This window comes from Eucalyptus grandis, chromosome 7 (genome assembly GCF_016545825.1).
Source record: "Eucalyptus grandis isolate ANBG69807.140 chromosome 7, ASM1654582v1, whole genome shotgun sequence".
Taxonomy (NCBI): domain Eukaryota; kingdom Viridiplantae; phylum Streptophyta; class Magnoliopsida; order Myrtales; family Myrtaceae; genus Eucalyptus; species Eucalyptus grandis.
Window position 1 is genome coordinate 49848621 of NC_052618.1, and position 72089 is coordinate 49920709.

General features: G+C 38.4%; 5 protein-coding genes across 5 annotated transcripts; 4 read left to right on the forward strand and 1 right to left on the reverse strand.

Annotated features, from left to right (window-relative positions):
* Positions 1-9692: 9692 nt before the first annotated feature.
* Positions 9693-19938, forward strand: LOC104455215 (receptor kinase-like protein Xa21). The gene is made up of 5 exons (XM_039317891.1): positions 9693-11904; positions 12124-12375; positions 13852-14180; positions 19503-19628; positions 19723-19938. The coding sequence occupies exons 1-5, from the start codon at positions 9693-9695 to the stop codon at positions 19936-19938; spliced, it is 3135 nt and encodes a 1044-aa protein (XP_039173825.1).
* Positions 19939-20757: 819 nt separating this feature from the next.
* LOC120295313 (basic form of pathogenesis-related protein 1-like) lies at positions 20758-21237 on the reverse strand. The gene has a single exon (XM_039316333.1). The coding sequence runs from the start codon at positions 21232-21234 to the stop codon at positions 20758-20760; it is 477 nt and encodes a 158-aa protein (XP_039172267.1). The 5' UTR covers positions 21235-21237.
* Positions 21238-29784: 8547 nt separating this feature from the next.
* Positions 29785-46548, forward strand: LOC104455205 (putative receptor-like protein kinase At3g47110). Its single transcript, XM_039317892.1, has 4 exons — positions 29785-29789; positions 30182-30712; positions 43874-44691; positions 46226-46548. Exons 1-4 carry the CDS (start codon positions 29785-29787, stop codon positions 46546-46548), a joined length of 1677 nt encoding a protein of 558 aa, XP_039173826.1.
* A 6709-nt stretch (positions 46549-53257) lies between these two features.
* Positions 53258-53931, forward strand: LOC120295591 (pathogenesis-related protein 1-like). The gene has a single exon (XM_039316832.1). It carries the CDS (start codon positions 53304-53306, stop codon positions 53799-53801), a length of 498 nt encoding a protein of 165 aa, XP_039172766.1. The 5' UTR covers positions 53258-53303; the 3' UTR covers positions 53802-53931.
* Positions 53932-62269: 8338 nt separating this feature from the next.
* Positions 62270-71799, forward strand: LOC120286168 (putative receptor-like protein kinase At3g47110). The gene is made up of 7 exons (XM_039317893.1): positions 62270-62688; positions 62792-64220; positions 64311-64662; positions 66240-66596; positions 69484-69572; positions 71590-71664; positions 71764-71799. The coding sequence occupies exons 1-7, from the start codon at positions 62270-62272 to the stop codon at positions 71797-71799; spliced, it is 2757 nt and encodes a 918-aa protein (XP_039173827.1).
* Positions 71800-72089: the final 290 nt, after the last annotated feature.

The following is a 72089-nucleotide window of genomic DNA, read 5'->3' on the forward strand; positions in this document are numbered from 1 at the left end:
ATGATCAAAAGAGAAGTTACAGCACAGCTTTGCCTTGATTCCACAGTGTAGATGTTCTACCACACCTTCTCAAGGTCTCTCACAAATATAGACTCTCTTTTGTATACAAGTATTCGCTCAAAGGAATTATCTAAACAAATAGGAGCTTCAGACTTTGGAATTCTTCTATCGCGCACACCTCGAACAACTAAGAACGTCTTCCTTATATACTCCTTTATGCCATCATACTCGTTGGCACTTACCAAAGGAATTCCTCCAATCTACCCGTTGGACGGAATCAATTAGGAAGATTGTTCGAGCTATTAAAGGAACGTGTTGATAGCCCATCAATCCTGTTCGCCCATACAATCAGGATCTCGGTTTCCATAAGTAGAACCTTCCAATAATATTTAGACAATCATCGAATCTTCAGTCTTTGAATCAAACTTGATCAATCAAAGGATTCTGATACGTCTTCTCCAGCCACGAGATCTTCTCAGATGATAAGGTCAAATCTGAACAAAACATCCAGTTCGGGATAACCTTTCTTCAACGGATTAGAGACTGTCAATGAGGATAGACTTTGAGTCTTGAGTCTGGCTGTCCGGAAGTCTTCAGACTTTAACTAACAGAGTCTGCAGACCTTCAGACTAGACTGATGGAAACGTTTTGTCAACTTCAAAACACTTCACGAGGATTTCTCCAACAATCTCCCCCTTTTTGATGGTGACAAAACCTTCCTGCAGATTTGGATAATTTTGTCCTGCAAAACATTTCTCAAACACATATGCATATCTTATAGAGATGAATGACTAAAAGATTAACACTAGAATCTGCACCCACAGAAAATAGGTTAGTCTATATAATAAAACCATCCATAAGATATCAATACTTGTTAATAGAAGCAGTCAAGTCCAAGTCTAGTTCAGTTCACATCTAGACACAAAACAAAGTCAAAGTCTATCAAAAACAGACAGTTAAACACAATCCAACAAACAGTTAAAAAAATGATTGAAAGTTTTTTTTGATCAAATCATGCATCTCTCCCCCTTTTTGTCATCATTAAAAAGGATGAGATGAAGTCAAGATTGCTTGGGAACGCGGACAAGCTGGAAATCTTCCATAGAGGCGAACGATGCCTTCCAGCCTTTTGAAGTCTTCCTTTTAGCTGTACAACCTCCTCACTCTTGGCATTGGCCTGATTCTGAATAGAGAGGGCTTGCATCTTATCATTCAATGAACAGGAAGAAGCTTGACTTTTATTCTTCAAACTTTGAACTTCGCATCCCAATGCATAAATTTGACCTCGCATTTCCAAGAGAATATCCATGATTCTGCGAAAATCTGCTCCATTATCAGTCTGAGTACTTGCTTCGGCTCGATCTGGAGTAAAAGCAGACGATGGTGGATCAGCATAATCTCGCAGTTTTGGCGATGAAGCTTCATGACCTTCCTCTGGAAATTGAGATGCATAAACATCTTCTGGGTCTGCAGGTGAGCGACTGACTCCTTCACTTGCATCAGGAAATGAAGATGTCACTCCTTTCTCCTGATCTCCCCCTGTTTCCATGCCTACAGGTGGAGAAGAGATTTCCTCAGGTTCTCCTTCTTCCCTTCTTTCTTCTTGAGTCTTTCTTCCTCTGCTTCTTGCTCTGTTTCTCTTTCTTCTTCTTCCTTCTCCTCTGCTTCTCTTTCTTCTTCTTCTTCCTCCTCTTCTGCTTCTTTCGTCTTTTGTTCCGATTCTTTCTGTGGAACAGGACGACTTAAATTCTTCAAAGCCATTGCAGAGATGGTGATGTCGTCGTCATCATCTTCATCCTCAACGAGGAGAGCTCTTCTTCTCTTTGATGGAGCAGCCATGGGCTCCTTCCCTTTTCTCTTAGCAGTAGAAGAGAGTTGATGAGATTTGGCAGGAGTCTTCTCCTTGAATTTCTCCAATTCCTTGCTCAGTTCCTTCATACGCATTTTGGTCACCATTTTCAGTCCTACCACCATATGATCGCATGATCGAACACAAAAGATTTGCGGAGGCTGAATATTCAGATGTCTGAATAACTTCGTAACAAGGCTTGGGTAAGGAAGTTGACCTCTGTCCTTCATCACTGCTCTATACATGTGAGACATAACAGTATGAGGGAGAGAAAACTTCTTTCCACAGAGGATGGCATACATCAACTTTGCCTCAGAGCTTGAAACATCAGTTTTGGAAGTTGATTTCAGCCGAAGGCAATTAATCACAATCTTGTGGAGCAAGATGTTGAATGCATTCATCCTTGAGTAGGTGATCTTCTCATCCGTTCTCATGTCCTTCACCAGTTCAAGTGTGGCCCGAGCAATGGAAACTTTGATTGGTTGATATCTTCCTCTCTCAACTTCTAACACATCTGCCAGCATATTCATATCCACAACATAGTCTTGTTCTTTAACGCTGAAGGAGAATCTATTCGCATCTAAAAAGCTAAGATTCGAATAGAAATAGGCAGTCAATTCAGCATAAGCCTCAGTTGAGTCAGAGTAAAACTTTTCAAGTTGAAGATAACTGAACTTTTCCCTTAAGTTCACTTTCACGGCATCCAGAAAATCAAAGTCCACACTCCTAGGGTTTATTACCCCACGCTTCAGCAATTTCGAATACAGATCTTTTTGTTCCTTTGATCTGAACAAATCTCCCCTTTTTCCTTGAATTTCAGTCGCAATACCCATTTTCGGTTGAAATAGACTGAACAGATTGTCATCGTCATTCCCATCTACAGGATTCGGCCCCCAATCACGAGGATCACTTGGGATATTCGCAAGAGTTTCCTCAGCCACCCCTTTACGAGCGATTCCCAAACTTTCCATTTTTCGCAGAAAGATATACTCGTTCCTATATCCTTTTTCTTTAACAAAACTATCAACATAGTTCAAAGGAGTACGAATTTCTTTTAAAGCACGATATAGCTTGTAAATAAAAGCGGGCTTTTGAACTCTTACGGGGTCTACATCCTCGACGATTTCTTCCTGATGCTTGATTAACAACGCCTTGAGGACTAGATGGTGGAGAATGACGCGCCGAGAATGTTGTGGGCTCGGTTGCTGATCCGGAGTAACTTCATCTTCGCAAGATCGAAGTGCGTAGGCCCCTCACTCATTCTCTCGTGGTCCCTTGCCTGCGATTCTTGACGACTTTCGTGAAGAAGACATCTTTCTCGGTGTTTGGGAGATTCCTTGCTTGACTTTCCCTTAAAAGATGACAACTTTTTGAAGATTTAGCGAAGAAGACAAACGGGAATGGAGGATCGATGCTTTCTAGGGTTTTTGAGAGAAAAGTGAATAGAAAAGTGAAGAGAAATCGACAGTGTTCGTTCGGTTAAAAAGAAGAGTAAACGAACCGTCACAAAGGAAATAAAGATATGCCTTTTCAAAATAACTGTCTTTATCCGCAAAAATAGCTATTTCAAAAATAACTTCCCTTTTGAAAATGAATCGATGCAATATTTACGTTAATTAAATATAGCAACAATTTAAACAAGTCTCGATGATCGTACCTTTTCAAGATAAGATTGAGAGAGAAAGACTTACACCGAAGGTCGAGACAAGACGTAGATAAAGTCTTGTAAGCTCCGAGTCTGAAAGTCTTTAGACTTTGATATCCTCATACCTCAAAATGTTGAGTCTGGAACGGATAAACTCAAATTGATTTTTCTCCAAAGGCTTTGTGAGTATATCAGCCAGCTGATTCTTTGAGTCAACAAATTGAATTGAAATATCTCCATTTTGAACATGATCTCTAATAAAGTAATGTCGAATTTCTATATGCTTCGCTCTTGAGTGGAGAATTGGATTTTTGGTGAGGTTGATAGCGCTAGTGTTGTCGCAATTAATCTCCGTGCATGAGTCTTCAATTTCAAAATCTCTTAGCTGTTGTTTTATCCATATAATTTGCGAACAGCAGCTTCCAAGAGCTACATACTCTGCTTCTGTTGTTGAAAGAGACACAGTGCTTTGTTTCCTTGAAAACCAAGACACTGTTTCGCTTCCAAGCAACCGGCAAGTTCTGAAGTGCTCTTTCTATCAACTCGCAACCGGCCAGATCGCGTCGAATATCCGGAAGATTAAAGTCTCCCTTCTTAGGATACCAAAGACCGATGCTTGATGATGAAGCGACGTATTTAATGATGCGTTTCGCAGCACTGAGATGAGATTCTCTAGGATCTGATTGAAACCTAGCACAGATGCAAACACTCAACAAAATATCAGGTCTAGAGGCACTAAGATAAAGAAGTGATCCAATAATGCTCCTGTATAGCTTTTGATCAACTTTCTTCCCTTCTTCATCTTTGTCTATCTTTAAAGAACTTGACATTGGTATGTCGGTCTTTTTGCACTTTTCCAGTCCAAACCTTTTGACAAGATCATTAACATATTTTTCTTGATAAATAAAAGTTCCTTCCTTCAATTGTTTTACTTGAAGACCAAGAAAGAATGTTAATTCTCCCATCATACTCATTTCAAACTCATCCCGCATAGACTTTGAAAATTTCTTTGAGACTTTCATTAGAGGATCCAAAAATAATATCATCCACATATATTTGAACAAGTAAGAAACTTTTGTTTTCCTTCTTGATAAATAAAGTCGTATCTACTTTACCTTTAACAAAACCATTTTGTATTAGGAACTTACTTAATCTGTCGTACCAAGCCCGAGGTGCTTGCTTTAAACCATACAAAGCCTTTTCGGTCTAAAGGCGAGTCGGGCTTCTTTGGGTCTTCAAACCCTGGTGGTTGTTCCACATAAACTTCCTCATGGATAAATCCATTTAGGAAAGCGCTTTTGACGTCCATTTGGAATAACCTGAAATTCTTATAACAAGCAAACGCAAGTAATAGTCGAATAGCTTCTAACCTTGCCACCTTTGGAGCGTAAGTCTCATCATAGTCTATTCCTTCTTCTTGCGTATATCCCTTGGCCACGAGTCTTGCTTTATTTCGTACGACTTTTCCTTTCTCGTTCATCTTGTTTCGAACACCCATTTAGCTCCAATAACAGTTTTACCTTTTGGTTTGGATGTCAATTCCCGGACATCATTTATGCTAAACTGTCTCGAGCTCTTCTTGCATAGCTTCAATCCAGCTTTCATCGATAAAGCTTCTTCTATGCTCTTTGGTTCAATTTCAGAAACGAGTGCCACAAAGACTAGACTCTTCTCGCCTTTTGGATCAGTGCGAATTCCTTCATTAATTTCACCAATTATAAGATCTTTGGGATGACGGACTTATGCTTCCAGTTACTTGTTGATTTGTCTGGTTGATGATCTCTTTCTTTATTTGGATCTTCACTAACAACCTGATGCTGGTTTTCCAGAGTTTGAGATGCTTCTTGAGTTGTAGACTTTGGAGGGTCTGGAGTAGGTTCAGACTCTTCTTAATGAGTCTGACTTGATTCATCTTGCGTTGAGTCTTAAAATTTGACATTCATTGATTCCTCTACAGACTGACTCTTCTTGTTATAGACTCTGTAAGCTTTGCTTGATGTAGAATATCCAAGGAAGATACCTTCATATGATCTTTCTTCAAACTTACCAATTCGATCTTTTGCATTTTTCAATATAAAACATTTATAACCAAATACATGAAAGTATGAAACAATAGGCTTCTTTTCTTTGAATAACTCATAAGGGGTTTTCTGAAGAATAGATCTTAAGAAGACTCTATTGATAATATAGCAAGCTGTTAAAACAGCTTCAGCCCAAAATCGAGAAGAAATTTTACTTTCAATTAAAAGAGTTCTAGCCATTTCTTGAAGATATCTGTTCTTTCTTTCCACAACTCCATTTTGTTGAGGAGTATATGGAGAGGAGAACACATGCTTAAAGCCAGATTCATCACAGAATTTTGTAAAATCTTGATTTTCAAATTCACCTCCATGATCTGTTCTTATACTAGAGATAACACAACCTTTTTCATTTTGAACCTTTTTAGCAAATTTTTCAAAATACAAAAAGGTTTCGGACTTACTTGAAAGGAAATATACCCAAGTAAAACGGGAATAATCATCAACAATTACTAGGCAATACTTCTTACCCCCAATACTCGAGTTCGGTTGGTCCGAAGAGATCCATATGCAGCAATCGTAGTACATGATTAGTAGAGACATAATTTATTGGCTTAAAAGAATTTCTTACCTGCTTTCCTGAATACATGGAGTGCATGAATCAGTCTTTTGGTATGGCAATTTGGGTAGACCTCGAACAAGCTGTTTTGATGAGATTTTGGCTAATTGCTTCATGTTGACATGACCAAGCTTTTTGTGCCATAAGCTTGCTTCGTCTTGAATTGAGATAAGACATTGCGATTCATTTGGTTTCACATCCAGAAGATATATATTTCCATGTCTTCGACCCATGAAAGATCGAGTAGAGTCTTTCGATTCCAGAACATGTTCCTTCTTGAAAGAAGATCTTGAAACCAGTATCACACAATTGACTAATGCTGAGAAGATTGTAATTGAGTCCTTCCACTAAGGAAACATTACTTATTGTGAGAGTTCCAATTTTCACGGTTCCAAATCCCACAATACTTTCTTTGCTGTTTCCTCCAAATGAAACTTTTCCACCATTTACTTGAGCAAGCTTTATAAAGCAATTTGAGTCTCCCTGTCATGTGTCTTGAGCATCCTTTGTCAAGATACCACTTTACCTGTTTCTTGACGAAGACCGCATTTAAAATAAAGTCTCAAGCTTTCTTTGGTACCCAAATTTTCTTGGGTCCTTTGGTGTTAGTAAGATAAACAGTATTAGCCCATACTTTCTTAACAGGTTTCCATACCATAGGACACTCTTTTTCAAAGTGATCCGGACTATTGCACTTAGAACATCTGAGAGCATTTCTACCTACAGGTTTTACAAATACTTTCTTGAAGTGATTTTTGTAAACCTCACTCGAAAGTCTTTTCTTAATTCTTTCTTTTACTTTAGGAAAATCAATCAAGGGAATTGTTTCTTCTGTCATACCTAGACCAGACTTATTGAAGTAAGGTCTTTGTGCTGAAAGAATTTTCTCAAGTTTTTCAGACCCTATTGAAAATTTCTTTGATATATTTGATAAATCTGTTTTTAAAAAAGCATTTTCTTTTAAAAGATTTTCTTCATTTTCTTTAAGATTGGAAACAGACACGTCTAGACTTTTAACTCTTTCGCTAAAACATTTTCTTTTTGTTTTAGAGCTGAGTTTTCTTTTTCAGTTTGGAAATTCTTTTGAGAGAAGTCTTAAGACTAAAGCATAGATCATCAATATATTTAGAAACTTTGACAGGAATTTTAAAATTACTTGCCTTAAATTCACTGTCTAAGTCTGATCTTGAGTCTGATCCAGAGTCTGAGTCTGATTGTGCCATCAGACATAGATTGGCATATTCATGATCACTTTCTTCACACTCAGTATCACTCCAGGTTTCAGCTTTGAGAGCTTTTCGAAATTTTTCAGCTTTTCCTTTCTTCTTCTTCTTCAGAAGAGGACAGTTGGGTCTGATGTGTCCCTTTTTCTTGCATTCAAAGCAGACTACATCTTTATTTGGTTCCTCATCATCAATGACTTGGTCTGCTGTCTTTGAAAGCTTTGTTTCTTTGAGTTGAACCTTCTTCCTTTTCTGTTTAGTTTTCTGAATCTTCTTATCATGAGAGCAAGCTCCTCATCGTCCATATCATCTTCAGAATCTGTATCATCAGAATCATCATTTGATTTTAATGCAATGGATTTCTTACCTTTTGGATCTTCATCTTCATTGATTCTTTCCACTTCATAGGACTGAAGAGTTCCAATCAGCTCGTCAACAGATAGTGGCATAATTCTCTGCGTCTCTCTTATCGAAGTCTTTATGTGATTCCAATCCTGGAGAGTCCACGCAGTAGCTTGTTTACCTTCATGGGATCAGAAGTTGGTTGACCTTGATTTTCAAGACCATTCACAATATCTGTAAAACGACTAAACATGTCAGATATTGATTCTCCTGGTTTCATTCTGAAGGCTTCGTATTGACCGAGAAGAATGTTGATTCTTGTTTCCTTCACTCAACTGTTCCTTCATAGGTGATATGCAATCTGTCCCAAACTTCTTTTGCTGTACCACAAGAAGATATTCTATTATATTCAGTTGGTGATAAAGCACAATATAAGGAGTAAATTGCTTTTGCATCGAGTGTTTGTCTCTTGGTTATTTCATCCTGAGACATTCCGCTGGATTCTTCAGTTTCTTTTCCTCTTTCAGAGACTGATGCAGTGGTAGGAGTAATTCCTTTTTCTACAACGTCCCATTCCAGAGGATCCTTTGATCGTAGGAAAGCTTTCATCTTGTTCTTCCAGATGTTGTAATCCATTCCATCAAAGTAGGGTGGTCTGGTATTGCTTTGCCCTTCCATCAGCCCCCGGTGCTAGCATACTAGCCATGGATCTTTTACTATGAAGTAAAACACTTCAAATAAAGTAAGTACACAGGCTCTAATACCAATTGATATTGCTAGTATAAACACCTAGAGGGGGGGTGAATAGGCGCACAAACAATTTTTGCCAAATACGGAAGCAATTCTTAACAAAATGAAATACGATCGAGGTAAAGAAAGAGAAATTGGAACACAGGATTTATAGTGGTTCGGCTTATTCCAAGCCTACGTCCACTCTTCCGCACTGACAGCCCACCGGCTGGATTTCACTATGATCAAAAGAGAAGTTACAGCACAGCTTTGCCTTGATTCCACAGTGTAGATGTTCTACCACACCTTCTCAAGGTCTCTCACAAATATAGACTCTCTTTTGTATACAAGTATTCGCTCAAAGGAATTATCTAAACAAATAGGAGCTTCAGACTTTGGAATTCTTCTATCGCGCACACCTCGAACAACTAAGAACGTCTTCCTTATATACTCCTTTATGCCATCATACCCGTTGGCACTTACCAAAGGAATTCCTCCAATCTACCCGTTGGACGGAATCAATTAGGAAGATTGTTCGAGCTATTAAAGGAACGTGTTGATAGCCCATCAATCTGTTCGCCCATACAATCGGGATCTCGGTTTCCATAAGTAGAATCTTCCAATAATATTTAGACAATCATCGAATCTTCAGTCTTTGAATCAAACTTGATCAATCAAAGGATTTCGATACGTCTTCTCCAGCCACGAGATCTTCTCCGGATGATAAGGTCAAATCTGAACAAAACATCCAGTTCTCGGATAACCTTTCTTCAACGGATTAGAGACTGTCAATGAGGATAGACTTTGAATCTTGAGTCTGGCAGTCCGGAAGTCTTCAGACTTTAACTAACAGAGTCTGCAGACCTTCAGACTAAACTGATGGAAACGTTTTGTCAACTTCAAAACACTTCACGAGGATTTCTCCAACAATTGTAACTCTATGGTTCTCCAAGTATCGGTGGATTATAACCGCTTGCTCTTCTAGTTGGGTAAATATCAATTTTTAGACCGAATCATGTAAATCTCAGAAGTTCTTTATTATTTCTCATTTATTTTTCTGGTTATTTCGCATTAATTAATTAATCACAAAATTTGGTTAGTTTCCATATTATTTCATAAGTCTTCGGTCTTCGGTCTTCGGTCTTCAGGAGAGAGAAAGTTCACATAACTTCCCATGATGGAGTTAGTCAATAATTGATTTGTGCGCAGAGTAAAGGCTTATAAATTCAGCTCAGACTGAAAGTGGATCACTGGATCACTGGACGAGATGGGGAAACAACTATTTCTTATTCTCAACTTTGTTCTCTTGTGGTGGTGGAGCTCAATCACAATCTCCGGATCATACTCGCAAAACCAAACAGATCGGCTTGCGTTAGCCTCCTTCAAAAATGCAATACATGAAGACCCGTTCGGAGTCTTGAGCTCTTGGAATGATTCTACCCATCATTGTGAGTGGCAAGGTGTTTTCTGCAGCAAAAGGCATCCTGGGAGGGTCACGTCCCTAGTCCTAAGATCACAAGGCTTGGAAGGCTTCCTATCTGCTCATATAGGTAACCTCTCTTTCCTAAGGGTCATGGTTTTACAGAACAACAGCTTCCATGGCGAAATCCAACCACAGATTGGCAACTTGTTTCAGCTCCGTAATCTCGATCTTAGTAACAACTCATTTCGTGGGCCAATACCCTCCAATCTTTCCCACCGCTTGAACCTTGAGATCCTGAATCTCATAGATAACCAACTTGTGTGGGGAATTCATTTCGATCTTGGTTCTTTAACAAGACTTAAACAATTGCTCTTGTCTAAGAACAGTCTTGTAGGTCCTATTCCTCGTTGGATTGGAAACCTCTCGCAGCTACAAGAGCTCTCCTTGGCAGAAAATGAGTTGAGCGGAGAAATACCCAAGGAATTGTCCAGACTCAAGAGATTGATACTTTTCCAACTACGTTCCAACAAACTAACCGGTGAGGTTCCAACAGGGATTTTAAACGTCTCTGACCTTCATGTATTCAGTGTTAGTCATAACCAGTTGTGGGGAATTTTTCTCAATGATGTCGGCACCGCTTCTCCTTCTCTCTACTTCCTTGGCGCCAGCTATAACTTGTTCACCGGGATGATTCCGTCAACGTTAACGAATGCCACAGGTCTTAAGAATCTTATACTTTTGAACAACAATTTCCATGGGCCAATACCAAAAAATCTGGGAAGTCTAAAGGGCCTTTATGTGATTGCATTGGGTTTAAACCAGTTGCAGGATGACTTGAGTTTTATTTCTTCTTTAGCTAATTGTTCCAACTTAAAAACTCTCGGGGTGGAATGGAACTTAATTCACGGATCATTGCCGAGATCCTTCTCCAATCTCTCCACAATTAAGCGGATATCTATGTCAGGCAATCATATCAAAGGATCTCTTCCTTTAGCCCTTGGAAATCTCTTCAACTTGTCTTTCTTGGGTTTAATTGATAATTTTCTAACTGATTGTATTCCTCATTCCATCGGAGCACTTTCCAACTTGCAGCAACTTCATTTGAGCAGGAACATGTTTACTGGAGAGATACCATCTTCGATTGGTAACATTACGTCATTAGGTCTCCTTGACCTTTCCTCCAACATTTTCCAAGGCTACATACCGCAAAGTCTCGGCAACTGTAAGCAACTAATTGAGCTTGATTTTTCGAATAATAACCTAATTGGCTCAGTTCCTGCCGAAATCGTGGGCCTTTCTTCCTTGTCGATCGCGTTGAGTTTAGCAAATAATAATTTAAGTGGATCTCTTCCATTGCAAGTTGGATCTTTAAAGAACCTTGGCAAATTAGATCTGTCTTACAATAGACTGACCGGGTTAATCCCGGCATCCATCAGCGAGTGCTTGGTATTGGAGCGACTTCACTTAGAAGCTAATTCTTTTCATGGTCAAATCCCCGAAGCTTTACGTCCATTACGAGGTCTAAAAGAGCTGGACCTTTCCAATAATAATTTTTCTGGTCCAATCCCAAGCTTTCTCGCAGAGCTCCCACTACTCGAGTACTTGAATTTGTCCTTCAATCAACTAGAAGGACAAGTTCTAGAGCGTGGAGTTTTTCTTAATGCAAGTTCTGTATCGATTTATGGAAATACAAAACTCTGTGGAGGTGTTCCCAGTCTGAAGCTACCTCTTTGCAAATCATCAAGCTCTAAGAAGTCTTCTTCAACCAAGGCTAGGGTAATATATTGGGTTGCTGGCACTTTGTTATGTTTAGCTTTGTTGCTCCTATGTCTGGCTATCTTTTACCACAAAAAGAAGCAGACGACAACCATTGCCTCCACTTCATTATCTTTTGAGAACCAATTCTTGAGGATTTCTTATGAAGAACTCCTGAGAGCGACTAATAGATTCTCCGAGACCAATTCGATTGGTAAAGGGAGATATGGCACAGTTTTTAAGGGGATTCTTGATGGCGGTGCCACGGTGGCAATAAAGGTGCTCAATCTAATGCAAAGAGGTGCTTTGAGGAGTTTTATCTCCGAATGTCGAACTCTAGGAACCATTAGACACCGAAACCTCGTGAAGATACTAAGTGTCTGTTCGGGCGTGGACTTTCGTGGCAATGACTTCAAAGCTCTAATATATGAGTTCATGGCTAATGAGAGCTTGGAGGAGTGGCTGCACCTTGGGACTATTGGATGAGATGAGTGTAACGAATCAAGAAATTTGAGACTAGTGCAAAGGTTAAACATCGCCATCGACATAGCTACTGCGATCAAATATCTCCACAAGGGTTGTTATCCAGCAATCGTTCATGGAGATTTGAAGCCAAGTAATGTGCTTTTGGACAATGACATGGTGGCTCGAGTTGGAGATTTTGGGCTTGCAAAGATCATTTCAACAGTGTGTGTTGAAGCCACAGGAGTTCAGGACCAATGTAGTTCAACTTCAACCGCAGTCAAAGGATCCATTGGCTATGTGCCTCCTGGTATGAAATTGTCATATTTTCTCGATTATTTGTTATTTGATTGCGATAGTAATATGAGAGTGCCAAAAGTTTGAATAAACAATGATTCTTAACGTTATGTTATATTTTGTATGCTCTGACACCTCTTTATCACAGCTCAATTTCTCTTTCCCCTATTAATAGCATCCGCAGAAAAAGAAAATAGATATCTTTTTGTACAAAAAGATTACTAGTAGCTTGTCCTAATCATATTTGAAATTAAGATGAGAATGAACCATTGTAATTTTGACCAATGAGTGGAAAATGTTTGGACAAAACTTGTGAATCCATGCTAACAAATAGATTAAGCATATTGCGTCATCTCATATTTATATTTTCTTTCTATAATAAGTATTTTGTCTCACATAACGTTCATGCCACTAAAACGGATTGCGATTCTCTTTTGGTATGTCATGATTTAAGGTCTTGACAATAAATAATTTTTCCTTCATGGCAGACCCTTTCATGACCTATAATTTAATATTTGAAAGATATATTAGATGACATGACATTTACGCTAGAAATTATTAGAGGATACACTAATTGACAACATGATGAGCTCTATCCAACTTTCACTTTCCCTAAACTTCTTGGTTAGAGCATATTAAGACAAATTTACGCATTGACAAGTATAAATCCATCACCGTCGACAAATCACTCTAAGTCTCTTCTTTTTCCCCCACTGTGTTCGTTTTTTGCCTATTCTTCTAGGCAATTTCTTCTCGTCTTTGCATAAAAGAAAGTGTGGTATAGGTATTAAACAAAATCTGGATCATGAAAATGACAAGCCCCACGTGGATCTCACATGTTTCCACTCAAAAAACCGGAGATTCAAATTTAGTTAACACATAAACTTCTACCAAGGCCTTCATCTAACATATTTTCTTCTTTTCCTGTTTTCACCCGTACCTTACTAGAGGACAAAGCCACTCTTGATGTTTAGGCAATTTGTGTTGCAAACATACGACAACTTTGGTTGCACTTAGTAGTTCTGGAGAAGAAGAGTTCATATGTTGTTAACTGATCTTTGGTGCACTTTATATATTCTAAAATCTCATTTCTCTACTGTTGATGCATTTCTCAACGGTTGATGCACTTTATAAGAGTTCGTACGACAGGCACTAGACATCAGCCATGTACAGAAAACTAAACAAAAATTAAACAGGGAGAAATGAAAGCTAAAAACCAGTAGGGGCTTTGGGACCCTTTGCCTTGCTCTGGCAGACGATCCATTGGCTTCTGCCGTGCATGGCAAGCCCGACAGAGAAGTCAGTGAGGGCTTGCAAGGCATCGCCTTATGTTGGTAGCGATTGGTGTGAGCCCTCACAACTGTCCTTGGCAAGCTCTTGCAAATAGACATCAAGCAAAATCCCATGTGATTTAGGAACTTTTTCTATACAATTAATTCAAGAAAAAGTGTCTATTCATTCCTATTTAATGTCTTGATGAAATTTGCAGAGTATGGCATGGGACACAAGGTTTCCACACTTGGGGATGCATATAGTTACGGCATTCTATTATTGGAGATATTCACTGGAAAAAGACCCACCGAAGAGGCCTTTGGGCACCATCTTAACCTCCACAACTTCGTCCGAACGGCTCTTCCGGATCGGGCAATGGACATCGTAGACTTAAGCCTTTTGAGTGAAGCTGGTGATCGACAACAGGAGATCAAGATCAGAGATTGCATTTTCTCCATATTCGAAGTTGGAGTCGCATGTTCGATGGAATCACCGCCGGATCGGATGGATATGACTGAGGCGATCAGGAAATTACACTTGATCAAGGCAAGTTACGAAGCCAAAGAGAGGAGGATAGGTATGTAGTTAAATCAATTTTCTCATTTCATCTTGGAACTCCTTCACTAGTAGAGAAAATCATCTTGCAAAGGTAGTGCTAGCAAATTGACATGAACGTCTCCCTCACTAGCCTGCCTACCCATACCCATTATGTGTAATTTTTATAATTACACCAATATCTATATTTAATAATCATAGAAAGTGGATGTATGGAGTTAAAGTCTATCTATTTCCACCAAGTAACCGTGTAAAAGTTGATGAATTTTCTTATTTGTTCGGTTCTCTTCATTTCTGATGCCATTGTGGATTGATGCATTGCTTAATTACCATGGCTGGGTCATTGCCCTTGCCCCTCTCTCTCTGCACGCTTGTGTACTAATATGTGACCTCACTGTGAGGTCACAAGCTCAAGGTCAACTCTTAATGTCATGCTTAAGCGAGAGCCCGCGGTCAATTGGAGACCAAGCTTGATCAAATCCAAAGACAATGAGAGGGAGGCAACCTCATCAGAAGATCATGAGCTGATGGCCAACTCTTAATGTCGCCATTGAGAGTGAACTCACTGTCAATTGGAAACCATGCTTGATCAAATTTGGGTGACGTCACCATCAAAATTATGTTGTGGTCATGTTGCCGACACCGGCTGCCACCGTGTGTGACCCATACCTCTTCTCCAAACCTCCTTTTCTTTTATCTTTTTTATTTGCTATGTCATCAAATTCGAAGTTTTTATTTTTACTTTTTTTTGGTTGATAGAGATAGTGTTAACAAAGGCATAAATGGGACAAGATCAAAAAGGGAACATGGATGCATATATGTTGCACTTGTCAATGTGCTTATTACATTGTCTAATTATCCTTGTCAAGTCTTCCCACTCAACCAACCCCATCTCTTTCTTCACCATTAGCCACCGTCTCTGGCCGTTGTAGCCAATTGTCATCACAGTCGCCTCCCCCATGTCTCGCCACTTTCTCCTTCGTGTCATCCACAACCATCTTTGCTCTCTCTATTTGCTGACCCAACACTCTCCCTCACTCTCTCTCTTCCCTCAACACCAAATCTCTGTGAGGTCTCGGCACTACCATTGATGACCTGATCTGGTCATGGCCTTGAGATCTCACCAAGATCTTAGTGGAGAGGCCAGATAAGGGGGAGGCATCCTCAGATCTGGAGACGACCCTCTAACCTCATCACTGTCGACAACTTAATCGTAATGACTAGGGGAGCTTGATGCGAGGTCTTGAGACCAGCCAGAGGCATGAACTTGACGTTTAGGCAGTGAAATTAATAAGAGAGAATCGTGTCTTGGTTTGGTGTTGGAGACAACGGATAGATACATAAATGGTACAATGGATCTACATCCAAGGAACGTAAATAGGGATGGTGAAGGCCATAAAATACAATGCCTTAGATCTAGCATAAAATATGTAACCAGACGGCATAGTCACAAAAACACGAAGAAACATAGACTAATTCATAATATGAATGGCCTAGGCTATTTTAGGCTACATTACTGGCCAACTGTCAATAGAGTGCGAGGTCTTACAATAGCGTGTCATCAAGAAGCTCAAGTTTGGCATTAAGATCACCAATATCAGGGGCGGTTGACTTCCTGGATTGAGATCAAAACAAGAACAATATAGTGAGAAAATGTTGAATTGTGTATCGCTTTAATGAACAATGTATTACATTATACAGGCATATGTATCCAGAACAATAAACACAAAACGAGAAGTAAGCTAAATCAGGATTTAATAAAAACACCGGAATCAATTATGACCAATTACAATCCACACAAAGTCACATAAACTTGCACATTTCCTAACTATTGGAATTCATCATAACAATAAACAAGTGCTTTTAAAAATTTCTCTATGAAAGTTTGAGGTTGAAATTACTCTCGCAAATCTGTTCTATAGATTAGAAACTTTTTTTTTCACTTTTTTGGTCAATATAGTAGAGACTGTTGAGATAAGTGGCCCTGGCTGTATTATTAACAAAGCAATGGAAGGGTGACCACATCCTATGGTAAATCAAAAAAGAAAACAGCGCTCTCCTGCAATTGGCTTACGATTAGCCAACAACTAGCTAACAATCATCACATGAGCCCTTCCTCTAGTAGCATGGAGCATAAAAGTCGAAAGAGCAAGAATACTTGAAATCTGCCAAAGCCATTTCAAGCGGTCGCAGAATATTGCTAATCTGCTTAAGTTGCTTTTATGCGCAACATGTTATGCATCCATATTTTTCAAAACTAGCTATTTCTAATACTAAAATCTAACAACCTAATCAAGGCCTATTTTTCTAACCAATTTCCCATTTTTATTTTCCAGAATTATTTTCGTTTTCTTATCTCATTCTCGATCCCTCCTCTGAATCAAATCTTCACTCAGATACTCCATGAATTTCAGCATCACTTCAGTCAAAGAAATTGGTAACAAACATGCCCAGTGATTAAGAAATTATGAAAATAAAAACACCACATCGCGGGTAAGTAGAACAACACTTGGATGGGCTTCGGATCAATTCAATCTACACCCAAAAGAGAGTGACCAGCAAAGGAATGGTGATGACAGCCCACATCCGGCGAGTTCAAGGCACAGCAAAATGGTTATTTGTTGAAAAAATTTCACCAATTCACCTAACAATCTCCTAAATCATCATACAGGTTCAAATGATAAAAATGACATCACAAGAAGTCCAAATTGAACTCCAATTAGATAAGCCAGCAAATCCAAATTTCATTCCACCATGATCAAATATGCCAAAGGTTCTATTTCTTTCAAAATTGACATGTGTTCTTAACGCCCATTCATTGCCCACTAATTTTATGAAAAGTACATGCAAGTATTGGCTAGATGAATAAACGTCCAGGCTGCAAAGAAGAATACAAAACACACACTGCAATTATGATTTAATATCAAATCAAAACTTTGTTTAATCCCTGGCTTCAATCAATCGAATGAGTTTCTGTATCCATAAAGGTGCTGAGGTAACCGTTAAGCAAAGCCTACTAAAAACTTGGTTTCAAATTCGCAAGAAAAGCAAAAAGAGAATAGGAAAGCAGGATTCGCCTGTACTGAATTGATCTTTCCTCACCAAAATTTACGTGCATATACCCGTACTCAAACCTTTCAAGTTGAGAGCAATGCGGAAATGGAAAGAGCTAGGGTTTCTCCCAGTGCTGTCCAACTTTGACTTCGTCCTCCCAGGGCCTTGAAACACAGCAATAACAAAGATGTGAATGACGGACAGAAAAGAAAACATGTAATGAAGACAACGAAAAGCAGAGAGAAGATACAGAGTCCATATTAATGACTGGGGCCTTGTCAAGTCCAGTCAGCGAGCTTCTCTGAACTTCTATTTTGAGAGATAAGCTCTCGGCAGCATATTCAGCAGATTTCAGCGAAAACCATTGCTCATTCACAAGGGAGACGTGTCCAGTAAACATAACATTGTAAGCACTAGTAGAAAAAGATGACAAGTCTAATCCAACAAAAAGAGTATAACAAGTTTAAACCAACAATAAGCATATGAACAACAGAATCAACACGGTTCCACTTGAATTTGGCAAACATACTTCAGTATCGATTTAGTTTCATATAGGACTCGTGTGCAAGAATGGACAACGACCAATGTACCACCGATTAACTGAGGACCGAAATTCTTTACAATCTGAAAGCATGAATAGCAAACAGAGAAGATGTTAGCATGGCACTGTGAAGATTTAGCTAAAAGATACTCACTTCTTTACTCTTCACTCATTAACACACATACATGCACAAGCACTCCCCAAGCACCTCACTGCTTTCTGTTTTTCCTCAGGCTTTTTTATGTTAGTTCATGGCAAAGAACTAATCCATCCAAGGTTGGACCTTCCAGGCTCTCTATAGATTCAAGAGTAAGACATCTCTCCTATTTACCCCACTCAGAATTCACCAGTCCATGTATTTTTCACGACAAACGGATTTACCTTCCGGACGAAATCGCATTATGATGCAAGCCAATAGGCGCATCTGGCTCTTGAGAAATTTTCTATCCTATCATATCAATATGAAAGCTTCCCCGGCCACTATGACGAATAGCAATCAGCGCAATTGAGAAATCCTCGATTAGCCCACACAACAGCTCAAAGGAAATTCACGAGTGTAATCAAATTCGCAAGTGCATAATTATTAAGCATCATTAAAGCAAATACCAAATTAAGACCACAACACCAATCAGCCGAGCAAAAGAATACACAACCAGTGAGCATATTCTCAATCCAGTGAATACAATCCGTCAGATGCTAAAACCCTTGGGTATACGTAAGTCGACATGCTTTGCTAAGCGATGAGGCTGAAAGAAAAAGGAATAGAGAAGAGTAATAAGGAGAAAAGGAAAAGAAGACAGTCGCCTGGGGGGTCGAAAAGAAAGAAAACAGAAGTGGATGTATGGAGTTATGTTTACCTATTTCCACCAAGTAATTATGTAAAATTTGATGAATTTGCTTATTTGTCCTATTCTCTTCATTTCTGATTCCACTGTGGATCGATGCATTGCTTAATTACCATGACTAGGCCATTGCCCTCACCTTTCTTTCTCTCCGTGCTTGCTTGTGTACTAGAAGGTGACCTCACTGTGAGGAGGTCATGAGCTCATGGCCAACTCTTAATGTCACACTTAACTGAGAGCCCGTAGTCAATTGGAGACCAAGCTTGATCAAATCCAAAGACAAGGAAAGGGAGGCAACCTCATCACAAGATCATGAGCTCAAGGCCAACTGTCAACGTTGCTATGCCAACGAAATTATGTTGCGGTCATGTTGCTGACACCGGCGGCCACCGTGTGTGGCCCCTACCTCCTCTCCAAGCCTCCTTTTCTTTATCTTTTTTTCTTTGCCATGTGATCGAATTACAGAGTTTTTCTTCTTCTTTTTTATCAATAGAGATATAGAGTTGACAAACACATAAATGAGACAAGATCAAAAAGGAAACGCAGACACATATTTATTGCACTTGTCGATGGGTTATCACATTGTCTAATAATCCTGTCAAGTCTTCCCAGTCAACCAACTCTCTCTTTCTTCACAATTTGCCACCATCTCCGCCCATTGTGGCCACCTACCATTACCGCTGCCTCCTCCACGTCTCGCCACTTTCTCCATCATGTCATCATGGTCGCCCTTAAATGAGAGAGGGAGAGAGATAGCTACACGTGGTTGAACTGCCAGAATCTCAGCTTTTGAGGTGGATCTCGCGCTTCTTTTGGCGATGTTTTGTACTTTTGATTGTGCTTTGTGTTACAAAACTAACGGCGTTGTCGTCCCAGCAGAAGATCACGGGCGTGGACCGCAAGTGTGTCCCACCCTCCTTTTTCTTAATATACACCTTCCTCGTCATTAACCTCATCACCGTCGCCACTGCTGTCACCGCCGTCGCCGCCTTAGGAGGGCCAGTATGGCGTTGTCTGCAAAGAGGCCGTGAGGCCACCATGTGGTGGAGATACGTGACCCCTTGAAGAAGATGCCGCTCCGACTCGGCACCTTCAGCACCCCGAGGAGGCTGCTCTCGCCAATGACGATGCCGCTGGCAGCCTCCGCGGCTCGAATGCCAAGACCAACTTCCTCCTCCTCCTCCCTCCGCTGCCTCCGCCCTCTCCCTCGCCCTCAAATGACACAAGCCTCGCGTGGTTGTGGGGTGGGCTCCATAAGGAGGGAAAAGATGGGGAGGAGAAGAGAGAGCGGTGTTGGGATTTTGAGGAGTGATTGGGTGAGGTATAAAATTAATAACAGACTCATGGTTTGATCTGGTGGTGGAGACAGCAGATAAGTAAATTAACGTTACAATGGATCTACATCCAAGAGACATGAATAGTGATAGTGAAGGCGATAAAATACAATGCCTTAGATGTGGTATAAAATACATAACGCGACGGCATAGTGAGTAAAGTACGGAGCAAACAAAAACTATCTCGCAATATGGACAACATAGGCTATATTAGGCAAATGTCCATGAGATATATACTAAACTGCTGATCAACTGTCAATAGCATACGACAACTTGTAATAGAATGCTGTCAAGAAGCTCAAGTTCGGCATCAGGATCAATATCAACTTGGATTGAGATCAAAATAGGAACAATATAATGTTGATATGGAGTCAGATAGTGAGAATATTGAATTGTGTATTGTGCAATTGAAAAAGGGAAGTAATCTAATATGGGATATTTAACTCCAAACCATTGGCACATCCATGAATCGCCACACGTAAAAAGCCCTTCCTCTTATATCGTGAAGCATAAAAGCCGAAGGAACACTTACAAAGGTATATATAACCAGTTGATGATCAAGAACACTTTGAATCTGCCAAAGCCATTGCAAACAGTAGCAAAATATTGCTACTTTGCTTGTAATAATCTATTTAAGTTGCTCTTATGAGCAACATGTTATACATCCATATTTTCCTAAACTAGCTCATAAGTCATATTAAGCTAGTCGCTTTTATTTTTCCTTTACTTTTTATATAATACCCTATGACGCGTATAATAATAGGTCATAAGTAAGCTTGTCACTCTAAAAGACTTTCCTAGTATGGAAGTTCTCCTTCATAGTTGCCTAGAGGATCATAGTTGCACACAACGTACCACCACCCGTTGTTACACTGAACCCTAGCGCACCCAACTCGGACCGAGTCACGCCAAACCATCTGAGTGTAGTGCAAGCAGTCACACCCGCTCGAGCAAGTGTTGGTGTTGTAATTGTAGTTTTGCTTCTCTGCGACCCACAAGCTAACGGCATAGGTGCCGGTGAATGTGCTAGTGCCCTTGGCAAGGTTCTCGCCGTAGGGCCCATTGGAGTGCACAAGGCTGCAGTCGCCGACCCGTTGATTTGCGTAGCTTTGGGCGTAGGTAGCAAGGGCGTTGTCCCATGTCACATTCGCCACACCAACTTGCTTCCGAGCGACATTATGAGAGTCAAGATAGTCTTGGGGTGAGTTTTGGGCATGACTAAGTTGAAAGAGAGAAATGAAAACAAGAGAGATGATGATGGTCAGAGAATTCATGATGCTCAAGGAATTAGCTGATGTTGGTTCAAGGTGATATTTTTGGTGATCATTAGGCTATTTATAGAAAAAAAAAAAACATGGAGATTTTCAGGGCTTCAACTCATTGTGTGCGATGAACTTATCCGGAACATCTCCTTTGGACAGTTCAACTTTGCGTTAAAATCCAGACTGATCAAGAAATGATAAAATTAGTAAATGCGGCATCTAGGTAATTGGTTTTGCATGTTCTTTCTTTCCTCAAATGGAAGTAAAGTAAAAGGCTTTAGCAAAGTTTGAAGTTTCAGCAAGTTTGATGCAGTAATTAAAGTATAATGTTAGACGTTATTTGGAGTAATGCTAAAGACATTGAGATTAGTGCATGAAATTAAATTATTAGGGGATCTAAAAAACTTTGTCCAAGTGTGATGAACAAACAGGTCTTTCTCTCTCTCTCTCTACACCATTCAAAAGCCACCACAACTCGTCATCGTATCCATCTTCGTTTTTTAAGATCCACTGTCCATCTTCAACTAGACTTACGATCTCCAGCGTCCCCCACCTTAAAACAATACGTCACTATCCTCTCATAGGAGAAATACATCAAAGATACCAAAAATTATGTATAGCACTCACTTTAATGTCAAAAATTTTCGTCGAATACTTAAATATCAAATCTAACAAAAAACGATTAATTATGTCTCCAGAGAGAAATTCTGACTAAAATATATATGTGACATTTATAAATAAAATTTTAATATGAGCTGGGATTTAAAAAAAAAAAAAAAAAAAGTCTGTGGCATTTCCATGTGTACATTTCTCCTCATCTCCCTTCACGTCATTTTTTTTTTTCCTTTTTTCTTCTCTTTTCTCCCTTGTGCACCCTCACTACTTCACGTTGTAAATGGACTCCTCGACCACAACTTCATCGAGGCCCACCCATCACCGCCTAAACCTCCGAGCTGCGCCACAACCTCAACAAACGACACCAAGAATCGATGAATGATATGGTCCAGGCAAGGAACGAGATGGTTCAGATCTATGAAAGGAGTCCTGTTCAGTCAAGATCGCTTGGTTTCATCGAATTAGAAAGCCATGAAGCACGTCCAGCAATCAATGAATGCCCAAGTTGGACAGAAAACCAAGAACAAGCGCGCGAACTTCTACCAGACATTTCATCGAACACCTAAGGGTACAACAACCAGAAAGCATTCAGGCGTGCAAATTCATGCCAGAACCAACCATAACTAGAAAAAAAAAAAAAAAAACACTAGGAATACACAGAGAAAGGAATGAGCAGGCTCAGAACGCCCGAAACTGGGGCCGGCGAGCCCCATTCCATCGATTCGACAAAACAGGGGAAAACGAGCTTGGGCGTATCCTGTGAAAGGAAAGTTGCCAGACGCGATTGCTAGGTAGATTGGAACAAAATGGCTCTAGAAACCGCCTCAAGGGACTTGGCCGGTGAAGGAGCGCAATTTGAACTCGCCGAGAATGGATCCAACCGAGCCTCTAGTTTGTAGTCGGGTTTCTCAATGAATCGGCTTCATTAACGGCGGATTTTGAGGTGGCTATGATGAATTTCCCAGATAAGAAGCCAGAGAGAAATTCCCTGCTGTGCTCCCTTTTCCCCGTTCATCCCCTTTCCGTCGATTGTTCAGCAAGAAATTGATTTTCTTGTTGGACAAAGTCGTTTTGGGTCATGCAGGCAAGTGAAGCTTGTTAAATGAAGTCGTTTTGAGCTTTTTATGCTAAGTCAAACTACTGGTGAGCCACATCAGTAGCTAAAATATCAAAATATTGCCATACCAAATTTCTGGCATTCGAGATCGGAATTGATACTTAAATGATCGTTTTATTTTTTTAAAAGTGACATTTGAGTGATTCGAAAAAAAAAAAAAAAGGCACCAAAATGAGTGTTATACATAACTTTTGACACTTCTAGTTTACTTTTTCCCTCTCCCACCCCTTGCAATGGCTGCCGTTGAGACGTCAATGAGCCCTAACCGGCCCTTGAGGCCTTGATGCTATCAAGGTTGCGGCAAGCGTCCAGATCTGGAGGTGCATCCTCCTTAGCTAGAGACTCAATCCCTCCACTCCAAGTCTAGAGGAAGTGGGATCTGGATCCGTCGTCCTCAGCGGGCAGGTGGCCACCATTGCCCATTGGTGTGGTTATATTTAAAATAAGTTAGACAAGTGACACGATCTCGTAATAGCGACAGCGATGGATACATAAATGGAGGCAACATATTGCTTAATAAATCAATCTTCCATAAAAAGATAAAATTTATAAATCATTCTTAGTGTATACCATTTTCCTTAATTTAAGCTATCTGACTTGTGCATGTACTTCTCTTTTGTCTCAATTAAGTTATCATCCAATTGTTCTTTGATGAATCCACGCATGAAAACCGTATAATTGGCGTTTTTTATTTTATGCAGCTACCTTTACGCTCTGCAATTGGCATGGATGCGAAGGGCACGCCCTCACATCCCCACTTGCCATTGAACGGTTGGATGTGCATCCTGTGTTAGTCTATCACCCCATAAATAAGTCTTATAATATAGAAATTATTATGAGGTGGGGATATGTAATAAATTGAATCTGAATTGTAGAAAATGTTTGGGTCATATGTAAGTCACACCTAGATCTTATCAAATGCGACAGTTGAAAAGCATTAGCATCTTTACGAAGACCCAGCAAATGACATAATACATATAGATCAGGATACTTTTCTCAAACATGTATGCACATGTGCAAAGCTGCAGTAGTAACCTTATTCGATAATTTCCAAACCCTCCACTTCAAGATCCATAAAACAATATTTATCATTTAGCAATTGGTTTTTTCTTTTTTCCTCACAGCAAAAGATGACTAAATGAATGAAGACTGGTTCATTGAGAAAATACTAAAACGCATATTGTCCGGGTTGTTAATAAATCATGGGAGTTAAGAAGCTCATGAAAAAGTGGAGCCGATTGACAAGAGATGGTGTACCAAAAAATTCAATATCTAGGGAGGAAAATCCAAGAGTATACAGAAGAAAAAGAACAAAAAGGAAGAAGACAAGCTCATGCTATGCCAAAGTCTTCCAAGTTTTCCTTTGAATGTACTTTCACTTTCGAAGCAAAGTCTATCAATTTCAACCTTAGTCTATGCAGAAGCAATCGGTAAACACCATCACGTTGGAGAACCACTTTAAACACAATCGACACTAGGGTTTCAAATTTCCAAAGGAGCAGAGTAAATCCGTATGCAGAACGCAGCCATTCAACTTCAAGAATTGAGAATCACAACTATTAAATGTACAATGAGAAGGAATTGAAGCGAGAAACCTGGATTCAATGTGAGACAAACACGAGAGAAGCAATGGAGAGAGAGGTGAGCATGAACAGAGGCGATTGAGAGTCGAGATAGTCTTGGGGTGAGTTTTGAGCATGACTAGGTTGAAAGAGAGAAATGGAAATGAGAGAGATGATGATGGTTAGAGAATTCATGATGCTCAAGGAATTAGTTGAGGTTGGCTCAAGGTGATATTTTTGGTGATCATTAGGCTAGTTATAGAAAAACAAAAACATGAAGATTTTCGGGGCTTCAACTCATCGTGTGCAATGAACTTATCAGGGAACATCTCCTTTGGACAGTTCAACTTTGCGTTAAAATCCACATTGATCAGGAAATGATAAAATTAGTAAATGCGGCATCTAGGTAATTGGTTTTGCATGTTCTTTCTTTCCTCAAATGGAAGTAAAGTTAAAGGCTGTAGCGAAGTTTGAAGTTTCAGCAAGTTTGATGCAGTAATTAAAGTATAATGTTAGACGTTATTTGGAGTAATGCTAAAGACATTGAGATTAGTGCATGAAATTAAATTATTAGGGGATATAAAAAACTTTGTCCAAGTGTGACGAGCAAACAGGTCTTTCTCTCTCTCTACACCATTCAAAAGCCACCACCAACTCGTCATCGTATCCATCTTCGTTTTTTAAGATCCACTATCCATCTTCAACCAGATTTAGGGCTTGCATGTTTGTATTATTTTTTTCTGTTTATGAACAAAAATTCTATTTTTTTTTCCGATAAAAAAAAAGAACAAAACGCGTTTGTTTGCGTTTTTGTTCCAAATCTGTTTTTTTGTTCCCGGAAACAAAAAAAAAAAACAAGAAACAAAAAAACTTGTTTCTTGTTTCCGGAATAATTTTGAAAAACAAATTTTCTTTCTCCTTTCTTTTATTTTCTTTTATTTTCTTCTTCTCTTTTCTTTGGCCGGCAACCTCGCCGAAGTGTCGTTGGCCCCCGGCGAGGCCGAGCTTCGCCGGGCCCCTGGCGAGGCTCGGCTTGGCAGGGTGAGCTCGGGCTCGTCGGATCTGGGCGAGCCCGAGCTCGCCCAGCCAAAGCGAGGCCGAGCCTCGCCCTACCACGGCAAGCCTCGCCGTGGTTGGGCGAGGCCGCCGACCACAAGGAAGAAAAAAAGAAAAAGAAAAAGAAAAAAAAATGAAAAATTAAATAAAAATATTAAAAAATTAAATAGAAATTTACCAAATATGTTTTTGTTCTTTTTTTTTATTTCAGAACAAGTTTACCAAACGCATTCTTCTAGTCAAAAATTGTTCCCCGGAACATAAATAATTTTTTTTATTTCTGTTCTCAAACAATTTTGAACAAAAACACATACAAACGCACCCTTACGATCTCCAACGTCCCCCACCTTAAAACAATATGTCACTATCCTCTCATAGGAGAAATACATCAAAGATACCAAAAATTATGTATAGCACTCACTTTAATGTCAAAAAATTTCGTCGAATGCTTAAGTATCAAATCTAATAAAAAAAAATCAATTACTTAATTATGTCTCCGGAGAGAAATTCTAACTAAAATATATATGTCACATTTATAAATAAAATTTGAATATGAGCTGGCATTTAAAAAAAAAAAAATCTACGTGCATTTCCATGTGGACCTTTCTCCTCATCTCCCTTCACGTCATTCTTTTTTTCTATTTTTTTCTTCTCTTTTCCCCCTTGTGCACCCTCACTACTTCACGTTGTAAATGGACTCCTCGACCACAACTTCATCGAGGTTCACCCATCGCCGCCCAAACCTCCGAGCTGTGCCACAACCTCAACAAACGATGCCAAGAATCGATGAATGATATGGTCCAGGCAAGGAACGAGATGGTTCAGATCTATGAAAGGAGTCTTGTTCAGTCAAGATCGCTTGGTTTCATCGAATTAGAAAGCCATGAAGCACGTCCAGCAATCAATGAATGCCCAGGTTGGACAGAAAACCAAGAACAAGCGCGCGAACTTCTCCCAGACATTTCATCGAACACCTAAGGGTACAACAACCAGAAAGCATTCAGGCGTGCAAATTCATGCCAGAACCAACCATAACCAGAGAAAAACACTAGGAATACACAGAGAAAGGAATGAGCAGGCTCAGAACGCGCGAAACTGGGGCCTGTGAGCCCCATTCCATGGATTCGACAAAACAGGGGAAAACGAGCTTGGGCGTATCCTGTGAAAGGAAAGTTGCCAGACGCGATTGCTAGGTAGATTGGAACAAAATGGCTCTAGAAACCGCCTCAAGGGGGTGAAGGAGGCAACACCAACCGCAATTTGAACTCGCCGAGAATGGATCCAACCGAGCCTCTAGTTTGTAGTCGGGTTTTTCAATGAATCGGCTTCATTAACGGCGGATTTTGAGGTGGCTTTGATGAATTTCCCAGATAAGAAGCTAGAGAGAAATTCCCTGCTGTGCTCCATTTTTCCCCATTCATCCCCTTTCCGTCGATTGTTCAGCAAGAAATTGATTTTTCTTGTTGGACAAAGTCGTTTTGGATCACGCAGGCAAGTGAAACTTGTTAAATGAAGTCGTTTTTGAGCTTTTTATGCTAAGTCAGACCACTGACAAGTCACGTTAGTAGAAAAAAGATCAAAATATTGCCATACCAAATTTCTGACATTTGAGATCGGAATTAATACTTAAATTATCGCTTTTTTTTTTTAAAGTAACAATTGAGTGATTTGAAAAAAAAAAATTGGCACCAAAATAAGCGTCGTATACAACTTTTGACACTTTTAGTAAACTTTTCCCCTCTCCCACTCCTTGCAATGGCTGCCGTTGAGACGTCAACGAGCCCTAACCGGCCCTTGAGGCCTTGATGCTATCGAGGTTGCAGCAAGCGTCCAGATTTGGAGGTGCATCCTCCTTATCTAGAGATTCAATCCCTCCACACTAGGTCTAGAGGAAGTGGGATCCGGACCCGTCGTCCTTAGCGGGCAAGTGGTCACCATTGCCCATTGGTCTTCCGATTGTTCGTCATATTTTTTCCAATAAGACGACAAATTATCATGTTGAAATAATGCCCCGTTATATGAGACAAGAGCTTTAGATGCACCAAAATTAAATAACGTCATGTGAATGGCGAAGGCAATTCCCTTCACCGAAGAAAAGTTGATCTCTTTCAAAAATTATTTATTCTTGTTTTTTCTCGCGATTTCTGATTTTCAAGTGAAGGAATTTTGATCCTTGATCTAACATCCTCAGCTCCAAGCTCCCAAGCATATCACCATCCCTATCAAGCCCCACATCACATCGTGAAAGAGAAGCTAAGTATGATCTCTATGGCGCATTTCTCTCTTGAGTTCATCCTATTACATCTTTCAATCAATTCCGGTATATAACAATGGCCATGTCGACCATATAACGATACATTTTATTCATTAAGCTGATAAGAGTTAAGAAAAAGAATTGGGATAAGACCCACGAAGGAAGTGTCACCTTAGAATCTAGGTTGAGTTCCTTAAAAAAAATGGAGTCCATTAAATCAGATAAAAATATATAAGAATACGGGACAGGTAGAGTTTATTGTCTGGACTGGGCGGTAATTCGTCGATAGATTTTATATATTGATGAACTGACCAAGCAAGTATATCAGCTCTAATTAATGGACAAAGTGTTAGTAAGCTTTTTTTTTTTTTTTTTTTTTTTTTTTTTGAGCAAAGAAGTGTTAGTAAGCTTTTGACCAAATAACAAATTAGGTGTCAATGGTCAAATTGCCTAATTTTGTATTCCATTTCAATCCATCTTATCTATTGCAGCCTAGTATATTACTTAGAAAGGTCATAGACTCATCATAGCTGGAAAATCCTTACCCGCTATAATTTACCTCAAATAAATTTTCATTTTATCTCGAATCACGTTGTTTTAATATTAAGACATAAGAATATGCCAAAATTTGCAGTCAGTGAATTCTAATTTACGAGTTTTATGCTTACGGATTCAGTCACCGGAATCGATATGATGTTGTTGTATATAACTTGGTGGATGAAATGATTAACCTATACTTTGGGAAAGTGTTGCGAAAGCTCTAGAAATCCAAACTGTTGGGACGGTGCAATACAAATTAGATACCTTTATTTGGAAAATTACAAAAAGAAAAAGAGCTCACAATCCGAGCTCGTTAACAAATCCCAGTGGATGACGATGATTTTGGTAGATCTAGGCTCTAACATTCATCGGCAGTATTGCGCATGTTAAAAACCAATAATCATTGACTTTAAGGAAGTTTTAACATTATATTTAGTCTTTTTCAATGAAGTCGTTTGGGACAGAAGTTGGGGCGTCACGGCCCAGCACTAGTCACCAGTGAGCCAAGTTAATCTACGGACAGGCCGATTGTGATTACCTTACCAATGTTGCTAGTCGAGGTAGAAGTAAACTCCAAACATTTACTTCCTATTTCGAAGAGAAAATCATTCTTTACACTAGAAATTCTGACTTTTTTTCTTCACAAGTCACAAAATCTGCGCTTTGCATAGGCATACCTCGATATAAATGTTTTATCTGCATATATTGGTATTTTTACAAGTTACCTTTATCCGTGTTAGCATGTAACCGTAGTTACTTAAAATCTCGACAACGTTGGTACTTGTGTTATTTTTACCAATGTGTTTGGTCTATATCAATGCATAAATACTATTTAAAAAAAAACACTTACGACTTACGACCCTTAAAAACCGAGCTTCCGAAGGAAGAAATTGAATGTAGTTCTTCATGATACAAGTCAGCAACACACACCTATATCCAGCACATATTGAGAAGCAATTCTCCATGAAAACAAACTTGAATCAAGCTGGAACTTGTTGATTCTCACCTCAATTGATGAACTAATTCGTCATACCAAAAGCATCATCTTCTTGCATAAACATGACAAATCAAGCTTCATCTCCATGGAAACCCCAAAATCATCTTCTCGATTTGTCCCTCTTTCCTCCGTCCCCTTCTTTCTATTTTTCTTTTTCCTTTTTCTTCTCTCTCCCTTGTCTTGCCTGTCTCCACTACAACAAGGAGACCCAATTAGATTAGCCACCTTAATGAGTCAGTAAATCCAATTAACTTTCCAGGTGCCCAAGACAGACTTTAAAACCAAGATATAAAGGACTAACGTATTTAGATGCTTCATTCGTCACTTTCTAGAAATCAACGAAACCATGTAAAATTGTTATTCATTATTCAATTTATGAATCCACTTTTATTTCTTAAGCATTTACATAATTTACGTAAATATGAGGTACTTTTCAAATGTTCGCTAAACATTATATTTACATGGAACCACGAAATCAACCCATCTTATCCCAAGTTGCAAAAATATTCCTTATTGTCATAACCTCATAATATTTCATATCAATGTCCACATGTCACTAGGTGTCAAAATTTCAGCCCGCAAACACTATTAATGAGTTACCCTCAATGTTGAGCAAACAAATTATCGACGAACTCACCGTCTGCTTCAGCTTTCCCTTTTCGTTTCCCTTGCAGCTTCATTTCACTCGATTTCTCTTCCTCTCAGCCCACCAAGTTCTTTGTTTCTTTTCTCAAGCGAGGCCAACATCTTTGACCGAAGCAAACCCCACGATTTCCTCCACTTCTTCTCTCTCTCTCTGCTTCGTTCTCTGCTGCCAGCACCCACCGAGCTGCCAACTGTCCACGATTCGGCCCTCCTCAGTCAACAGTTGAAGACGCTGTTGATCCCAAGCCTCCACCGAACGAGATTTCCTTCCGTGCAGCCGCTCAACCGCAGCTACTCCTCCCCAACTTTGACCCAGCAACGACGCCAGCTGCTCCACTTCGGTTTATTCCCCTGCAGCAACCGCACATCTCCAACAACTCGGTCAAAGTTTTCCACAGCAAGCCCGGCTTGTTGACCCCCACGCCGCGCGTCCTCTTCTGCCAAGCGAACCCGCACGTCTTCAAGTTCCTCAGCCTCCTCCGATTCGCACGAGGGCAGCGAAACAGCCTAACCACCGAAACTGTTTCTTCGTGGCCCACTCCAGCGAGATCAGTCGTCTTCGGCCCATCTCATCCAAGCCCGCAGATTCTTCAGTCAACAAACCGGCGGATTCCCCCAGCAAGAAGTCCGCGGACGTTGACTCCTCTTGGTGTGCATCTCCGCCCGTCGTCAGCATCTTCAACGCCGTCGAAGCCACTAAGCAGGTGCCATCTTCACGTTCGGTCGTTCCCAGCAGCAAACCGAGGCAGCTGCGTTGCCTCTCTCCTTCGCCCGTTTGAGGAATCATCCAGCCCAATTGAGTCCACGAGCCTAACAATTCGGCCCATTAAAGTGCAGCTCAGACCAGTGTAATTTTCAGCAGCCCATTTGCAGTCCTGCAGCCCAAGAAGGCCTCAGCTTGGCCCAGGAATTCTGAAGTTCCATTAGGCTTTCTTGTTCCGTCCAATTGAAGCCGAAGATCAGGTCACGTGAAATTCGGCCCAAGCCCACCTGTGGCTTTGAAGTTCAGCCCGTTAATTCAGCAATTCCGCTGGAGACTTCAGCAGTCCAAGCCCAATAGTTCTCTGTGGGCTTGCACGGCCTGTTGGGCCCAGCCGAGTATTCGCCAACGTCGCCGAAATTTTGGGGTTCGACCGTCGTCGTGTCGCCGTTGGGGTTTCGATCTTCACTTTGCCAAGTGAGTTTTACTCACTAATGCCTTCTTAGTTTGCTAATTATACTTAAAGGTTGATTAGATTTAATTAAGTGCAATTAGATGGTTAGATTAGAGTAGATTAGTGATTATTAGATAATTGTGATGCATGTTAGTCAATTGGATTGTGCAATTAGCGAGTAGGCACGTAATACTATTTATTGAATGCTTCTTGGGATTTTTCTGACCCTTATCGGATGTTAATTAGGCAATTAAGGCTTAAATGGAATTTTTAGGAATTAAATATTAATTTTCGAAATTAATTATTTAATTATTTATTCTCCGGAAATTCAACCTGGGATGGCCGGTGACCGAGATTTTATGCTGATGATCGTGGTGTAGTCTTTTATTTAATTGAGCTTTATATTGTGCTAAATTGAATTTATTGTATTTATTTATTTATTTTCCGAAATTAATTATTTAATTATTTATTTCCCGGAAATTCAACTGAGATGGCCAGTGACCGGAATTTTATGTTGATTGTCGTGGCACGGTCCGTTTATTGGATAATCATTGGTTATTAATTGAAAAATAACCGAACATCGGTTGATAATGCCAAAAATATTTGAGTGGACTATAGAAAATGTGGGAGTTATGGAAAGGAAAATATTATATTTTGGCTAAGGTCGATCATATCCCCACACACGGCTATTTTATCAAGAAGGATAAAAGATGGAATGGATTGAATGGTCGGATGGTATACTATATCATCCTACGGGCTCTGATATGTTAGCTTAGCGAGAGCAGTATACTGGTGTACTATATTAGCCTACGGGCGATATGTCAGCTTAGCGTGAGCAGTACACTTTATCGGTTTAAAGTGAGCATCGGGGGTATACTATATCAGCTTGCGGGTAATATGTCAGTTTAGCGAGAGCGAGATACCGGTATACTATATCAGCTTAGTAAGAGCAGTATACCTTAACTCTATCAACTTAGTGCGAGCTATACTATCTATTTGTTAACTTAGAGCGAGCAGTCCTAATATGAACGAACTTATAGATAGTATGAGATGAGCCGACTAAGAAAGGGTCAAGATGACATGTAATCGGCTAGGTCAATTGATCATTGCATTGATCTAATGTTGTGAGTTGACTAATTGATTGGAAATGACCATGAGATGGTCCGATTGACATGTAATCGACTAGGTCGATTTGATCGATGCTTCGATCAGTGATGTGATTACTTGGGTGCCTATTGAACTGTGCTAATATGCAGGTGGAATTTGAGGCCAAGGTAAGTCCTCTGATCCGTACGTGCATAAGCAACCCTAAGGTGTATTAGTTTACTAATCGGGTCTTAGGAGGTAGAACTTGTTGAGACGTTATCTCAATGGTTATTGAATAACCATTTCAGGACCCGGATGAGGAGCCTAAGGAGGACGAATCTGACGAGGAGAATCCTGATGAGGAACCTAAAGAGGAGTACGTGGAGGAGGACCCCGAGGATGACCCCGAGTACGACCCGGATGAGGACTGAGATCCTGTCCTGTCTTGTCAAACCTTGTCTACATGTGAATAGATATTAGATCAAACTTACGTATATATAGTATTGTAGAATACTATGAGATGCGTGTAAAAAGGTGTGGTTGTGAACTTTCGCTATGAAAAATATGGCCTGTTTTTCCATCCCATTGCTTTATTGTCTGGGGATTTGTAACTACTTTCGCGTGTGCATATTAAAATGAAAATGGTCGGCGATACGTCCTGGGATATCGCTTTCAAAATTGACCAAAGGTAAGGGATGTGCCCGTGCCTGAGGATCGGGGCGTGACAATTTATGTCCAAAATAGTTTAATAAAGTCATGAACAAGTTCAAAATAGTTAGATAATAAAGTGATTTTTGAGGTGAAAAAAATATTTATTTATTTATTTTAAGTCCAAAAAACAGAAAAAATTTGGCTAGGCTTGAGGGGATGTTTGAGAGGACATTTGTTACAACATTGAAAAGAAAGATAACAGTATAAGAAGTTAAATTTTGTTTAATTGATCCTACCCTTTTATGTTTAATTCCTATTTTAATATAATATTTAGATTGGTTACCGACTTCACACATTTTTTATGATATGGCCAAGCCACGCAGCCGCCGTGTCATTTAGTAAGAAATTTACACGTAACATTACTCTTGAAATACTTGTCTCACTATGCCCACTGAAACATTGCATTTCTAGACACTTGATAAGTTGGGGCAACATTTTTAAATACAATGGGTGTTCATGCCAATCCGATGCATCATAGTTCTCAACTGGGGTGGTTAATTTTCCCGTGAGACTATTGGACATACTCCCCTAGTATGTCCAAGAACTCTTGAATTTTCTTGATCAGAATATTTCTCATAATTAGGTTCAATAGTCTCTTAAAATTTTTAATATCCCATAGATTTCACCCCAAAAGCCTTTTTTTTATGCATCGTTTACAAAAGCTCTTGAAGAAGAATCCACTCCAATGGAAAAGAGAGCATACCTGTCCAGTTGTGGTGCTAAAAGAGAAATTAATGCATCTTCCCCATTGTTAGTTCCTTTTGATGGCAAGCGAATCTTGTGAATTGATGATAGTTAAAAGTTTTGGATAGTAATTTTGCTCGAAGAAATCAAGGAATGAGATACATCTATGAACAAAAGAGCATACGGTTTTCACCTGCTGAACTTCACTACCACTCTACATTCAAAGAAACTTTAGCCATCAAATATGAAATAATGAAATTTGAATTCAATATGATTGGTTATCATTTCTCTATCAAAAAAAAAAAAAATGTCCTTTCCCCATCCAAAATGAAGTTTAAAGCCAAACTAGTTTCTCATCCTCAACTTCTTTGATGCATAGAATAGTTTTCCAAATATTCTTTTGAAACCAAACCCATTAAATGAGAGAAGAACCTCCTTGTAAATCTTCTCTGAAGACCCAAATAATTCTCATCCTTTTACATCTTTACTTTTGACCGATTGTGAATTGATAGCGTAAGGGAATGGTGAATAGAGCTTCATCAGGGTGATATGCCCAATGTCCTCCTTGAAAACCACAAAACTTTCCTCATCAGACGACATTTTTCTACAAGTCAAGGAAATAGATACATTTATGAACAAAAGAGTGGACGGTTTTCACCTACTAAACTTCAATACCACTCTACATTGGAAGAAACTTTAGCTGTCAGATATGAAATAAATGAATTCAAATTCAATATGATTGGTTATCATTTCTCTATCAAAAAATGAAAGAAGAAAGAAATCTGTCCTTTCCCCATCCAAAATGAAGTTTAAAGCCAAACTAGTTTCTCATCCTCAACTTATTTGATGGGTAGAATAGTTTTCTAAATATTTTTTTGAAACCAAACCCATTAAAGGAGAGAAGAACCTTGTTGTAAATCTTCTCTAAAGACCCAAATACTTCTCATCCTTTTACATGTTCACTTTTGACTGATTGTGAATTAATAGCGTAAGGGAATGGTGAAAAGAGCCCCATTAGGGTGATATGCCAATGTCCTCCTTGAAAATCACAACACTTTCCTTGTCATACGACATTTTTCTACAAGTCAAGGAAAGAGATACATCTATGAACAAAAGAGCGGACGGTTTTCACTTGCTGAACTTCACTACCACTCTACATTCAAAGAAACTTTAGCCCTCACATATGAAATAAAGGAATTCGAATTCAATACGATTGGTTATCATTTCTCTATCAAAAAAAAGAAAAATCTGTCATTTCCCCATCCAAAATGAAGTCTAAAGCCAAACTAGTTTCTCATCCTCAACTTATTTGATGCATAGAATAGTTTTCCAAATATTCTTTTGAAACCAAACCCATTAAAGGAGAGAAGAACCTCATTGTAAATCTTCTTTGAAGACCCAAAGACTTCTCATCCTTTTACATGTTCACTTTTGACCGATTGTGAATAGATAACATAAGGGAAGGGTGAAAAGAGCCCCATCAGGGTGATATGCCCAATCTCCTCCTTGAAAACCACAACACTTTCCTCATCAGACGACATTTTTCTACAGGTCAAGGAAAGAGATACATCTATGAACAAAAGAGCATACGGTTTTCACCTGCTGAACTTCACTACCACTCTACATTCAAAGAAACTTCAGCCGTCACATATGAAATAAAGGAATTCGAATTCAATATGATTGGTTATCATTTCTCTATCAAAAAAGAGAGAAAAATCTGTCATTTCCCCATCCAAAATGAAGTCTAAAGCCAAATTAGTTTCTCATCCTCAACTTATTTGATGCATAGAATAGTTTTCCAAATATCCTTTTGAAACCAAACCCATTAAAGGAGAGAAGAAACTCCTTGTAAATCTTCTTTGAAGACCCAAAGACTTCTCATCCTTTTACATGTTCACTTTTGACCGACTGTGAATAGATAGCATAAGGGAAGGGTGAAAAGAGCCCCATCAGGGTGATATGCCCAAGCTCCTCCTTGAAAACCACAATACTTTCCTCATCAAAGGACATTTTTCTATAGGTCAAGGAAAGAGATACATCTATGAACAAAAGAGCATACGGTTTTCACCTGCTGAACTTCACTACCACTCTACATTCAAAGAAACTTTAGCCGTCAGATATGAAATAAAGGAATTCGAATTCAATATGATTGGTTATCATTTCTCTATCCAAAAAAAAAAAAAAAATCTGTCCTTTCCCCATCCAAATGAAGTTTAAAGCCAAACTAGTTTCTCATCCTCAACTTATTTGATGGATAGAATAGTTTTCCAAATATTCTTTTGAAACCAAACCCATTAAAGGAGAGAAGAACCTCCTTGTAAATCTTCTTTGAAGACCCAAAGACTTCTCATCCTTTTACATGTTCACTTTTGACCGACTGTGAATAGATAGCTTAAGGGAAGGGTGAAAAGAGCCCCATCAGGGTGATATGCCCAATCTCCTCCTTGAAAACCACAATACTTTCCTCATCATACGATATTTTTCTATAGGTCAAGGAAAGAGATACATCTATGAACAAAAGAGCATACGGTTTTCACCTGCTGAACTTCACTACCACTCTACATTCAAAGAAACTTTAGCTGTCAAATATGAAATAAAGGAATTCGAATTCAATACGATTGGTTATCATTTCTCTATCAAAAAAAAAGAAAAATCTGTCATTTCCCCATCCAAAATGAAGTCTAAAGCCAAACTAGTTTCTCATCCTCAACTTATTTGATGCATAGAATAGTTTGCCAAATATTCTTTTGAAACCAAACCCATTAAAGGAGAGAAGAACCTCCTTGTAAATCTTCTTTGAAGACCCAAAGACTTCTCATCCTTTTACATGTTCACTTTTGACCGACTGTGAATAGATAGCATAAGGGAAGGGTGAAAAGAGCCCCATCATGGTGATATGCCCAATCTCCTCCTTGAAAACCACAATACTTTCCTCATCAGACGACATTTTTCTATAGGTCAAGGAAAGAGATACATCTATGAACAAAAGAGCATACGGTTTTCACTGCTGAACTTCACTACCACTCTACATTCAAAGAAACTTTAACCGTCAAATATGAAATAAAGGAATTCGAATTCAATATGATTGGTTATCATTTATCTATCAAAAAAGAAAAAAGAAAGAAGAAAGAAATCTGTCATTTCCCCATCCAAAATGAAGTTTAAAGCCAAACTAGTTTCTCATCCTCAACTTATTTGATGGGTAAAATAGTTTTCTAAATATTCTTTTGAAACCAAACCCATTAAAGGAGAGAAGAACCTCGTTGTAAATCTTCTCTAAAGACCCAAAGACTTCTTATCATTTTACATGTTCACTTTTGACCGATTGTGAATTGATAGCGTAAGGGAAGGGTGAAAAGAGCCCCGTCAGGGTGATATGCCCAATGTCCTCCTTGAAAACCACAATATTTTCCTCGTGAGACGACATTTTTTTACAAGTCAAGGAAAGAGATACATTTATGAACAAAAGAGCATACGGTTTTCACCTGCTAAACTTCACTACCACTCTACATTCAAAGAAACTTTAGCCATCAAATATGAAATAAAGGAATTCGAATTCAATATGATTGATTATCATTTCTCTGTCAATATATATATATATATATATATATATATGTATGTATGTCATTTCCCCATCCAAAATGAAGTTTAAAGCCAAACTTGTTTCTCATCCTCAACTTATTTGATGGGTAGAATAGTTTTCTAAATATTCTTTTAAAATTAAACCCATTAAAGGAGAGAAGAACCTCCTTGTAAATCTTCTCTGAAGACCCAAAGACTTCTCATCCTTTTACATGTTCACTTTTGACTGATTGTGAATTGATAGTGTAAGGGAAGGGTGAAAAGAGCCCCATCAAGGTGATATGCCTAATGTCCTCCTTGAAAACCACAATACTTTCCTCATCATACGATATTTTTCTACATGGGATCATAATAAATGCTAAACATAATGTAAGTGTGAATGCATTGAAAATTTGGGCCTCCTTCCTTCGTTGGAAATCTAGCTTCTTCACAAAAATAGAGTGTTTGCAGATAGCTTGTAGCTAGAATTTCTGTAGTACATAACACCTTGTAAGGGGCACTTCTATCTAATTTTTCCCCTAACAAATACAATCTCATAAACTTGTCCCTTGAAGAGGATATTTGTACATAAACTTGTCCCTTGAAGAGGATATTTGTACTTTGCAAGTATAGCCAGGCATGTTTTCAATTGAATGAGATCGATTGAACATATTATATCTCATAATGAGCTAGGGCAGCAACGACAAGAACAACATTAAACACAGTTGATGGAATGTTTAGTCTTCATCTCCATGGACTTCTCATTCCCTCCCATAATTGACGGAAAACATGAGGCACCAATTCGTCTAGTCTTTGACCTTCAGTTTGCCAATTTGTCCTTTTTTGGATTTTTTCCTCCCTTTCTTCTTTTTATCACCTTAAATATTATTGTACAAAACCACATAGCAAACTATGAGTGGACAATAAATCATATTTAATGCATCTTCCGTCATTGCCTGATCTTTCTAATGGCAAGTGAATCTTGCAAAATTGATGATAATGAAAAGTATTGGACAATAATTTTGCTCGAAAAAGTCAAGGAAAGAGATACATTTGTGAACATAAGAGTGAAGGGTTTTCACTTGCCGAACTTTACTACCACTCAACGTTCAAAGAATATTAGCCATCAAATATGAAATAAAGGAATTCGAGTTAATATAATTGGTTATCATTTCTTTGTCTGAAAAAAGAAGAAGGAAAAGGCCATCCTTTCCCCATCCAAATGAAGTTTAAACCCAAATTAGTTTCTTATCCTCAACTTGTTTGATGGTTAGAATGGTTTTCAAAGCACTCTTTTGAAATCAAACACATTAAAGAAGAAAAAACATCTTCATATGTCTTCTTTCAAGAACCAAAGACCTCTCATCCTTTTATAGGTTCGCTTTTGACCAACTGCGAATTAGTACCGTGAGGGAAGGGTGAAAAGCACTCCATTGGAGAGATTAGCCCAATGTTCTTATTGAAAACAACAATACTTTCCTTGTTAGACAACATTTTTCTACATGTAATAACAATAAATACCGAACATATTGTAAATATATATGCATTGAAAATTTGGACCTCCTTCCTTCATTAGGACTTTGGCTCCTACACAATAGTACCGTGTTTGTAGATAGATTGTAACTAGAATTTGACTGGTACATAACACCTTGTAAGGAGTAGTTCTATCTTAATTTTTCCCTAATAGATAGAATCTCATGAACTTGTCGCTTGAAGAGAATATTTGTACTTTGCAAGTATAGCTAGGCGTGTTTTCAATTGAATACATTGGATGTGATAATGAGCTAGGGCTAGCAACAAAAAGAACATGATAAAACACATTTGATGGAACATGAGGAGTTAAGATATATGAAAGTTATGACACTCAAGTGGTCGAAAAAAAGTTTATGACACTTAAGTGATCGCCATACCAAAGTTTTGGTACTTCTGATGTTCTTTCCCAACAAAGTTTGTTAAAAAGGGAAAAGAGAGGGGCAACTTTAATAAAATGAGATATAGTTTTCTATTCCCTCGTCATTCCTTCTCAAGATTACATGAAAGTCCTCTCAAGCATTATTACAAGCTGCCATTGAATTTTTGCTGGAGAATCGTCGAAGCTAATCAAATAGTTTTTAACTTGTCATAACAAAATATATTGTAATTATACATTTCTCACATTGATCTTCATTATTTCACCCACAGTTATTTTATTTTTATTAATTCGATTTCACTAGAGTCAAAATTCTCGCTGGAATAAAATCCATGAAGATGGAGATTTGTCAATGTAACCTCCACATATTAATTTCATTTGACTTTTGTATGCTTAATAGATCATTGGACCCCTTCTATCATTTGGTAGCTGCATGTAGATCGTCTTCAAAACTAAAATTTGTTTTATCATCCTTATAAAGTTCGAATATGTTCAATTCCTTCATGGCCCCTTTACTTCTTGTGCTTGCATTCAAGAGATGTTCAGAGCATACTTCAGTGTCAGCTTGAGACGAACTCGAGAGGAGATCTGTTACAACATTGGAAAGAAAGATAAACAAAATGAGAAGCTAATTTCTTATACTTGATCTTACCCCGTTTATTTCTTTTTTTCCTTTTTCACAATCTTTAGTTTCCTTTCTCACAATCTCTTCCACATCATCCTTATCTTAAATGGAGTCCAAAAATTAAAGTTACATACTGGTGAAGCAAATTGACTTCAAATAAGATATTTCAGAACTAATTCATATTTCTGTTTTTGAAAAGGTTTGATCATAATAAGTGCGACATTTTAAAACTAAACTATATTGTTGGGAAAAGTGATTTTTTGCAGATTTTGTGAAGATTATTCTGAGCAACTTATCTTGAACCAAAATAGAATAAATGAACAAGTAACACTATTTAATAGTCACTAAAGTAGCATGGGCATAATTTGAGCGGGGACACATTGATCACGCATTCGATGGAATGGTCGGTGATAGTCTCCATGTCCTTGTCAGTCCTCACGTAATTGATGGGTTACTAATTGACTAAACAAGTTCATCACTGTTTAATAAAAAGTGATAGGATATGATAGAGAAAAACCGTTTTTTCTGTAATTTTTTTTGAAAATATTCAAATGTTGATTAAAACTATGTATCATATATATGTTAGGGCAACATTTTAAAATGCACTGGATTCATGTCAATCTAATGCATCATAGTTCTCAACTGGGGTTGTTAAATTCCATGTGTGATTTACATAATCTAAACTTAATTAGACTCATATGAGTTAAATGGACATACTACCTTAGTGATCCTATTGGCCAAGAAGTCTAAGAGTTTCTTGATTAGAATATTTCTCATAGGCAAGTTCAACAATTTCTTAGGATTGTCAATTATCTTAGAGATTCCGTACCAAAAGCCTCTAAATTTATGTATGCATGGCAATAAGCTCTTGAAGAGGAATCCACTCCCATGGGAAAGAGGGCATACTAGTGCAATTGAGGTGTCAAAGGAGAAGTTGTTGTATCTTCCCCATTCCAAGTTCCTTCTGATGGCAAGCAAATCTTGGGATCTGATGATAATGAAAGTATTGGATTGTAATTCTGCTTGAAGAAATTGATGAAAGAGATATATCTGTGAACATAAAAGGGGACAGTTTTCACCCACCGAACTTCACTACCACTCTATATTGAAAGGAACCTTAGCCATTAATTATGAAATGAAGGAAATAAAATTCCATCTTATTGTTTAGCATTTCTTTGTCAAAATAAGAAGTCATCCTTTCCCCATATGATGAAGTTTAAAGCCAAAATAGTTTCTTATCCTCAATTTGTTCAATGGTTATTATGATTTTCAAAATACTCTTTTGAAATCAAAAGTAGAGAAGAACATCCTTGTAGATCTTCTTTCAAGACACAAAGACTTCTCATCCTTGCACATATTCACATTTGACTGATTACAAATAAGTACCATGAAGGAAGGGTGAAATGCCCAATGTCTTCCTTGAAAATCACGATACTTTCCTCATTTGACGACATTTTTGTACATGTAATAATAATAGATGCTAAACATATTGTAAGTGTGAATGCATTGAAAATTTGGGCCTCCTTCCTTCATCGGAACTTTGGCTTCTTCACAGTAGTAGCGTATTTGTAGGTAGATTGTAGCTAGAATTTCGGTAGTACATAACACCTTTAAGGAGCACTTTCTATCTGAATCTTTCCCGAATAAATAAAATCTCGTGAACTTGTCGCTTGAAGAGAATATTTGTGATTTGTAAGTATAGTCGGGCGTGTTTTCAATTGAATGAGATCGATTGAAGACACTGGATGTAATAATGAGCTGGGACCCAATGAGAAGAACATAATAAAACGCATTCGATGGAATGTTCAGTCTTCGTCTCCTTGGTCTTCCCAATCCTCACGTAATTGATGGTGAATATGAGGCACCAATTTGTTTAGTCTTCAGTCTTTGTCTACATGGACTTCATGGAATACGAGGCACGAATTTGTCCTTCACATTGACCTTTTGCTTTTGTAATATATTTATCTTAACATGCTAAATCACATGCAGAAAATAAGTGGACGATAAGCCATGCACAGTAATTGATAGCAATATGCCACATCATTTATCTTACGAAATTTATAAAATAGTCTTAGTGCGTTTAAAATATTAATTACAATATTTGTTTATACTGCCACACTTTACACCGTATAATTTCTACTATTATATGGACTTCAAAGCATAGAGTGTACGTTCTTCGAAATAAGTCTACAGTCTTCCCATAGTGGAACCAATCAATAATTGAATTTTGTGCAGGACAGGAGAGTTAAATGCAGCTAAGATTGAAAGTGGAGATCACAAGAGGAGATGGGGAAACAACCGTTTCTTATTCTTCACTCTACCCTCTTGTGGTGGTGGAGCTCCATCACAATCTCCGGAGCATACTCGCAAAACCAAACAGATCTGCTCGCGTTAGCCTCCTTTAAAAACGCAATACACAAAGATCCATTTAGAGTCTTGAGCTCTTGGAATGATTCTACTCATCATTGTGAGTGGCAAGGTGTTTTGTGTAGCAGAAGACATCCTGGGAGGGTCACATCCTTGGACTTGAGATCACAAGGCTTGGAAGGCTTACTATCTTCTTACGTAGGTAACCTCTCTTTTATGAGGATCCTATTTTTGCAGAACAACAGCTTTCATGGTGAAATCCCACCACAGATAGGCAACTTACTTCGGCTTTATGTTCTTGTTCTTAGTAACAACTCATTTGATGGGCTGATACCCTCTAATATTTCCCACTGCTCAAACCTCGAGACCTTGAATCTCATAGATAATCAACTTGTGGGGGGAATTCATTCTGATCTTAGTTCTTTAACAAGACTTAAAGGCTTGGGCTTGGCTCTGAACGGTCTCGTAGGTCCTATTCCTCCTTCAATCGGAAACCTCTCGCTATTACAAAAGCTCTCCCTTGGAGCAAATGTGTTAAGCGGAGAAATACCTGTGGAATTGTCCAGACTCAAGAGATTGACATTTTTCCAGCTAGCTTTCAACAAACTAATCGGTGAGGTTCTAGCAGGGCTTTTAAACATCTCTGACATTGTTTATTTCGATGTTGCTTATAACCAATTGCGGGGAAACTTTCTCAATGATGTCAGCACCGCTTCTCCTTCTCTCCATCGCCTTGGCACCCATGATAACTTGTTCACCGGGATGATTTCGTCAGCGTTAACGAATGTCACAAGCCTTGGAGAGCTTGCCCTTGGCCAAAACAACTTCCATGGGCCAATACCCAAAAATCTAGGAAGGCTAAAGGGCCTTTATTTGATTGCATTGGGAGATAACCAATTGCAGGATGACTTGAGTTTTATCTCTTCTTTAGTTAATTGTTCCGACTTAACACATCTCGAAATGCGGATGAACTTGTTTTACGGATCGTTTCCGAGATCCTTCTCCAATCTCTCCACCATTAAGTGGGTTTCCATGTCAAACAATCGGATCCAAGGATCTCTTCCTTTAGCCCTTGGACATCTCTTCAACTTGTCTTTCTTGGGTTTAAGTAATAATTTTCTAACTGATTGCATTCCTCATTCCATCGGAGCACTTTCCAACTTGTAGCAACTTGAATTAGACGGGAACAAGTTTACTGGAGAGATACCGTCTTCGATTGGTAACATTACGTTGTTATATCTCCTTGACCTTTCCTCCAACATTTTCCAAGGCCACATACCACAAAGTCTCGGCAACTGCAGGCAACTAATTACGCTTAATCTTTCAAACAATAACCTAATTGGCTCAATTCCTATCGAAATCATGGATCTTTCTTCCTTGTCGATCATCCTTAGTTTAGCAAATAATAATTTAAGTGGATCTGTTCCATTGCAAGTTGGATCTTTAAAGAATCTTGGCATATTAGATCTGTCTCACAACTTATTGACCGGCTTAATTCCGACGTCCATTAGTGAGTGCTTGGTATTGGAACGACTTCACTTAGAAGCTAATTCTTTTCATGGTCAAATCCCCAAAGCTTTACTTCCATTACGGGGTCTACAAGAGCTGGACCTTTCCAATAATAAATTTTCTGGTCCAATCCCGAGCTTTCTCACAGAGTTCTTACTACTCAAGTACTTGAATTTGTCCTTCAATCAACTAGAAGGACAAGTTCCAGAGGGTGGAGTTTTTCTTAATGCAAGTTTTGTATGGATTTATGGAAATACAGAACTCGTGGAGGTGTTCCTGGTTTAAAGCTTCCTCTTTGTAAATCATCAAGCTCCAAGACCAAAGTTATATATGTGGTAGCTGGCAGTTTGTTATGTTTAGCTTCGTTGCTCCTATGTTTGTCTATCTCCTATTGCAAAAAGAAGCAGACGACAACCAATGCCTCCACTTCATTATCTTTCGAGAACCAATTCTTGAGGATTTCTTACGAAGAACTCTTGAAAGAGACTAACCAATTCTCTAAGACCAATTTGATTGGTAAAGGGAGATACGGCACAGTTTATAAGGGGATTCTTGATAGCGGTGCCATGGTGGCAATGAAAGTGCTCAATCTAATGCAAAGAGGTGCTTCGAGGAGCTTTATCTCCGAATGCCGAACTCTAGGAACCATTAGACACCGAAACCTCGTGAAGATACTAAGTGTTTGCTCGAGTGTGGACTTTCATGGAAATGACTTCAAAGCTCTAATATATGAGTTCATGGCTAATGAGAGCTTGGAGGAGTGGCTGCACTCTGGGACTGTAGGGCGAGATGATGAACATGGCGAATCGAGAAATCTGAGACTAGTGCAGAGGTTACACATTGCCATTGACATAGCTAATGCGATCGAATATCTCCACAAAAGTTGTTATTCAACAATTGTCCACGGAGATTTGAAGCCAAGTAATGTGCTTCTAGACAATGACATGGTGGCTCGAGTTGGAGATTTCGGGCTTGCAAAGATCATTTCAATGGTTTCTGCTGAAGCCACAAGAGTTCATGACCAAGGTAGTTCAACTTCAACCGCAGTCAGAGGATCCATTGGTTATGTGCCTCCTGGTATGAATCTATCATATTTTCTCGATTAGTTTTTCATTGGACAAATAACATCCTTGATATAATGTTATGCTTCGTATGCTCTAACACCTCATTCGACAACATTATTTCCCTTTTTTTTTTTTAATTAATAGCTTCAACCAAAAAAAGAAAATATATATGTTTGTGTACAAAAAGATTAATAGTAGCATTTTGTAATCGTATTGAAATTAAGCTGAGAATAAATCATCTTAAATTTGATCAATATATATATTATCAAAACTTGTGAATTCGTACCAATAAATAGATTAAGCCTATTGTGTCCTATCACATTTACATTTTCTTTCTATAATTTGTAATCTATCTCATGCCATGTTGATGCCGTGAAAATGGATCGTGTCTAATATTGTCATAAAGTCACAGTATGAGAAATTGATGAGAACTTGTGATTCACTTTTGGTAAGCCATGACTTAAGGTCTTGACAGTAAGTAATTGACCCCTCATGGTGGATCCTTTCCTTTTGACTTGACCTATAATTCCATATTTCTAAAATTTGTTTAGATGACATGACATTTAAGTCTGAATCCGCCCAAGGTCTTAAACCCATAAATGCACAATAATATCACACAACATACACTAATTCACAGCATGGTGGACTCCATCCGACTTTCACTCCCCTAAACTTCTTGTTTAGAGCATATTTAGATAAATTTACGCATTTAACAAGTATAAATCCATTAGAAATAACAAATCACTCCAAGTCTCTTCTTTTTCCCTAGTCTTCTAGGCATTTTCTTCTATTCTTTCTTGTAGAAAAGAAATAGTGTGGTATAGGCATTAAACTGAATCCGGATCATGAAAATGATGAGCCTCATGTGCATTCCATGTGTTTCCAGTCAAAACCAGCGGTTCAAATTTAGTTAATACATGTACTAAGTGCACTAAATAGTTTCCACCGAGGCCTTCATTGCATATATTTTCTTATTTTTTCTATTTTCCCCTATACCCTACGAAGGGAAAAAGTCACTCTTGATGTTTAGGCAATTTCTTTTAGCGAACATGTGACAACTTTGGGTGCACTTAGTAGTTTTGGAGAAAGAAGAGTTCATATGTTGTTAAGTGGTATTTGGCGCACTTTTTACATCCTAAAATCTCATTTCTCTACGGTCGATGCATTCCAACTTTTGTGACAATTTTTACCACTTAGCATCTGACATGCAATAAACATCAACCATAGCCAATAAACTAAATGAAAGTCATACAAAGAGATATGAAAGAAAAACCAATATAGGGTTTTATGACCATCTACCTTGCTCCGACAGAGGATCACTTGGCCTCTGCCATGCATAACGAGCCAAACTGTGAAGTGAGTGAGGGCTTGCAAGCCATCACTCTATGTTGTGCGCAACTGGCGAGAGCCCTCACAACTGTACTTGGCAAGCTCTTGCAAATGGACATCAAACCAAATCCCATGTGACTTAGAAACTTTTTCTAAACAATTAACTTCAATAAAAAGTGTATGTTTTTTTTCTATTAATGTCTTAATGAAATTTTCAGAGTATGGCATGGGACATGAGGTTTCCATACTTGGGGATATATACAGTTACGGCATTCTATTATTGGAGATGTTCACTGGAAAGAGACCCACTAAAGAGGCCTTTGCGCACTATCTTAACCTCCACAACTTCGTCCTAATGGCTCTCCCAGATCAAGCAATGGACATCGTAGACTTAAGGCTTTGGAGTGAAGTTAGTGATCGACAACAAGAGATCAAGATCAAAGATTGCATTATCTCTGTATTTGAAGTTGGACTCGAATGTTCAATGGAATCACCATCAGATCGAATGGACATGACCGAGGCGATCAGAAATTACACTTGATCAAGGTGAGTTACGAAACAAAGGAGAGGAGGATAGGTATGTAGCTAAGTCAGTTTTCTCATTTCATCTGGAACTCTTTCACTAGTAGAGAAAATCGTCTTGCAAAGGCAATGCTAGCAAATTGATAGGAATGTTTCCTAACTAGTGTGCCTACCCATACCTATTATGTGTGTTTTTAATGATGACACCAATATCTATATTTTAAAATCATAGAAAATGGATGTATGGATTTATAGTTGTCGCAATCTACCTTTTTTTTTTTCTTGGAGAGGAAAACACATAAGTTTAGGTATAATGCCTAAAAGGCGGGCCTATAACCCTTAATTAAGCATAGGCTCTTCCAAGCCCATGCCCTACGCAACATTGGAGTATTTAATTTTAGTTTCAATTAAAGCTATAAGAATTTTCTAATGATGAGTCACCACTCGCCTATTGGGGTCAATTAAAAACCAAGTGAGACATGATAGTATATCTTACTTTCTATGCAATCAGAGAATTTATGAGTGATGACTTAATTACACTAATTAATCAACCAAAGGTGTCCTTGCGTGGTACATAATCTTGTTCATTTTTTTTAGGCGGTTTGGATTGATTTTAAACATATCCACTAATATATGAGATGGTGATGCAGGTGTACAATAATTAAAATAACAATCAACAACCAAAGAAGTATAAAATAAATTGCAAAGAAAAGTTAGAATCTAACGCTAAGTAGGCTATAGGAAACCAACTTCAACATATCGAAGTGCGCAACCAATTGGCAATTGAAATCGTTTTATGGAACATTCAAATCTTGGGCTAAAGGTCTAAGAGGTTATTCAACTTTGAGCATAATTTTTATCAAATATTTTCACACATTTTAAAAGAAACTACTCAAAAACCGATTTTTAAGATTTTCCCAAAGATTTCTATTTTTCTGAATTTTTCTAAATATTTTATTAATTATTTTAAAATATATAATATAATATAATATAATATAATATAATATAATATACCAATCCAACCGGGCTCGTCGGCTCGGGTTCATTGTTGGACTCGGTTCAGCTATTGAGCCCAGTCTAAATATAAAAACTAAGCCCAACCCACAATAAAATAAACCTAAGTCGAAGCCTCATTAGACCCACTGAAACCATATCGACGCTCAAGCCCAGCCATTTGATCCGAAATTTTGTTTCTTTTTTTTTTATTTTTTATTTTTTAAGTTTCCTTATTTTATTCTTTTATTTCTTCCCTTCTTCTCCGCGTCGTCTTATTCACGACGTCCCCTTCTCGAGCGATGTCCTTCACCCCAAGCTCCGAATTTCTTAGACAAGCCTCGGGCCAAAGCTCAAGGTGCCGCCGAGCCACCACCCTTCATCAGTCCTCTACCCGACCGCCACTCGTCGGCCGACCTCCCCGCTGCCCGCCGAGGACCACACCACTCGGCCGGCACCAACACAATAGGAAAAACGACAGGGCCAAAGCGAACAAAGCCACGGGCGGCCCCCGAACAACGTCAAGCTCGAAATCGCAGCAAAACGATAAGATTAACAACACGCGGGAACGTCCATTCAGCCCCGAACCAAGAACACCAAAGCGGATCTAACTTAAGCATTTCATCGAGCAGTTAGATTGCACTGTCTAAAATGACAGGAAAACGAACCGGCCGAGCTCAAGTCGCTCCAGGACTCATGACAATCAACATACAAAAACACAGACACAAGACACAAGGACGAAGTGGGCCGGAGCTCGCGTGAGCTAGAGGCCGCGAGCTCCGGCCCGGCACGCCCAAAAACAGGGCAAAAATAGGGTCAGGCTTACTGGAGTTTTGGCGCGGGACAGGAGGCACGGCGGCGGGTCATCGGCCGCGATTCCGACGCGCTGGCAGGCGGTCTCTCCCTCCAAATCTGTTCCCTCGCTTGAACTCTGGCCGCTCTCTCTTTCTCGGATCTCTCTCCTCTTCCCCCAAAAAATCCCTTCCCCTTCTCTCCCTTTTAAGCTCTCTAGCCGGCGCCCATGGCGTCCTGCCATGCCAGCTGTCGCCAACGGTCTGCCCCCTACCACCAACTCCGGTGCGACGCTCGCCCTGTCTCCTCTGTCTCTGTCGCGTACGCCGTCCTTTCCTCCGCTCTCTGTTCTCTGCAGAGGCGTGAAGGAAAAGTGGAAAGGAAGGAGATGGGGGCCGGGCCAGGAAACGAGGAGCGGGCCGGGCCAGGTGGAGAGAAGTGAAAAAGGAAGGGAAAAAGCGAGAGCTCACTATCAATTGGAAGCCATGCTTGATCGAATTTGGGTGGCATTGCCAATGAAATTCTGTTGTGGTCATGGCACCAACACCGGTGGTCACTAGAGATACAGAGTTAACATACACATAAATGGAACACCGGTGGTCACTAGAGATACAGAGTTAACATACACATAAATGGGACAAGATCAAAAAGGAAACATGAATGCATATTTTGTTGCACTCCTTGGTGTGCTGATCACATTCGTCCAGAAATATTTGTCAAGTCTTCTCACCCAATCACCCAACCAACGCTCTCTCTTTCTTCACCATTAGCCATCGTCTCCGGCCGTTATGACCATTTGTCATCACCAACGCCTTCTTTACGTCTTGATTATTTTGAAGATGACTTCTAATTCAGAATGTTTCTTTCGAATTTAAATTACAAAACTTCGGTTACCCCATTGCCAGAGCCAGTTTACGCAAGGGTTGGCCATGGCCTCGACATCCCACCCGCGCCACTTTGTTAACCCGAGCTCTTTAAGCCATAGGCGGGGACCGCGAAGTCATCATGTTTGGCTTTCCAACCGAATAATCGTCGCATTTGGTCATCGTTCTATAGCTTCTTGAGATACATCAATGTCAAGGATCCTACACCTCTGAATCTTCATTTGCGAGATGGTTGTCTCCAAACATTGTGTTCCCATGATCTTTCCACTCCGATACCAATCGACGTAGTGGAAAAACTCGCAATTTGCTACACGAGCAAGTAACTCGCAAACGCACAGGTGAAGCATACACGCGTGACACATATAGAGAGAAATTTATCATTTTTTTTTTTGTATTAAGCTAAATTACAAGAGAAACACAATATATACTGTATTAGAAAACCTAATGAATTTCTAAGTATAAGACATACTATAGATTTACTAATAAGAAAATCTATACTACTGAATATTAAATATCTAAATTAATAACTACTAAAAGTTGAAACAAATCACCCAATATCCCAACGTAATTTCTAAAATAAAAAGATAAGAAAATATATGTCTCATCTCGTTATTATTGTCATTGTCCCATCACAAACTGTTTTCCACGGTTTAAGAAGGGCAAGACAAAATAACTGAGGTTATTGGGCTGGCAAGTCAATTGAAAGACTTGTGCAAACCTTTCCGAGTTCTATCTTATCACCCCAGACATGAGAGGCTATTATATCTGCCTACCCGGCAATAGTTATTTTCGAAAATATGATGGGGCATCTACCTTCACCTCCTAAGGCCCCCCAAGTTTCTAGATGAAATCCTTTTCTTGGGAATACTTTCGAGATTTTCCATTACAGAGTTTAGACGAAACAGTTTAAGGACATATCTTAGGAAAAGACTATTGACCAAGAAAAAAAAGGGAGAAAAACGTGACAAATCAAACCGCGGAAATTCCTCTGGGGATGTCGCTCTTCCCATCGTGGCTTTCCACCATATCTCCAACCTCGTGAAAAACGTTGACTTTTCTGTATTCCCAAGAGACCCAACTTTCTTGTTTAGACCGTTTCTTCTCTTAATGATATTTATATTTCTAAAACCTTTTGAACTCCTGAATTTGATTGGCTTGAGCCACGAATTTATACTATCTGTTTAATAAGACAGTTATGTCATTGGGATTGGATAACATAGTTGATGTAAAATGTTGCTTTTGATCTCTAACAATCTTGCAAATAGACAAACTAAAGGGCTCCTGCCTCCAATATTTCATCTTTTGTGTTCCGTTGGATACATTAAGCAATTGAACTAATTCAATTTACGAACCGAACTAAACTAGCTTTACTCGATCGGTTCTGCATTTAATCACTCAGAATCAGGTAGTTTTTGTTTCCAAACAATCCTTAGTTTGAAAACACCAAGAATCAGGAACTGAACATAATAAGATCCATATATATATATATATATATATATATATATATATATATATTTATTATATTTATTTATTTATCTAAATCTATCTATCCGGAGCGAATCTAAATTCTAGCATAAGACCGTTATGCTTTTTCTTTCCTTTTTTTTTTTTTCATATAGAGAGGAACCCGTCTTTAATAAGTAAATTCGGAATCCATGAAATACTAACTTCAACAATCGGATAAGACGTGGGTCAAAACACTAGATGCGTGATCTAAAGATGGAATTATTTATGCTAGTAACTTACAATGTTGGACTAACATCTGGCTTTGTTGGTAGACAAAAACAAAGAACTAATGTCTTGTTCTTGATCTACACACTCGTGTCTATTTTATAGTAGCTAAGCCAAGATGACGAATTGCATCAATCTTTTGTGCAATGAATTGTAATATTATTCCTGAAATTGCGGGTCTTCGTCGGTTGTGCGCCCATAAAGCAAGTGGTGGAATATATGTTGAGCGAATATTGGCGGGCAGAACCGACAAAGACCCACATTTTCAGGAATAGAGTTATTTTGTACATAGCAAACACTCGGAATAGAAAAACTTTTCACAAGTGGCTTTAGTCACCGTGCGAGCATCAGCTCCTTAGTCAGCTTATTACTTATATGTAAACTCGCACGATAATCAAGGCCGCTTTGGTAAACGCCAATTACCAGCCGAAATTTACGACATCATGACCTTTAATGGGTGGTTGTTGCGCTAGTTCACTTTGGCCGGCTAAATACGATCAAGCCTCTAAGTCATACAAAAATATGTATACCTATCCTTTTCTTTTTTGATCTGACCCTTATACATTTATCTATATCTATATAAATAAATAAAAAAACACCATTTTTCTCAATTTTAGATTTCCTAGATTGTCATTAATTTCTTTCTCTCATACCCTTATCTTTCAGAAATAACCATCCATTTTTTTGTATCTCTTCACAATATTAGATTTCTTAGTTACCCTTGTTTCCGTTATTGTATATTTACCCATTTCATATATAACTACTCAATCTCTTTCCATGCATAATTATCTCATTATTTGCTCATGCGTGACACATGCCTAACATAACAATAGCGATGATAACATGGATGAATGACTATATCCGTTCGAGCAAAGTGATTGCATTTATTGTAATATGAAGATATTTTCAAATGGACAATATACATTCTCATGACAAAATAGATGATAGTATTTCAACGGTAGGTGATACATTCTTATGCACAAAACACCTGCATCCTCAGTCAATGCCTAAACCATAGGCGAGATGATCAAGTAGATCTAGCTTTTCAACCATCATAAAGTAAACTACAAGTCTATATCAGCTATGTCACCAATATTTATATTCTCTTTTCAAGTTCATATAAAGTGTAGGTCTAATCATGGATTTGACGACCTGCATGCGCATCAACAAAACCTATTGTATGGGTTTGGGGAAGGCTCCTAGAAGTTCAAACCAAGCTCACTCAACAATTAGGTCTAATTGTAAGGATTTTTCTAATGTGCGCTAATATTAATTAATATTGTAATTTATCGTTTTATAGAATTGGTCTAATAACGTAAGATATAAGATTTCTTAATTAGTTTAACATGGGACTAGTTAATATAATCTGAGTAAGGCCCGACTTATGATGAGATGGTATGTGGCTTAAAATTCTATAAATAGTGTTTAAGTTTCTCTTCTAACCTTAAAGCATTAATATCCTCACGTAAGGAGCGTTTACAAAACATTAAGGGTGATAGATAGTCTCATTGACCTATTAATATAGAAGGCAATAGAGGAGAAGAATGGTGAATTTGAAATTAGGTGCACAAATCTCTTTACTTGATTATATGTGTTTTTTATTTTACTTATGGAGATCTTGGGATGCTGTTTTCGCATATTATACTAAATAAATGTAATACTTAGATTTAAACCCCCCTCTCTATATATTATTATATAGAGTTCATGTGAATGAGTGGTTTGTAGTATTGCCATCTCTAAGAAGGGATGGGACCATAATTGACATGGGGATTGGGAGTAGACCTCCTTTATCCCCTCCATCCTAGGACGAGGAGTTAGCTCAACTAGATAGTAATTTTAGGACTGTTACAATCGCATAAAGTGGATATAATGCATATTTTTAGTACACTTAGCATTTCTCTAGCCTCAATAACTATGCACCACAATTTCAATTACCGACTATTGCTTTGTCAAAGCATATAATATCTTCGGAAGTTAACAAAATTTCTAATAATAACCTAAAATAATCATCACCCTCACATATTCAATATTTTCCAAACTCGCTCACATGCAGACATAAGTTAGAAAAGTCAAGAATGCATCAGCTTGACTAGTTCAGCCTGATGTTTCGGCTTTTATTGCGTGACTCAAGCGACAACATACGTAAAAAAATTTGTGTGAAAAGAGAGAAAATAATCACATGAAGGCAATACTCGTTCATCAATCAATTTGGCCGGCAACTCTAGTCATCGCAGCCTATTTTTTAACATTCGACTTTTCCATGCACAGGTTACTCCACATGATCACCCTATAAATACCCCTTTAGCTTTTGCTTTTCTCTTCATCAATCAACTGAGATCCTTCCTTCGCCAATTTTCTTTTGGTCTCTCACAATATGAGTTCCCGTATGACAATTCCTCTGCGTCTTATTTTTCTCGTCGCGTTAACCCTAGCATTGATCCCTTTGTCCATCGCCCAAGACTCGCCCCAAGACTATGTCGCGGCCCACAATGCGGCTCGCTCTCAGGTTGGTGTGGGCCCGATGGCGTGGGACGAAAGCGTCGCTGGCTATGCCAGGGATTACGCCAACAAGCATGCCAGCGACTGCACGCAACTCGTTCATTCAGGCGGACCCTATGGGGAGAACCTTGCGTGGGCTTCCCCCGATCTTACTGGCACCGGAGCAGTGAACATGTGGGTCGGAGAAAAGCCTGACTACGAATACAATTCCAATTCATGTGCACCGGGAAAGGTCTGTGGGCATTACACTCAGGTGGTGTGGCGCAACTCTATTCGGCTTGGATGTGCAAAGGCCCAATGTGTGACGGGCGGTACTTTGGTCACTTGTAACTACGATCCTCCTGGGAATGTTGTAGGCCAGAAGCCTTACTGAATTAAAAAAATTGTATGTCAGATGATGAACTGCTATGTCAAAATAACGCCTTGTTATGATGAGGCAAGAGCTTTAGATGCACCAAAATTAAATAACGTCATATGAATGATGAAGGGATCTCTTTACTGAAGAAAAAGTTAATCTCTTTCAGTAATTCTTCTTTTCCGTTTTTCTTTTGCAATTTCTATTTTTTCAAATGAAGGAATTTCGATCATTGATCTAACCTCCTTAGCTCCATCCTCTCGAGTACATCACTATCCCTTTGAAGCCTCATCACATTGTGAAAGAGAAGCTAAGCACGATCTCTGTTACGCAATTTACACTTGAGTTCATTGTATTTGTTGTTTCTATCGATTGTAGTACATAGCAATGGCCGTCTTGGCAATATAACTATTCATTCCCGTCAATAAGCTGATCATTCATGGAGAAAAACATTAAGATATGGACCAATATTATTTAATAATATGGACTTGGTGGTATATTCGTCGATAAATTTTATGTATCGACGAATTAAACTCCTTTAGTTGACCAAGTAAGTAAATGATCTCTAATTAATCAACTTGGTGTCGATAAGTGCCAGTCAAAGTTGCCTAACTTTGTATTCTATTTCAATCCATATAGCAGCCTAGTCCTCTAGAAAGGTCATAGACTCGTCACAGTTGAAAAATTCTTCCTTGTGGAATATATGTGCTTGGATATAACCACCTAAATGAATTTTCATGTCATCTCAAATTACGATGTTTTAAAAATTAAGACGCAAGAACACGCCAAAATTTGCGGTCAATGAAATCTGATTTACAAGTTTTACGCTTGTGGAGTCAATCATTGGAATCGTTACGAAGTTGTTGTATATGACTAAGTCGATGAAATGATTAACTTATAATTTGGGAAAGTATTGCGAAAGCTCTAGAAATCTTGCTTGTTGGGACAGCATAATACAAGCCCGATACTTTCATATGGAGAATAGAACAACAAAAAAAGAGTTCAAGTCTAAGCCTGTTAACAATTCCCGATGGATGATGACTTTATTCATTTCATTGGCAAATATAGGTTCTAACATTCATCAGTAGAACTGCGTATGTTAAAAAAGCAATAATCACTCACTTCGTCCTTCCTATGTTAACATTATATTCAATCTGTTTTAATGTTATCGCTTAATGGAAAATAATTGACAACATTGTATTTTTTTGTCTAGTATACGTAGATAAGAAAATCTCGATCAATTTCTTTTCTTATTTTCTTCTTTATTTAGGGTCAAAGATGGGACGGCGCGACCTAACATTAGTCACCAGCGAGCCACTTCATCCGCATACAGGCCAATTGTGATTATTTGACCGACGAAGCTCGTCGAGGTGGAAGTAAATTTTCCTTCCTACTTCGAAGAGAAAATTATTCTCTCTGCACTAGAAGTTTTGATTAATTTCTCTTTACACTGGAAGTTTTGATTTCTTCTGTAACAAGTTACAAAGTCCTAGCTTTGCATAGGCATACCTATATATAAATATTTTATCCGCATATGTTGGTATTTTCACATGTTATTTTTATTCATGTTAAATATATAAATTTCGTCACTTAAGATCTTGAAAATACTGGCACTCATGTTATTTCTATGAATGTCCTGGACCTATATCAATGTGTAAATACTTAAAAAGCACTTACCATCGTTTTAACTTAGCTTTTGAAGGAGGAATTTGAGTTTAGCTCTCCACTATACAACTCAGCAACCCACGCCCATATCAAGCGATTTTGACAAGCAATTCACCAAGAAAACAAGCTTGAGTCAAGCTCGAATTGCCGTTCTTCCCTCAATTGACGTACTAACACTACATACCCCTTTATTCTTCAATTTCTTCATACCAGAAGCATTAACTTGCTACATAGTCATGTCAAAATTTAGCTTCATTACCATGGAGACCCCAAAATCTTCTTATCTGTTGGTCCCTCTTTCGTCCGTCCCCTTCTTAGTTCTTTCTATTTCTTTTCTCTTTTTCTTCTCTTACCCTTGTCTTGCAGTTAGGGGTGTGCAACCGGACCGGGTATACTCAGGAACCAGACCAGCCCACCCAAAAAATAGGGTCGGGAACCAATTCTCGTTGAAACCGGTCCGGGAATAGTTTCTCAAAATTCGGAACCGGTTTAAACTGGTTTGGGAACCGGTTCCGAGTGATTACGCACCCGAGAACCAGTTCCCGGACCGGTTTTGGAACCAGTTTTGTAAAAAGAGGTTCAAAACCCTTTTTTTTTCCCATGATTTCTATTCTTACTCCCGCAATCACATGGTGTTTTTCCACTTGGCTCTCTCAAACATGCACAGCACTCCTCCTTCGTCATTCCTCTTCCTCACTTGCTTCCCTCCCTCACTAGCTCCCTCTCGCACCGTCCAATAGATGGGCGGTGTTCGTCTCCGCCAAATTTTTGTGTACCACGTGGATTGGCTCGCCTAATTTCTCTATTATAGGAGGAGTTATGCTTGCATTAATGAGGAGCTTCATGTAGTAGTTGTGGGAAAAAGACTAATATTAGATCCATGTTTGTTGTTAATTCTTTGTCTTATGATTTTATTTATTATAATTAGCCCCGTGGATCCTTAATTTTTCGTTTAGTCAAAAAAATCATGTATTTAGTTATTACAAGTGCTTAATGTTTCAATACAAATTAGGAAGATTATGTTATTTTCTTGCGTATTAATATAAAATTCGAAATCATATAGGATATCAAGATATTGCAAAACAGGTTCTAGTGAAAATAAGGTTGACCCTGAAACTGGATCGGAAAAACATGGTGGGTTAGCTATATGGTCCAAAAAAGGGGAACCGGTTATAACATAATTGGGTATAGGGTTCAGGTCTAGACCCTACCCACCCTGGACCCGATCACCCCTAGTCTTGCTTGTCTCCACCATAGAAAGGAGACCCACATAGATTAGCTACCTTAATGAATCATGAAATCCACTTAACTCTCCAAAGTGTCCACCGTAGACTTTAAAGCCAAAATATAATGGTCTAACTCATTTCATGCGTGTGTCACGGTCCCAAGGTTTCCCATGCACCAAAAATTATGTATGATAAAAGAAGATCGAGCCAAGTCTCTTGGAGCTTCTAGAACATTCCCAAAGACCAGTGATACAGTTATTGTACTAACTTCTGGAGTCTTCTTGTCATGATTGTTTTTTTTTTTTTTTTGGTGAAAGTAAGAAATATATTGGGGACGGTCAAACTGTACAAACAATCGGCTTCAAAAACTTGCACTAAAGATGAACATGCTCATCTTGAGTGAAAGGAAGCCGGGGAAGATGCCAAACGGTAGTCAAAAGAAGACCAAGAGCACCAGTGCAAAAATGACAGCCAAAACGCCAAGAGGCATCAACACACCTGCCCAGACTGTGACCGATCCAAGGAGGAGAAGATAACAAGGTCCAAACATTGTGTTTTGGTTTTATTATAAGAGACTCAAGTTTTGTGTTGAGCTTGTATAGAGAATGTCAAATATAAGTGGGAATCTTATTCTCAACCTATATATACAACCCTAACAATTGACATTTAGATGGCTCAAAGACTAACTGCTTTTGAGCACAGATTACATTAGAATCTAATCAATGATGCAATTTGGACATAAGTAGTTGTGTAGCCTATGCTTCTTACTCAAATTATGCCGGAATTTAATTTATGACACAACTTGTTTTGGGTGTAAAACTGGAATCTAATCAATAACGATACTCCTGGATAAGAAACACATTGTCGAAATTTGACCAGTGATGCTTGGCTTGTGGAACAATACTAGAATTTAATCGACGATACTGGACCGGGTAGAGATACGCATCGGAATCTAATCAACGATGGGAATCTTGAAAACTACAACTAAAATGCGATATAGATAAAATAAAGATAGTTGTTGTGTTGTTCGGGGGGTTCTTTGTTGCAAGGGCCATGGTATCATAGGACGAGCTGATAGCCACCAGTCGGTTTCCTCTCCTTGGGCACATTCTCCATGTTTTCCATTTCTTTTAGCACCCTCATTTATAAGCAACTACTTCTTGACTTGTCGACAATCCCTATGCGACTTGCTTATCAAGTAAATAATTGCTCCCTACTTTTAGGTGCCTTTCTTGTAGCAGTTATGTTCGCTTGAGCTATAATGCTAATTTCACTTAATCTCCAAATTTGGTGCACTATCCCCATATCCTAACATGTGGCAGTCAGTTACTCGGCCATCGACTCTAGAATTTGCTTCTAGAATTCCATTGAGGCTGAACTTAAGTAGCCTTTGTGAAAGTTGTTTGCTCTTTGATCTTATGAACAAAAGAGAGCATTTTACCTATTAATTTGTGAAACACTACTATTATAAACAAAAGTAATCTATTAGTCGAACTAATCGTGTTCAAAGTAAAAATAGTTTCTTCAATGCATTTTTTATAAATACGAGCGACCATTTTAAGAAAATAATATCAGCAACATTGTTTCTCATGAATTGAATGCTCCAGACAACAAATTATTTTAAAGGAAAATGTCATAAAAAAATCTCAAATTATAGTTATTGTGGCACATTTATCCTAAACTTGTTACATCCACTCAAGATTGAACATGAAAAGTACAAAAAAAAAAAAAAAAAAAAAAAGACACAAAATAATAATTTTAAAACGAAAGATTGTGCAAACGTCTTCTGTTATATCCAAACGTCTTCTGTTGAGGATATAACGATAAGAGGGCAAAGAGAGAAAAAGAGACGGTGTATCAAAGTGAATATTACGAGCCCATTTTGACAGTCACGGGCTAGGTGTGCCTGGCCTAGCCCGTTCCTTAGCTAATATTAACCAGGAAAGGGAAATTAATATCGCTTTTGAGAAAAAAACATAGTTGATGGAGAAATATTTTTTTATGAAAATTTTTTTTCAAGGAAAATGACTGGTTCTCAACAGTGTATATAAAAGTGAGATGGAAAAGGGTTTTCGATGTTGAAATCTTACTAATTTATTCTCTCCATTGTAACTATATTTTGTTCCAAATATAAGATACTAAATTCATATTGAAATGCTTGCATATTGTAATAACAATATGCCACATTATTTATCTAACGAAAAATATAAAATAGTCTTAGTGTGTTTAAAATAATAATAACAATATTTGATTATATTGCCACACTTTGCACCATATTATTCCATGGGCTTCAATGCGTAGAGTGTACATTTTTTGAAACCTCAGAAAACATACATATAGCTTCAAGATAGATGATGTAAAATTGAGGACCATACAATGTTCTTATAAGTATACAGTACTTCTCTTAATGGAATCAATCAATAATTGATTTGTTGCAAGACAGAGGTATTAAATGTAGGTAACACTAAAAAAAAAAAATAGTGTACTTATCCTTAATGTACTTATCCTTAGAATTTTTAATGTACTTATCCTTACCAAAAAAAAAAAATTCCTTACCAAAAAAAATGTAGGTAACACTAAAGGTAGATCACTAGAGGAAATGGGGAAACTACTCTTTCTTATTCTCAACTTTGCCCTCTTGTGGTGGTGGAGCTCAATCCCTAGCCCCAAATAGGTTAGCCACCTTAATGAATCATGAAATCCACTTAACTCTCCAAAGTGTCCACCATAGACCTTAAAACCAAAATACATTGGACTAACTCATTCCATGCATGTGTCACGGTCTCGAAGTTTCCCATGCACCAAAGATCGTGTATGATAAAAGAAGATTAGGCCAAATCTCCTAGAGCTTCCGAAACATTACTAGGGACTAGCGATACAGTAATTGTACCAACTTCTAGAGTTTTCTTGTCATATTGTCGGTAGTTGGTAAATGGAGAGGTGCAATCTGTTTCATTAGATCGAAATGGCATCAATGGTTGTATTGAGAGAGTTTCTATTATAAGAAGGGGTGTCTTCCCCCTAATTTGTAACCATGCAAATACTTCAAATCTCTCTAAAAACTTTCTCTCTATATGATCCGGGTGAATGAGTGATTGATTTAAGGAAGCCTAAGTCACTGCACAAGTTTGATCCAAACAATTCACTTGTGACACATGGCTCTTGTTCCACTACTTTCTATAAATCAAAGAAATCATATAACATTTTTATTCATTATTCAATTTATGGATTCACTCTTATTTCTTCAGCATTTACATGATTTAAGTAGATATGAGGTACTTTTCAAATGTTCGCTAAACATTATATCTATGTGGTGCAACCATGAAATCAATCTGTCTTATCCCAAATCGCGTAGATAATTCTTATTATCACAATTTTGTAATGTCTCCTATAGATATTCACATGTCACTAGGTGTCAAAATTTCAGCCTGCAAAGACAATTAGTGAGTTAACCTCAATGTTGAGTGAGCAAATTATCAACCAATCCTGTAATTGCCCACCTCTTCTTGGGATTATATATGCTAACAATAGTAAATCACATATGATTTTGGTCATTTGCTTACATGACACATTCAATGCTATGTTCAGGTCTCCATTGACTTCCCAATCCTCACGTAATCGATGGGGAATATGAGGCATCCGATTTGTTTAGCCTTCAGTCTTCATCTCTATGGCCTTTGGTTGACTTTTCTCGAGTGGGCTTCTTGCGAGTTTTCGATTGGACTCATTCCCTTAGGAGAGGGGGTCCGTGAAAATCTCACTTATTTACTCTCTCATTCCATTTTTAATCTCTGATCACCTAATTAGGTCGATGGCTAGTGGCTAGATCGCACACTTACCGTGGTTTAATGACGTTTAAATTTGTAATGGAGGTGAAATATACTGAAGCGACTAAATTGCCGGAAGAAAAAACTGACATCACTGGATCGTTCTTTTTGAGGTGCGGCACGGTCAAGTTCTGCATCCAAACATTGCGGAGTCGGATCAATAATGATGAAACTACAATTTCAGGCTATTCATGTCTGTGGACACCAAGTAAAGCAATGCCCGATTGAACTGGAAAGATCAAGTTTGTACTATCTAGGCCCACTGATCGGTCGTGCGTTATGCAGACCTTTTTCCTCAGCCACGTTGCCAGAAGGAACAAGGGAAGCGAAGGTGGACGGAGGCAAAAATTAAATGCCTTCACCGAATAACATGACTGGAGATTTTAATAGAACAAGAGGCCATCACGCCACCACCTCTCTCTCTCACTCCCCACCTACACACCTTCAGCCATCATCCCTCGGGTCTCCATAATTAGTAAAATGGGACTTCAATAATCAATTTACGGAAAATCATTAAAAAAAAAAAAGTAATCTATTAATCGAAACATTCATATTGATAGTGAAATTTTTTTTTCAATGCATTTTTTTTTATAAATACGTGCAACCATTTTAAGAAAATAATAAATGCAGTGTTGTTTTTTGCTAACTAAATGCCCTGGACAATAGATTATTTTAAAGAAAAAAAGTCGCAAAAAAAGCCCAAATTATATCTACAGTGACATATTTATCCTAAACTTGTTACATTCACTCAAGATTGAACATGAAAAGTAAAAAAAGAACAAGGGAAAAACAGACAAAAATAATAATTTTAAAACGAAAGAAGACTGTACAAACGTCTTCCATGGAGGATATGGCGATAAGAGGACAAAGAGAGAAAGAGACAGATAGATAGTGTATCAAAGGGAAAATATTACTAGGCCGTTTGGTAGTCACGGGTTGGGTATGGCTGGCCTAGCCCGTTCCTTAGCTAATATCTAATCAGAAAAGGGAAATTAATATCACTTTTGAGAAAAAAAAATTAGTTGATGGAGAAATATTTTTTATAAAAAAGAAAAATTGTTTTCAAGGAAAATTACTGGTTCTCAACAGTGTATTTAAAAGTGAGATGGAAAAAGGTTTTCAACGTTCAAATCTTACTTTTGAAATTATCGTCTCCATTCTAACTACATTTTGTTCCAATTATAAGATACTAAATTGATATTGAAATGCTTGCATATTGTAATAAAAATATGCCACATCATTTATCTTATGAAATATATAAAATAGTCTTAGTGCATTTAAAATAATAATAACAATATTTGATTATATTGCCACGCTTTGTACCCTATTGTTCCATGGGCTTCAAACTGTAGGGTGTACATTTTTTGAAACCTTAGAGAACACACGTATATCTTCAAGATAGACGACATAAAATTGAGGACCACATAATGTTCTTGTAAGTCTACAGTACTTTCCTTAGTGGAATTAGTCAATACTCGATTTGTGCGCAAGACAGAGGTGTTAAATGCAGGTTAGACTGAAAGTGGATCACTGGAGGAGATGGGGAAACTACTTTTTCTTATGCTCAACTTTGCCCTCTTGTGGTGGTGGAGCTCAATCCCTGACCTTGGCGCTTGCTCGCAAGACCAAACGGATCGGCTTGCGTTAGCATCCTTCAGAAATGCTATAGACGAAGATCCATTTAGAGTCTTGAGCTCTTGGAATGATTCTATCAATCATTGTGAGTGGCAAGGTGTTTTGTGCAGCAAAAAGGCATCCCGGGAGGGTCATGTCCTTGATCTTGAGATCACAAGGCTTGGGAGGCTTCTTATCTCCTCACATAGGTAACCTCTCTTTCCTTAAGATCGTGGTTTTACAAAACAATAGCTTTGGCGGTGAAATCCCATCACAGATCGGCAACTTGTTTCGGCTCCGCAATCTTGATCTTAGTAACAACTCTTTTGGTGGGTCAATACCCTCCAATCTTTCCCGCTGCTCAAACCTCGAGTCCTTGAATCTTGTAGATAACCGACTTGTGGGGGGAATTTGTTCCAATCTTGGTTCTTTACCAAGGCTTAAATTCTTGCGCTTGTCTAAGAACAATCTTGTAGGTCCTATTCCTCCTTCGATTGGAAACCTCTCGCTGCTACAACACCTCTCTTTGGCAGAAAATGCTTCAAGGAGCGAGGAACTGTCCAGACTTGAGAGGTTGATATATTTTCAACTATCATCGAACAAACTAACCGACGAGATTCCACTAGGGATTTTTAACATCTCTGGTATTAATTACTTCTATGTTGGTTGGAACCAGTTGCGGGAAGCTTTCCTTCGATATTGGCACCACTCTTCCTTCTCTCTATTACCTTGGAGGGCTCAATAACATGTTCACCGGGATAATTCCGTCATCTTTGACGAATACCACCAGTCTTCGGGGACTTTACCTTGCTAACAATAATTTCCATGGGCCAATACCGAAAAATCTGGGAAGGCTAAAGGGCCTTTACGTGATTGCATTGGGTTTAAACCAGTTGCAGGATGACTTGAGTTTTATTTCTTCTTTAGCTAATTGTTCCAACTTAGAAATTCTCTCGGTGGAAGAGAACTCGATTCACGGATCATTGCCAACATCCATCTCCAATCTCTCCACCAGCATTAAGCAAATTTCAATGTCAAACAATCTGATCCATGGAACTATTCCTTCAGCCTTCGGAAATCTCTTCAACTTGACGTATTTGAGTTTAAAGAATAATTCTCTAACCGATAGCCTTCCTGATTCTATTGGAGCACTTTACAACTTGCGGGTACTTTTTTTGAGCAGAAACATGTTTACTGGAGAGATACCGCCTTCGATTGGTAATATGACATCTTTAAATAGGCTTTTCCTTCAAGACAACAATTTCCAAGGCTACATACCACAAAGTCTTGGCAATTGCACGCAACTAATCGAGCTAGAGCTTTCAAACAACAGTCTAAGTGGCTCAATTCCAGTCGAAATTGTGGGCCTTTATTCCTTGTCAATCCTCTTCAGCTTAGCGCATAATAATCTAAGTGGATCTCTTCCATATCAAGTTGGGTCTTTAAGGAGTCTCGAAGAATTAGATCTGTCTTACAATAGATTGACCGGCTTAATTCCAGCCTCCATCAGCGGATGCTTGAGATTGGCACGGCTTGGCTTAGAAGCTAATTCTTTTCATGGTCAAATCCCTCTAGCTTTAAGTCCATTACAACGCCTAGAAGTGCTGGATCTTTCCGATAACAATTTTTCTGGTCCAATCCCGAGCTTTCTTACAGAGTTCTTATTGCTTAAATACTTGAATATGTCATTCAATGAACTAGAAGGACAAGTTCCGGAGAGCGGAGTTTTTCTCAATGCAAGTGTTGTATCAGTTTCTGGAAATAGGGGACTTTGTGCAGGTGTTCCAACTCTGAAGCTTCCTCTTTGTAAATTACCAAGCTCTAACAAGTCTTCTACAATCAAGGCCATAATAACATTTGTGGTCGCTATCAGCTTGTTATGTTTAGCTTTGTTGTTCCTGTCTATTTTCGGTTACTGCAAAAAGAAGCGACAAGAACCACTTTGCTGGATGTCATCATCTTTCAAGAACCAATTCATGAGGATTTCTTATGATGAACTCTCGAGAGCTACTAATAGATTCTCAGAGACCAATTTGATTGGTAAAGGGAGATATGGCACAGTTTATATGGGGATTCTTGAGGGCATTGCCATTGTGGCAGTAAAGGTTCTCAATTTAACACAAAGAGGTGCTGCAAGGAGCTTTGTTTCATAATGTCGAACTCTAGGAACCATTAGACACCGAAACCTTGTGAAGATACTAAGCGTCTGTTCAAGCGTGGACATTCATGGCAATGACTTCAAAGCTCTAATATATGAGTTCATGGCTAACAGGAGTTTGGAGTGGTTGCACCCTGAGACTATAGTGCGAGATGATGAGCATGGCAAATCAAGAAATCTAAGACTAGTGCAAAGGTTAAACATTGCCATCGACATAGCTATTGTGATCGAATATCTCCATAAGGGTTGCTCTCCAGCAATCGTCCATGGAGATTTGAAGCCAAGTAATGTGCTTTTGGATGATGACATGGTGGCTCAAGTTGGAGATTTCGGGCTTGCTATGATCATTTCAACGGTGTCATCCGAAACCACAGGAGTTCAGGACCAGGGTAGTTCAACTTCGACTATAGTTAGAGGATCCATTGGCTATGTGCCCCTTAGTATGAATCTGTCATATTTTCTTAATTATTTTTTGGTTGGTTGTGATAGTAATATCAGAGAGGGTTAAAAATTTGAATAAACAATGATCCATGATGTCTTGTAATGCTTCCTATGCTCTAACACCTCTTTCTCACAACATAATTTCCTCTTCTTTTTTTTCAATTATTTTCTTCAGCAGAAAAAGAAAATACATAAATATTTGTATATGAACAGACTAATATTAGTATGTCGTAATTATATTTGAAATTAAGATGAGGATAAACCGTCGTAGATTTGATCAATAATTGGAAATATTTATTGTCAACACTTGTGAATCCGGGCCACTAAATGTACAAAGCATATTTTATCATATCATATTCGCATTTTTTTTTCTATGATTCATATTTTATCTCATACCATGTTCATGCTGTGAAAACAGACAGTGGCTAATATTGTCGTAAATTACTATACGAGAAATTGACGAGAACTTGTGCTCTTTTAGTATGCCATGACTTAAGGTCTTGACAATAAATAATTGACCCCTCACAGGGGAACCTTTCTTCTTGAGGCGACCTATAATTCTGTATTCGTAATATATGTTTAGATGATACGGCATTTAAAGCAGAAATTCTTGGGGATCTCAAAATCATAAATGCATGATAATATCACACAACATACACTAATTGACTACCTGATGGGTTCTATCCAACTGTAATTCTCCCTAAACGTCTTGTTTAGAGCATGTCAAAACAAACTCATGCATTTACAAGTATTAATCCATCACGTCAACAAATCTCTCCAAGTCTCTTCTCCCCCTCCCCCAATGTTCTTTTCTTTGCCTCGTGTGGTATAGGTATTAAATTGAATTCAGATCAGAAAAATGATGAGCCTCATGTGTATCTCATGTGTAACCAGTTAAAACTGGTGGCTCAAATTTAGTTAATAGATGTACTAAATGCACTAAATAATTTCCACCAAGGCCTTCGCCACATATATAATCTTCTTTTTTTCCCCCACCTACTAAATGACAAAGTCACTCTTGATGTTCAGGCAATTTTTTCAGCAAAATGTGACAACTTTGGGTGCACTACTTTTTGGACTAGAAGAGTTCTGCGTTGCTGACTGATCTTTGGTGCACTTTACAAATCCTAAAGTCTTATCTTTCTGCGGTTGATGCATCTGACTTTTGCAACAATTTTTACCACTTTGGCATACGATAGGTGCTAGGCATCAGCTATAGCCAATAAACTAAACGAAAATTAAACAAAAAGATATGAAAGAGAAAAAACCAGTGGGGCATTTTGGGACCCTTTCCTTGCACTCTACCATGCACAGCGAGCCCGTACGTGAAGTCAGTGAGGACTTGCGTGCCATCACTCTATTTGGGCGTGACTGGCGCAAGCCCTCAAAACTGTCTTAGGCAAGCTCCTGCGCATTGACATCGAGCAAAACCCCATGAGATTTAGGAACTTTTTTTTTTTCATACAATTATCTTCAAGAAAAAGTGTATATTCATTCTTATTTAATGCTTTGATGTAATTTTCAGAGTATGGCATCGGACACCAAGTTTCTACACTTGGGGATGCATACAGTTACGGCATTCTATTATTGGAGATGTTCACTGGAAAGAGACCCACTGAAGAGGCCTTTGGGTATTGTCTTAACCTTCATAGCTTTGTCCAAATGGCTCTTCCTGATCGAGTGATGGACATTGTAGACTCAAGGCTTTGGAGTGAAGCTGGTGATCGACAGCAGGGGATGAGGATCAAAGATTGCATAATCTCCATTTTTGAAGTTGGAGTCGCATGTTCGATAGAATCACCACTGGATCGAATGGACATGACTGAGGCGATTAGGAAATTATACTCGATCAAGGGAAGTTATGAAATCAAAGAGAGGACAGGTATGTAGCTAAGTTAATTTTCTTTTGCACCTTGGAATTTTTTCACTAGCAAGAAAAATCATGTAAAGGCAATGCTAGCAAATTCACATGAATGTCTCCCTAACTAGGCTGCCTACCCATACCCTTTATGTATATTTTTAATAATTACACCCATACTTATATTTAAAATTGTAGAAAGTGGATCAATGGAGTTGGAGTCTACCTATTTCCATTAAGTAACCACGTAAAAATTGATGAATTTGCTTATTTGCATGATTCTCTTGATATCTAATGCCGTTGTTTACCAAAGCATCGATGCATTGCTTAATTACTTGAATTATCTGATTAATTCATTTTATGCATTTTAACCCACGTTACCATTTCAATTATATGAATAAATGATGGATTAATAATTTTGAGAGGTTTTCAAGTTGGTCGAGACTGAATATCAAACTATACAGATCCTTTAGCTTGTGATATTAAATCTTAGAGTGTAATAGATGTGTGGAGAAACTAGCAAATCCACGGATTCCATAAAATTGACAAAAATAAATTTGGAACCAAAATCCTATTCGATAGACTATATGTGATAGGTGTCGGACTCCAATAAACCTACATGATTTTTTATTTTTTTTAAAAGGCACTCAACTTTACAAATGCTTAGACATAAATTATAAATAGAGCAGACTCGTTAAACTCAGCCAGACCTATTTATTATATAATGTCTCTATATTCAGTCTAACCCTAAAAAACAATACCGAGCCTCAAAATCCATACCCAACTATGTAACCAACTTAAATATGTTCATAAGAATACGTGTTGGTCGAGTTAAATCTATTATCAAATTAAAAATGAAAAATTACAAAAATTATAAATATGATGGAAAAAAATGAGAAACCCAATATGAACTATATCAAATAGACAAGCTAAAAATTGAAAAACAAATTTAATCTTATTTGCAAGTATGCAACAACTCTAACGTTTAGGAGTGAGCTGTCATCTTCGGCGAATCAAACCTTTCGGTGACCCACGGCCCTCTCTCTGCAAGCTTGACCGAATGATTACGTGGCTATGTCAATCAAATCCAAAGAGGACGAAGAGGGGGGCAGCCTCACGTGAGATCATGAGCTCAAGGCCGACTCTCAGTGTTGCAGTTGAGCGCGATGTCACTATCAATTGGAAAAAAAAGTGCTTGATGGAATTTGAGTGATGTTACCAATGGAATTCTGCTGTGGCCATGTTGCTGACACCGGCGGCCACCGTGTGTGACCCCTACCTCCTCTTCAGGCGACGAAATCTCAATGGACAGGCCAGATATGGAGGAGGCATCATCAGATCTAGAGACGACTTGTGACTTCATAAGTGTCGGCAACTTAATTGTAGATGACGAGAGGAGCTCCATGCGAGGTTTTGAGACCTGCCAAAGGCATGAACTTCACGTTCAGTCGAGCTCTGCACCCATAAAGGAGAGAGGGAGAGTGATAGCTGCGAAAGCAGGAACGACAAAACGACATTGAAGCAACAGGGGAGAGAGAGCGAACGGAAGGTGACACGATCCCTCATGACACAAGCTGCGCTTTTTTACATCATTAATAATTTGAAGTGAGTTCAGAATAGTTAAATCAATTATATGAAACAATTTCAGATTTAGTGGCTAAATTAAATATTTGAAATGTTTTTGAGATATAATGGTCACATTAAGTTTTGAAATGGTTTCAAAACTTAACAGTCACACTAATAATCCGAAACGATTTTAGAATAAATAGGCAATTTAATAATCTGAAACGGTTTCAGATTAATGGCCAATTAATACTCTAAAACAATTTTAGAAATAACAATGAAATTAAGTATTTGTAACAGTTACAAAACTTATAACAGTTACAAATAAATGTCTAGAATAATGCTCTATAACAATTATAGAGTTAATGCCCGAATTAGTGTCTATAACAGTAAACTTATGTCCGTCAGGATTTACAGCCGAATTAATTCTAAAACGGTTTAGAGTTAATGCGCCGATTTAAATGTGATATGCACTGTCTATAAAAGATAATGCAGATAGCAAATCACCAAATAATGGACGATCGACAACCGACAATCGATAATTGAAAGTGCTAATACTGATCAACAAAGCACTCACAAAAAAGCAATTGCTAGCACAATTGTAATTGTGAGTTCTCTCAATTTCTCTCTTATGTTCAATGTGAGAATTGGTGATGTACCTAAACTAGAGGTCCGACATTTGTGGGGCTAGATCTTAAGAAAGTCAGAGCCTGTGAAGAGATCAGATGTTCTGCATCTGAAGAACGTTAGAACTAGTATTATCGGAAGACGTCAGACGTTCGTGGTCAAGAATCCAAGAACATCAGAATCGGTGTTACTAGAAGGTGTTAGACGTTCGCAATCAGAGTCTGAAGAATGTCAGAACTACTGCTGTGAGGACATCAGACGTTCATGTTCAGAACCCAAAGAAACTTCTCAACCAAATTTTGGAGCATGGTACAAGGTTAATATGATTAGTCCCTTTAACTCTTCAAAGCATTTTTATTAAAATGCACGTAAATGCTATGGAAACACATGTATAAGTGTTTTTACTTTTGCTGCGACCAGACATTTGATCTTAATTTACTTATGCACGTATGCTTGTTTATTGAAACAAACACCAACCGATTTATTGTCACAAAAGAACACATTCGGATCAAATACAAATCCTCGGGACAAACGAAGGAGTTTTCACGTAATCTCTTTGACGTGTACCCTCATTCATTTTTTTTTTCTCTTCCTCTTTCTTTTTTTCGATTTGAACACATACATTTTGTTTTGTTGATTAAGAGTGTACACAAACCACTTTTGTCATCTAGTTGTTGGAATTCTCATCAATACTCCATCCTTTGTCTTTTGTATCATGTAGATGTTCCTTTGGAAAGCTGGCAAGATCGTACTTTGGCCCTATTGATAATAGCTGCCGTGGCTTCCTTGGTACTTGGAATAAAGACACAGGTGAGACTGGCCTGCTCACAATATGAGTGTTGCTGATGCGATATTGAGATTTGTCTTAGTTTCTTTCTGGTTGCTTTAGCTTGATTTTTTTTTTTTTTTTTGGTATGTTGCCAATCCTTGCCCAAACTGACAGCGAAAGGTAATTAACATCAAAAGAAGGATGTGAAAGCTTTGCTGAAGGTATTCGTTGCTTGGTGCATGTTGGGTTGAGATTCGGGAAACGGATCCCCAAAACAGTGATTCGACACAAAATCAAACACAAATGTAGCGGAAGCGAGCTCAAGAAATTCATGAATCACCGATCTTAAGGCACATCACATAAACGAACGTACCTTTTGTTTTCACGGACTAAACCCCGATATCGCGATTCAAAAAGGAATAATCCTTGCCGTTCTTCAGAGGATTCTTCTATACTGTTCTCCGAGAGAAAACGGGGTGAGTGGACGTAACTTCTGAGAGAGGAAGTGCGTAACACGCAGAGAGCGTAATCTCTCCTTTTTTAATATACATAACCTTTCAATCAGATAACCGCCTCTCTTATTTTTCCTTTATTAATAATAATTTCCTCCATGGGCCCTCAACTCATGGGCCGGGCCTTTTTGGGCCCAACATGGGCGGACAGGCCAACTCAGGCCCATAAAAAGGAAAAAATATCTATCAATGTATATAATGGTCTTTATCAAGAATATTTTCCTGTATATCCCAGCACAAAGAGTCATTGGTATCGATCCCATTATCTTCTCGGGAGACCTATAATCGACCCTGGTTTCAATTGATGCTTCAAGGAAATGCTAGTGCTCTAGTGCTCTTGTGCTCTAGAGCTGACATCTCTCCTCCTGCGTCGAGGTGTTTGTTTCTTTGCCGGTTGTTCATGCCGTGCCTATCTAGTTTGCTGTTTGCCTTCTTTTAGGCATTGCCTTGTGTTTTACGTCATGGCATACTTCTACTCATTATGTTTATTCATCTTGAGTGTAAGTTTTTGGTATTGTGATTTTTTGTATTTTTGACCTTTCCTTTTTATATTATTACCTTTTACCAACAAAAAAAAAAAGTCATTGGCACCTACGGACAATATAAGTTCCTACCCAGATGTACCCTTGAATGTTTACAACTAATCATATATTCATTTTTGTCAAAGCAATTGAACACAAGTATTTCCTATCCGAACACCGGTACTTAAGCCTCATCTGACATGTGAATTCATTTGCTTTTTTTATTTTTTTTATGAATCATATGGGTTTTTGTTTTTTTGTTTTTTGTTTTTTTGCTTGATATTACAAAACTTTAATAACTTTTTATTTAATGATCGATTATGCAATCTATTCCGTGTATTTCTTTTAGGGCATTAAGGAAGAGGATGGTATGAGGGTGGGGGCATTGCTTTTGCTGTTATTCTCGTCATTGTAGGTCGGGTTGAGTTAGATTACAAGACTTGTTTGTATTGGAATTTTGTTAACGCATGTATTAAGATTTGAAATCTTTCATTTAGTATCTATTCACTTTTAAAATTTCAAGTATTGCTTCATGCCGATGCTGGAAATATTTTTGCTGATTGATCAGATGATAAATTATATTCTCAGAAGCAACTTATCATGCCACATGATTCCTTCTGATTATTCAGATCGCAACTTATATGCTCAGGAAACATGTTATGATGCTGCATGTTTTGACTTCTTCTGATAAGGTTGCAGAATAATAACATACTAAAAAAAATCAATGTTTTAATTTGCGGTGAATAATTTACTTCTTCCACTATGGATGCTCCACTATGGATGCTGTTGACTGCTGTAGATGCAATAACATAGAAATTATTCGTAATGGGTGGTTTGTTAATTGGGATTTGATTCTTGCCTGCAGCTATAAGCGATTACAGACAGTCCCCTGCATTTTCAAGACTTAAATGAGGAGAAAACAGATAAACGCTTGGAGGTGGGCACTTTATATGAGATGTGTGAGTTACATTCTTCTCTTTCCTGTATGCATATGGATGAAAATGTTGCATGTTCATGGATGTCAGAGTGGCAGAAGAATGGAAGTTTCAATATATGATGCCATTGTTGGTGATGCTGTTCTCCTTAAGATTGGTGACCAGGCAAGTAACTAAAACCAGTTCCGCATTTGGTAACCTCCTCATGAGGACAGTGATACGTTCTTATAATTGATGTTCACTTTTATCTCCTGGTTCCTGCAGACAGAGTCTTGTTTCTGGTCATTCCCTGGCGATTGACAAATCTAGCATGAATGGGGAGTGCAAAAGTGTAATGTCTCGTGGAGATTATGCTCTCGCTAGGTGATCAATCTATCAACAAACTGGCCTTTCTTATTTTCTTTTATTGTTTTGATCAGGTTCACAAGGATGCAAGGGAACCATTGTTATTTTCTGGCTGCAAAGTTGCAGACGGCAATGGCACTATGCTTGTAAGTATTTTGTCCATTCTTCTACTTTGCTTTCCTCATCATACTTCTCTGTGCTTTTATTTCACATCACAGAGAAGATCCACACTTCATAATTAGGCT

Excerpts from the sequence above, each read along its gene's own strand:
- LOC104455215 (XM_039317891.1), top strand. The coding sequence starts at position 9,693 with ATGGGGAAACAACTATTTCTTATTCTCAACTTTGTTCTCTTGTGGTGG. Across the intron at positions 12,376-13,851 it reads CATTGGCTATGTGCCTCCTG|AGTATGGCATGGGACACAAG; the intron begins GTATGAAATTGT and ends TGAAATTTGCAG. Across the intron at positions 14,181-19,502 it reads GGAAATTACACTTGATCAAG|CAGAAGATCACGGGCGTGGA; the intron begins GCAAGTTACGAA and ends TTGTCGTCCCAG.
- LOC120295313 (XM_039316333.1), bottom strand. The coding sequence starts at position 21,234 with ATGAATTCTCTGACCATCATCATCTCTCTTGTTTTCATTTCTCTCTTT.
- LOC104455205 (XM_039317892.1), top strand. Across the intron at positions 30,713-43,873 it reads CCGTCGAAGCCACTAAGCAG|AACTCGTGGAGGTGTTCCTG; the intron begins GTGCCATCTTCA and ends ATGGAAATACAG. Across the intron at positions 44,692-46,225 it reads CATTGGTTATGTGCCTCCTG|AGTATGGCATGGGACATGAG; the intron begins GTATGAATCTAT and ends TGAAATTTTCAG.
- LOC120295591 (XM_039316832.1), top strand. The coding sequence starts at position 53,304 with ATGAGTTCCCGTATGACAATTCCTCTGCGTCTTATTTTTCTCGTCGCG.
- LOC120286168 (XM_039317893.1), top strand. The coding sequence starts at position 62,270 with ATGTCCTTGATCTTGAGATCACAAGGCTTGGGAGGCTTCTTATCTCCT. Across the intron at positions 64,221-64,310 it reads TTGCCATTGTGGCAGTAAAG|ATACTAAGCGTCTGTTCAAG; the intron begins GTTCTCAATTTA and ends AACCTTGTGAAG. Across the intron at positions 69,573-71,589 it reads TACTTGGAATAAAGACACAG|AGTGGCAGAAGAATGGAAGT; the intron begins GTGAGACTGGCC and ends CATGGATGTCAG.